Source organism: Anas platyrhynchos, chromosome 28 (genome assembly GCF_047663525.1).
Source record: "Anas platyrhynchos isolate ZD024472 breed Pekin duck chromosome 28, IASCAAS_PekinDuck_T2T, whole genome shotgun sequence".
In the NCBI taxonomy this organism is placed as follows: Eukaryota; Metazoa; Chordata; class Aves; order Anseriformes; family Anatidae; genus Anas; species Anas platyrhynchos.
Genome location: NC_092614.1, coordinates 8,432,625 through 8,504,406, shown reverse-complemented (window position 1 = coordinate 8,504,406; position 71,782 = coordinate 8,432,625). Strand labels below are relative to the sequence as shown.

Sequence of the window (71,782 nt, the reverse complement as noted above, 5' to 3'; positions counted from 1 at the left end):
TATTAACGTGGTTATAGCTTGTTTTGTGATTACCTGAAATACATGAATACGGATATGCATGAGATTTTATGCCAGACCTCCACAAATCCACAAATGAGTTCACTGTGAACTTCTACAGAAGAATTTTTTTTCTTCTAATAGAGAAAATAGTTTACTAAAAATAAATTTAACTGGAAAATACATTACACTTCTGAAGATCTAGCATGTTGGAACTTTGGATTTCCTGTCAAATGTCATTGAAGCATGAAACAGTAAGATTTGAATCCTGTTTTAATTGAAAATATTGCTACAATTTCAACCAGGAAGCTGCTAACAAAGCTTTCATAATAAAGATTTTAAAACAAAATTGTTTGTTTCTAAACTCTACACATGCACTCAGTTTTATTTTGACTGAAAATGTAATTATATTCTTAAAGGCAAGAATTATATTCTCTTAAAACTGAGACTACTGCTGAATTATGCCAGTTATACAGCCATTTCAAATTCATATTGAGCTTTTTTTTTAAGAGAAAATAAATACTTCCAAACAATCCTTTGCTTCAGAAAATATAAGCATCCTTTCATGATAAATTTGTGTGTGTGTGCATGTACAAACACGTATATGCATGAAAAAATAATACTTCCCACAGTACTTGTCTTCAAGAATCTCACTGATCAATCCCTTATTCTATCATCCCTTATTCTATCATGGCAGCAACTAGGAATTAGTTTTATGCCTTGCAGTAGATGGCACCTTTTGTGTTAATCATGCTACAAAGCTTAAATTTTATAGCTAATAACTAAAATTCAACAATGTGAGGGATATGCTAAAGGCCACTTCAAACTTCAGAATAGCAAATCTATTTTCTGCTCATGGTTAAGTGTATTTACATTTCTGGAGGCCTGAATAAAGAGGTCCTATTTACACAAAGGGTCAGCCATTCTTGAATTCTGCATATTGAATGGCATATTTTCTTTTGTCACTCATGGTATGGGTACAGGACAAACAACTCAAGTTCAGGATTTCTACAGATATTCTTTACTTTTTGCAATGTGGACGTGTGTCATTTCTCTGTTGTTAATGTTTTTAATTCAACAACCTTCTTAGCAAAGAGGGAGTTGTTACATAAAATACAAGGACAGCAGTAACATGAAACTACTTAAATTTACAACTGAATTATGTTGTGATATTATTGCACACAGACATGAATTCAAGCAAGAAAATGAAACATTTAATAAAGCAAGATGAATAAAAAAAATAAAAATAAAAATAAAAATAAAAATAAAAATAAAAGTAAAAATAAAAATAAAAATAAAAATAAAAATAAAAATAAAAATAAAAATAAAAATAAAAATAAAAATAAAATTTGCAACTTGTCATGACCACACTTGCACTTCCTCTCAAATCACTTTTGAAACCTGTTTTCATAACTTAACCAAGACTCTAATCTTGACTTCCAAAGCTTGAAGTCATTTTAAAAAATAACCAACAAATCAAACAATGAACAAACAATTCACAAGAATCAACTCACTTAGTTTGCTACACTGTCCTGGGTTCAAATGATATGACTGAGTTTGGGGAATTACACATCCAATATTGGTATACTACAATTTGAACTTTTGAATTTTTTGAATTTTTGATTTTTTTTCGTTTATTATTATTATTATTCCTATGGCTTCACAAAGATGGAAACAATTTTGTTTCAAGGGAAAAAAAAAAGTTTTTCTAGTTAGAAAACATTCTGGTTTAGGCCACTTACTTATTCACATTACACTAAAAGGGACCTCAGCATTTCACATGCTTCATTTCTCAGCACTATGACAGGAAAAGCTGTATCTCTAGATAGTCCTGACAATGATATTTCTAGAATTCTGGTAGGAAAAACTCTAAAAACTCATGGACACATGTAGCCCATTCCTGTCTGATTCCATTATTTTTATATATATATTTTTTTTCTCCTGAAGTGTTGTCTGAAGTTCTTTCTTTCAGTTTATATCTGTTACATATCTTAAAATACATTGCCCAAATCTGAAATGGACACCTTTCTCTGTGTAGCAGACTTTTTTATGGTCAAATATCTATGTTTCTAAATATTCAGAGTTTTTCTAAACTTCTTGGACTAAGCAGCTGCAATTCATTCACTTGTACCTAGCAGATAAAGATTTCTAGATCTCTGATCATGTTCATTTGTAGCTTTTGAGACACTGGGGATCAACTATCTGGGGGCTTGGCCAGAGTAATTCAGTTAAAATTCAAAGCTGAACTTTGAAAAAAAGCAATGCTGAGCACTTCCATTACCAGGGCTATAGCCCTGTTCATTCATCAGAGAAACAAATTTGCTAAACATTCCTTCTCTCAGTTAGTTTTTTTCTCTAGTTAGTTTGTTATTAAGCAGATAAATAAACAAATCTAATTCTTGTATATTATTCTAGCACTGGGAATTAAATAATTTCTTTCACATTTTTGTGTTTTGTTTTGTGTTTTTTTGTTGTTGCTGTTCTCAAAATCATGTTATTTTAAGTACATTCCATTTGTTCTATTTTTCCTATTTTTGTCACTTTGTTGACTTCTTGATTAGACAAGTCTGTCGCTAAAAATGAAGTTCTTAAGCCATCCACCTTTCTTGTTCTTGCTGTACAAAAGTTGACCTACAGTCTGCAGTATCTAATGTTTTATTTTCTACTTTCTAGTTAGGGATTAAATTCCAGACCTCCTGCTCTTAAATTTTCTCTGAACAGAATGATCCCTCTGGCGTTATTCTCATACAGCACATTTCTGAGTTCCTTGAAATCACCTGTAACCCCTGATGACTCTCATGGAAAAGCATGTTTATGTGTTAAAATATGTATGCTCAGAGACAGCTAGATAAAGAAGCCCACTTTATCATGCAACCTTAAATCTGTGTGTGTGTGGTGGTTCTACTGTGCTAGGCAGCCAAACACCACAACCGCTCTCTCACCCCACCCCCCCAATACAGTGTGCAACAGTGTTATCCACCTTTTCTAGGATGCATAACTTACGAGCATCACCTGCTATTAACAAGTAAGCAAACACTTTCAAGCTTGACATTTCTTACAAATTGCTATAATTGTCTCATACGCAGAAACAGAGCAAAACCTGCCTCAGTTGTTCTGTTCATGCTCTCTAATACAACAAAACAAACTAACCAAGCATTTAATTTTACCATTTAACAAATACACTACTTACAAACACAGAGACCACAATACTGGCTTGTGAAATCAAACCCGATCTCCTGCTTGATTATTTACATTTCAAAATCTGTCTTCCCTACTGAGACTCTACAGAGAGGTTCAAGTCATTGCAAGTTCTAGTGGAGACAATTGCCTATTCATTTGAAACCACATAAGCATATTTCATCTATACAGCTAAAAAAAAAACACCCATGAGATGGTAAGGTCTTGCTGTTTTATTACAGGGCTGCCTATGAATCAGTCGCTATACAGACAAAAAAGTTTCAAAAGTCTTTTATTATCTCTGAATCAGAAGTGATCCAAGAATCAGCATTTTCTCATTTATCTTCCTTCACTGAACATAATCAGGAATCCTCACTGATCAACAGAATTATTTTGCATAGGTTGGCACATCTGGAAAAAATGGATTGCATCACTCTTCATGCTGCTAAATATTTTAAATTATAAACAAACTTTGATTATCATACTTATCCACTTATCCAAAGCATAGAGAAGCATAACTAGAAACATGGGAAAATGATATGCATAAAAGCAACAGACAAATGCAGCAAGCATAATTTAGGTGATTTAAAATGTAAGGATTTGGACCTAAGAAATATTCTGCCAAAAGTCTGTAAAATTTGGTTTTATTATTTACTGAACTATAAAATACAAAGTTTAGAAATGTAAATTTTGCACAGTGCAGATGACACACGATGTGAAAGTAAGCAAGTCACTATCACATTCCTTCAGAGACTGATGACGTCTAGTTGCATGATAAATGTGCCTTAGGGAGGCTGTGGTAAGCTCTCATAGGACTAACACGAAGATCAGTGTTTGCCTTGTGGCAAGCAGGTGTTGGAATAATTCGTTAAGTTTTCCTTTAAGAGCACTGTGTAAAAACAATAAGGCTATGCAAAGGAATAGTAAATGTTGTGAAATAAAAGGAAGCTGATTATGCTAGGTGAAAGGCCACAATCTCCTTTAAGCACCTGCAAGAACAACTGCAAAAATGCTGATGTTTATAAAGTAGCCTGCTGGGACTATAATGAAGATGTCAAAACCTCAGGCGGGCAGCCTTTCTTTAGTCCCCTTAAACCATCTGTGGATAATGTGTGGAGGGGGGGATGATCTCACAAACCATGTAATCACAAATTTCGTGTCTTTTAGTCTCTTAAAACAAATATAAAAACAAAGATCAAAGCCACCATCTAGACTGTGCTGATTGACTTTTTGAAGAACAGCCCAAAGCTAGCATAAGCAAGCACTCAGAGTTCTAAACAATCAGTATCAAAAAAGACTAAACAAGAACATGTTTATCTACCAAATATCTTCTTGTATCCTTTTTCTGTTTAAATCTTCAGCCAGCTGGACATTCAATTTTTTGAAAGCATGCCTTCATTTACTAAGAACATGAGTATATTCTTATGGATATGAAAATATATATTTATAGACAAAGTAGAGAGAAAATACATATTAAGCTGTACATAAAATGAGGCAAATGGCTGAGAAAATATGTACTCAGGCAATGCATCAGCTGGTTATCTTTATTTTTTCTTTTTTTTCTTTCTTTTTTTTTTTTTAAATGGGAAGTTTTTATTACAACTTATTACGTAGCTTGTAAAGTAATGTAAAATCTCTGATGTAAAGTCTTATATTTCATATTGAAATGCAAAGAACCTGGAATTAAAACTACCACTTAAAGATGATATTTTTATGGAAACTTGAATCCTATCACTGTTTTTGATTCGAAGTGTTCTGAATCATTATTTCTCATAATTACATGCAAATTAACATCTCATATGAACACATGGATTTCTATTTTATTTCATTAAGAGACAGAAAATAGCAATCACAAACAAAAAGTAACTGAACTCTTTCCAAAGTCTGAAAGTCTACAGACAAAATTTGCTTTGGTCTTTCAATAACCCAAGCACTTGCCCAAATTTTTAATCTTTCTGGATCCTGCTTCTCTGCAAGTCTTCCAATGTTTTTGCTAGACATAGCCTGATTTCATATGGCAATAAATATTTAAAACAAGAACAGACCCAAAAGCACAGATTTCCTGCAACAGACACCGAGATTTAACTCTTAGTTTTTCACTAATCCAGGAGCTCCAATCGTCAAAAATAATTTACAGCCTTTTTTGTCTTGGTCCCTCATTAGCTATGCTAAATGTCCTTGGCATCAAGAAATGAAGTAGCCATTTGCTCACTGTAGTATCCTTTGAATGGCTGTAAACCAGTAACATCAGGAAAGGTACTGCTTTGCCTCATTAGATTTATTGAACTAGCAGGGAACCATTCTGTTGCATGACTGAAGTCACTATTTGACTAAGTAAACATTTAATGTATTTTAACTAATGTTTCATGCCTACTCACAGCTTACAACTATCGCAACTATATATTTCAGCCATTTTCCTTTTTTTTCCATAACTGCCTCTGATTTTCTTCAGTCTAAACAAGACAAACTATAAAAAGGTCTTGCTCTGCCAAACTGCCAACCTGCATTGGTAATTTACATATTAATAATTACATACATAAAAGAGTAAAGCATTACTTAGCACAATTCATTAACAAAAAGCAGTTTGCATGTTGCCAGAGTTGAACATCACACAAGAATTGCAAGACCTGTCGCCTTTACATTAATATGCAATGCAGGACTTCAGCAGGTGCTCTACCTCCTGAAATCATTTTCATGAACAATTCGTCATGAAAAGTACTCTGATGGAAATATAATTTGCAATAGAGACCAGTGAAAAAATCAGATGTTGTCTCTGGCAACTGTACCAAAATTTCCAGTCACTTGTATGGGTCAAAAAAAAAATTAAATCCAGTTCCATACCCTCACGTCAAATAAAAAGATAAACTTATTAAGTACTGTCCATAAGGATATGAGTGTTTTTATCTGCTTTTCATGAAAAACAAAGAAAGAAAAACACACGCACCCTATCCCAAAGTATCACCTCTCCTAAGGCTTGAAATTTGCTTTTAATTGAAGTTTTAACACATCTGTGTTCCATTCCTACTGTGGGAATAGAAATGTTGTTTTTGCAGAGTTACATTGTTTAGAAGGAGGGAATGTGGTACTGAGATATGCTTACAGTGATGAGAAAGTTTAGCAGGCGACCTAGTGAAATGCAGACAACCAGACTCCTTAGGACAATTAGGTGAAAATCACGGTGTCAAGTCAAGTCAGATAAGTGAAGAAACATTACCACTTCAAGCAGTAAAAATGTCAAAAGAAATTTGAAATTTAACAGGCCGGCAACTGAAGGCCATGCATTGTTTGTGAAGCATCAGATAGATTGTGAACCTGGATTACCCACTCAGTGGGGAAACAGGGGAGGGTCCTGCCATCAAAAGGTATATAAACTGTGTTTTGGAACTAGTAGAGGCGCTCTCTCCTGCTTGTGGGGCGCCCGCCATTGCAATCGCGAATAAATTACTACTTCACTGAGATCCTCGCCTGAGCCTAAGTTATTGGCTACGGAGTGTTTCTCACAATTTGGGGGCTCGTCCGGGAGCCAGTCACCTACTGGGGAGCCCCACCGCCGCAGCAGCAGGAAGGCATGCCCCGCTGATTTCAGCGGTCCTGTGCATCGACGGTGGCGGTTCTGCGGAAAGCTGACAGAGGGCCCGAGACTGGTTAAAGAGGCAGGATCCGTGAAGTAGTGGGGAAAGGAAGAAGGTAGGCACTCCGGGTTTTTAAGAATCGATCCGGTAACTCTGTGCACAGACCAAGGTAAGAAATATTAAGTATTGCCTTGGGGGTCGGGTATCTGGTGTATGGTAAGCCCTTGCACGGGGAAGTGCTGGCACTACACCAGGGGAATCTGGTGTACGGTAATCCTTGCACGGGGAAGTGCTTGGAAGTACACCAGGGAATCTGGTCAACTCAGGTGTGCGGTAACGCTGGCACGGGGAAGTGCTTGGCGGTACACCCCCATCTTTCAGTACGTTGGTGTGTGGTACACTGCAGAAGGGAAATTTCTGTAGCACATACTGGCGAGGGTTAGGAAAAATGGGAAAATATGAGTTCCAGGGGACAGGGAGATATCCCTGGGGGAGTGCCTACTAATAGTTCTTCCTGAAGAATGATAAGAAATTGGAAACATAATCCCAAAATTAGAGGGATTGTAAAAGAAAAATAATTTTTAAAAAGGTTAAATATTGTGTATCAGTCTGGACAAAAGAACCAATTAAGGAAACAGCAGTATTTTGGCCAAAATACGGGTCTGATGAAAATTCAGGCTTTAAATTTATGTGTAAACAAGAAGATTCCTTTTTTTAGAGAAGGAGCCAAGTTATGCTCCCTATAATCTTAATATTGAACTGGTGGCAGCAGCAGTCACTCCAGGAAGGGAGACAGGGACTGTAATTAACACTGTCCCTAAAGAAGGATCGTACTCTAGGCTCTGGCAAGAATTAGAACAAGGTAGAAGATATATTGAGAATTTTGCCTTCTACTACTAACAGTACTAACAATAACTGTGTATCCTCTTAGGTGAACTACCCCCCCCTCCTTACCAGCAGAGAGGTTAGGACTTTTAAGAAGGAGAGGAAGTCTTTATTCGAGGACCCCAACAGCCTAGTTGAACAATTAGACCAGTTCCTACGACCTGATTTATACTCTTGGGGGAGGGAATTATGTCTGTAAGTATGTTGTTTACAGGGAAAGAAACGGGAATGATCAGGAGGAGAGCTGCTATACAAGAATGGGAAAGAGCTCATCCTCCAGGACCAGGGGTAATACCGGCAGGGCAGAAATACCCACTTGCCAATCCTGGCTGGAATAATAATAGTGTGCAACACAGAAATCATATGAGAGACTTGGGGTCAGAATGAGAAAGTACTTGGGGATGAGACCTGAGGACCCAGTATCCCAAGGGCTCTTGAAAGTTCATTGTGTGATTAAAGCCTGGCAAAATACGCAGAAAATGCTTCAGAAGGTGGGGGGATGTAGTGAACAGTCACTGGGGGACCCTCCTGCGGGAGGCCCTGGAGGTGTGTGTCCGGAGGGGAGATAAGAAGGAAAAAAAAAAAAAAAAAAAAAAAAAAGAGTGAAACTAATGGTATTGACAGTGCAGCGGGTAGTGAGGCAGAGGGTTGGAGAAAGAGGAAGAAAATCTTCAGGGGGAGTCAGGGCCGGGATGAAAAGGACAGGAAGAGAGATGAAGGAATGGCAGGCAAAGAAGGCTGCCTGCGTTGTGGCCTGAGTCCTAGCAGAGACAGGCTTTGATAAGATGTTTTAAGTGTGGCCAGGCTGGCCACTTCGAATAGGAATATCCGGAGTGGAAGAAGGAGGAAAGAAGGAAAATAGGATGAAATATGCTATATTGGTATGTTGTTTATCTTGGAGGGAAAAGGTATGGAATTAAGTTGGATCCTGACTGAGCCTTTGGTGCTGGTATTAGAAAAGTACGGGCTGGAGAAAGATAAAGGAAGTGTTAAAAGGGTTGCTGAAGGTGTTAAAGGAGTGGCATGTAGTATTTAACAGAGCTGTTTGAAATTGAATGAGCAGGGAAAGGTGATGTAGGCATTATCTAAGTAACAGTCTAGAAGTTTTGGTATATTTGCCGTGGTGTTTGGTCAGTTTCCCAAACATCGGGGAGGGGGACGGTGGGGGGGAACAGCCTGCTCCACCAGGGGCCTCTCCAGCGGCCGCAGGGGGGCTTCGGCTCCAGCGCCTGGAGCGCCTCCTCCCCCTCCTTCTGCACTGACTTTGGTGTCTGCGGGGGGGCTTCTCGCTCTCCCAACTGCTGTTGAGCAGCAGGCTTTTGTTTGTTTCTTTGTTTGTTTGTTTTCGTGGATGTGCTCTCACAGAGGCACGGACTGTATTGCTCATGGCTTGGCTCTGGGCAGCAGTGAGCCCCTTAGGGGCCGGATGAAATTGTCTCTTACCTGCCACGGGGAGGCTTCTGGGTTTTTCTCACGGGGGCTGCCACTGCAGTTTCCCACGCCCCCCACTCACAGCCCCCGAACCTTGCCATCAAACCCAATACACTGGGGAACAGCTAGGTCATTACTGACTTGTGAAGTATCAGGGATTAAATTAACTAATGAAACCCTAAAAAGCGATGGGGGCAGAAGGGACTGGGATAACAGTGCCACTTTTGGGGGATACCAAGCTGAGACCAGAGGATAAAATGATCACTGGGTAATTATTGTATGTACCCAAGGCAGGGACTAACTTGTTGAAAAGGGATTTGATGATTAAATTGGGCATTCAAATAGTAAATTGTTAGACTGGAATAACAGTGTTATTAATGGAGTGCTCTCTGGCCCTGAGAGTAAACATACATGGATATTCACCTCTGACTGGAAAGACCCTGAAATGGGGGCGGAAGCAACAATATAGGTGGACAATTTTACCTCAGGGCTATACAGGGCCACCTATCTATTTGGGTAAGTTCTAAAAAAAAAAAAAAAAAAAAAAAGACTGGAGCAATTACAACCTCCCAAGGAGGTATTAATGTTAACAAATATGTGGACCGTTTTCTATTGTCAGGACAGGAGAAAAGAGTTGTGAAGAAAGCTACTAACAAGCTATTCAACTTTCTGGGAAAGCAGGGCTTGGGAGTATTAAAAAAATAAATAAATAAATAAATTACAATATGGAGAAAGAGAAGTCAGGTATTTAAGGCATCTAATGTCTGAAGGAAAACAAAGAATAAATGCAGAGAGGATTCAGGGAATTGTTGAAAATTAAGAAAGAACTAAAAAGTTTTAAAAGAAAGATTTTTTCTAAGGAATCAGGAGCCATGAAGTCTGAAGGAAAATGGATACTCCCTGATGGGAGAGAAATGCTGAATAAAGTGATAATGAGGCAAATATTAACTGTTTTACATCAAAAGAGTCATTGGGAGGTGCAAGCAACGTGTGATGTTGTGCTAAAAAAGTATGTCTGTATTGGAATATACACTTTAGCGAAGCACATATGCAGAGGATGTACTATATGTCAAAAGGTAAATAAAAAGGTCTTCTGTAACCCATCTAGAGGGGGACGGGAGCCAGGGATTTGACCTTTCCAAAGTATACAGGTAGATTTTACTGAGTTACTTGTTTGTCCTAATTGACCACATGACTGGATGGGTGTAAAGCTTTACTGCAAGGGTTAAAGCAGGCCTTAGCGATTGAGTGGGATTTTCACAGCCCCTGGCACCCCTCCTCTTCTGGGAAGGTGGAGCGAATGAATCAGACATTAAAGAAGCAATTAACTAAACTAGTGTTAGAAACCCAGCTTCCTTGGGTAAAATGCTTACTCCTACAGGTTTAAACAGCACCAAGAAAGGATATAGGAATTTCACCATATGAGATGCTGTTCAGATTGCCCTATCTGGGCAGAAGGGATGAGATACCACAATTCAAAACAAGAGAGTTTTCTTAAGAACTGTATTCTGGGGTTGTTCTGTTCTTTGTCATTTCTCAGGACCTGTGGGTTGTGGGCTCAAACCCCACCTTTGGAATTTCCCATTCACCACCATCACCCAGGAAACCGGGTCCTGATTTGGACCTGGAAAGAGTCAACTCCGGCCTGAATGGGAAGGACAATTACTAACCACTGAAACAGCCGTAAGAACTGCGGAAAAAGGTTGGACTCACTATACTCGAGTGAAGGCATCCGTCGACGCTAGTACCTGGGATGCTGTTCCTACAAAAGACTTGTTGGAAGTTGAAATTGAAGAGAAAAATCTCATAGTGGACTCTGAGCAGGATAAGAGCTTACAATTGTAAACTAACCTTTTATTTTCACAGGTAACTAACGTCTGTGACTTGTGATTGAGAGAAAGAACAGACCTATAGCGAATTGCAGTGCTCCCAAGGGGGGGTTGTTATAGTAGTAGTGTACATCTTATTTTTTTTTTGTATCGATAATTATTTGGAAACCTAAGGTTTAAAAATAATGACAGGGAAAAATCGATTACTAATTTTGTTTTTAGTGATTCTAGGCCTCAGAGAAGGCCTCGGTCAATTGGCAACTTGGAAAAGGCATGACCAGATAATAGCAAAAACGGGATACCCCGTCAAAATATGGGTGACTGTGACGGAGGGTTATGTACCACATTCTGTCACGTTTGATGTTTGTGAGGTGTTAGCTTGTGGAGATTTAAATGCCCAACGACAATTGAGCAGAGAGAACAAATAACTGGGAGAGACCCAACAGCCAGATTGAGAATAGCTGTATGGAAACAATCCTCTACTGCCATCAGAGAAAGGGAGAAACTCAAGGAGAAAACAGGAGAGAAAACAGGAAGCCCTCTGAAATGTGGCAGTTCAAACAAGGTATGGGGATGTGAATGCCTGGATAGAATGGGTCAAATATACCGTCCAGAGTCTCAACCGTAGCTATTGCTATGCTTGTGCCTCGGGATGACTGATTGCCCAGATAATGCCCTTCCCATGGGGGTGGACCAAAGACTCCCAAGGGATGCGATGTATGATTGCATTGTACCAAGAAAAGACTGCCTGGGGAAATGAGGCCTTTAAGTCTCTCTTTGCTGTTCCTTGCATGATAACAATATCGCGGTTCCCCCTGCATTCTCTACAGCTATAGGTAACCATACAGCTTGCCTCTCACGGCAGGGTGTGAGTGCTACCTGGCATCTGGGAGAATTTGCCTTGTGCTATCAAGGACTTGATGGGAAACTGCTCAAGACTAGAGATCCCCAGGGCAGATCTCTGGTGGTACGGTGGAGGGAAGATCTTACGGTCCACCCTACCATCTAATTGGGAAGGCACTTGTGCACTTGTTCAATTAGCTATACCCTTCACCCTGGCATTTGAAAGAGAAACATCACAAATACCCAGAAGAAGTAAAAGAGGCTTAGGAATATCATTTGATGATAGAGTATACATAGATTCTATTGGTGTTCCTAGAGGAGTTCCAGATGAACATAAAGCCAGAAATCAAATTGCTGCAGGGTTTGAGTCACTGTTCTGGTGGGTAACAATCAATAAAAATGCGGATTGGATTAATTATTTCTATTATAATCAGCAGAGATTCATCAATTATACCAAGGATGCGATGAGAGGAATCGCTGAACAACTAGATGCCATCAGCAAAATGGCTTGGGAAAACAGGATAGCATTAGATATGATGCTCGCAGAGGAAGGAGGTGTGTTTGTGTGTGTAATACTGAGCAACCATTGTTGCACTCTTATACCCAACAATAGTGTCCCAGATGGCTCAGTAACAAGAGCATTGCAAGGGCTTACCACCCTTGCCAGTGAATTGGAAAAAAAAAAAGTAGGCATATTTGCAACATTGATCGTAGTTGTAGGAGTTTTGACAGCCATTGGTTGCTGCATTATCCTCTGTGTAAGAGGACTAGTACAGTGGTTAACTGAAACCGCACTATTGAAACAAATGACCATGGAGCTACCACCTTACTCAGATAAGGAGATAATGAGGAGATGGAAAGCAAAGAAAGCAAAGAAGAAGAAGTCTATCAAATTACACCTTAGAGAAAGGTTTTGCAAAAATCAACAGTTTATAAAAAAAAGAAAAGGGGGGAATTGTGGGAATAGAAATGTTGTTTTTGCAGAGTTACATTGTTTAGAAGGAGGGAATGTGGTACTGAGATATGCTTACAGTGATGAGAAAGTTTAGCAGGCGACCTAGTGAAATGCAGACAACCAGACTCCTTAGGACAATTAGGTGAAAATCACGGTGTCAAGTCAAGTCAGATAAGTGAAGAAACATTACCACTTCAAGCAGTAAAAATGTCAAAAGAAATTTGAAATTTAACAGGCCGGCAACTGAAGGCCATGCATTGTTTGTGAAGCATCAGATAGATTGTGAACCTGGATTACCCACTCAGTGGGGAAACAGGGGAGGGTCCTGCCATCAAAAGGTATATAAACTGTGTTTTGGAACTAGTAGATGCGCTCTCTCCTGCTTGTGGGGCGCCCGCCATTGCAATCGCGAATAAATTACTACTTCACTGAGATCCTCGCCTGAGCCTAAGTTATTGGCTACGGAGTGTTTCACACACTACCTCATCTCTGTGTGCCAATGGTGTCCATACAGAAATACATACTTCATAAGAGAAAAAGAAAGATGATGACAGTTCCCTTGATCAATTTTTAGCAGGTTCCTCTAGGCAGCTGTAGCTTTAATCCCAGAGTCAGAAATTAAGACTAAATCTGTGAAGAAGTGCATTAAACAAATTTCACCCACTATGAGGGTGGTGAGGCAGTGGCACAGGCTGCCCAGAGGAGCTGTGGGTGCCCCATCCCTGGCAGTGCCCAAGGCCAGGCTGGATGGGACTTTGAGCAACCTGGTCTGGTGGGAGGTGTCCCTGCCCATGGCAGAAGGGGTGGAACCAGGTGGTTTTAAGGGCCCTTCCAATCCAAACCATTCTGTGATTCTATGAATTGTTGGAACTGTACTGTAGCATTCCAGCCAAGCTTTGTGTACTGGGTACACATGGTAAAGGTTTGGCTGCAGGGGTGAGCAGAGCCCAGCAGCTGCCTCATGTCAGAGCAGAGCTAGCTCCGGCCGGCTCCAAAAGGTTCTGGCTGCTGGCCAGAGCTGAGCCAGAAAGTTTAAATCACGAATTTAAACTTTCCACTTACCACAGCAAACTTCTATGTATGTCACCTGTTGGTTGCTTAGATCTCTTCCTGATGCACAGTAGCGCAAGGCTCAATTTTAAAAAGTCCCTTATTAGGAAACCAGGATGAATGTGACAAGGAGGGAACAGTTTATCACTTCATTCTTTCTCTAACTATCTCCCATTCTTCACTTCTAGGGCAGGACGCTCAATTCACTATGAGCAGTAAAAAAAAAAAAAAAAAAAAGGCAACAGGCTGTAGCCACCAGGAAAAAAACAGCTATGATGGAAAGCCTTCAAGGTAAATCATTAGCTCCTAGACCTTTTTAAGTCCAGTCAACTGATCTCGTCATAAAATGAAGATGAAAGACATGGTCAATACAAATTCAGAAAATGGTAGAACAATCTGTTTCTTCAGACACAGAACGTCTGCATCCAGCTAGTTTGCAAGTAATCCGATGTGCACAGGAGGATCAGGTGGCGCAGTCAGTTTACTGCAATACCACTTTTCTCAACTTATAACTTTGTAAGTGCCTTGTTTTATCTCTGCTTGTCAAGCCTTTTGTACCAGGTATGTTTTTGTACTGTGCCTTCTGCCTATTCAGGAGAAAGCAGAATGATAAGGACAATATGCTTGCTTGCCTACTGCATGCTACAGTAGACAAATCATGGAAACCTTAAACATGGAAGTTAAAATTTTCATGAACGTCTTAAAAACAATAATAGGAAACTTCTTTAATAGTTGCTATGATCAATCTAAGCACAACTTTTAATTTCCAGACCACTTGTTTTCAATTTTTCATTTCTAGACTATGTCTTTCTAACTGTGGGATGGGAAGTGGACAATAAAATTAAAAAGAATCATGGATGGATTGAAGATAAATTAATACTGATGAAGATATATTTTTATTAACAGGCTGTGAGCTGTGTCTATTTTCAGATTAAAGTTTGCTATAAAAATACGAAGCCAGCATAAGTTTAAAGCCTTCAAATATATTTTGGGTATTTGCATAATTACACTTGCAAATTAAAATTCCACTATTAAATACATATATATACAAGCACATCTTTTTATTACTTTTTTTTTTTTAATGGATCGGCACTGGACATTTTCTGTAACAAATCTTTAAATGACGTTTAGATGTAGAGCTTAGTGATATGGTTTAGTGGAGGACTTGTTAGTGTTAGGTCAGAGGTTGGAATAGGTGATACTGGAGTCCTCTTCCAACCTAGATGATTCTGTGATTTTGTAAAATATGAATGACCGTGATTTTACCACACTTATTACAAACAATTAAATATCATGCCAAGTTTATTACATCAAGGCACATATCTTTGTTGAAGAAGATAACCACAATGCAATTTTAACATTTAAATGATAGTACCCAGCACCTCAATTAACCTAGTGCTCATGGCACTGAAAGGAAAAAAGAAAGACAAAGAACTCCATATGCATCTGCACATTTCTTAGCAAACAGCAAATTAATTCTGAGTGAGCAGTTTTGAAGTTAGATACATCATGCATTTGTGTCTCTTGGTAAGAAGTCAGTTTCTCTCGTATGCACGGTTGAGCTACAAAATAAGGAATTACCAAGCACCTGACCTGTTGTATGTCCACACAGATATGGAAATCAAGCTGAATTGTTTGCAGTTTCTATCTTTTCTAGAAACCCTAACAGAACGCAATGAGGATAACACAGGTTTAATTCCTATTTTCCAGACAAATGGCAGTCCTCCCTCTAACATAGTCTATACTTACGGGTTTAGCTTTAGACAAGTGTACTTCAGAGAACTGAAAGGATTGGCCATCTTAATGGTAACAAAGGAATTTCTCAGAATTACTGACCACAGAGATTCATAGGAGCAAAGAGTAAGAAAAGATTTTGTAAAGGTTTGTGTACTCTAGGAGACCACAATCTCTTTGTCCCCTCCCCCCCCCCCACCGCTATAGCCAGAATTGCAAATGGCTCTGTAAATGTTATGGAGAGCTTTTCTGAAATCAATTCTAATAGCTTTGAATATAACTATAATCAGATTTTGTTTAAAGCTCTTGATATGTTCTTTGCACAGGATGGCTATCGGGCACATATAATTGAACATTATATAATAAAGGAAAAATACATTGGCTTTTTGTTCTAGGCACTAGTTTCCATGGACTACTTCTCATTGTATATTACCATTTTCATAAAAGCAGCTCCAAACAGTTGCAAAGACTTATATATGTAGTCATTTTTTTGCAACGCCCACAAGCTTTAACATTTCAGTTGTTCAGAATCTTACTGGCCTATGCCCCTTTCCCCAACAAAGGAAATAAGGGCACAAAAATAATTTCTCTTCTTGTTTTCTAATGTCTTAGAACAACACATATTCTACCTACACCTCAAGAGGCAACAAGTCACCAAATTTCAGGAAGCATAAAGCATTTAAGCAGGGAAGTCATGCATACACTATTTGGCATGTGTGAAAACCATTCAATTTCAAACATTCTTATCTGTATGGAGAATTTAGGCACTTCAGCAATTCCATGCAAATGGTCCAATACTGCTTTCACCATGTTCTCTCTTAAATAATGTTAACCTCATTCATCTCCAGAATCACAAAATTGGTGCAGTTTACTAAAATTTTGAATGAATTCTCCACCTATTTCCAACACTTGCTTGGAAACAGAGCTGAGAGTGACACCTTACCAAATATGTTTCATTTAGAAAAGATTAGAAGACAAAACCTAAGTTTACTGCAAGGAAGTACATAAATTTTAAATTAGTTAGAAATATTAGTACACACAAAAAGCAATATACTATTTTGAATAAATTCCTGGTGCATTACTAAGTAACTTTAGGTAAAATAATGTTTATCTAAGAGAAACACGGAATTGCTTTACAGGCAAGGAGTAACCTAAAGAGGGGAGGCTTAGTTTAGATATAAAGAAGAAATTATTTGCTCTGAGGGTGGAGAGGTACAGCAACAGGTTGCCCAGAGAAGCTGTGGATGCACTTACCCACAGAGAAGATGTGGAACACTTCCCCACCCCTGGAAGTATTCAAGGCCAGGCTGGATGGGTCCTTGGGCAACCTGGTCCTTGGGCACCAGGGAGGTGTCCCTGCCCTTGTCAGGGGGCTTGGAACGCAATTATCTTTAAGGTACCTTCCAAACCAAACCATTCTATGATTCTGGGATTCTCACATCCTCTTTCCTTACTACCCTTTTGGAAGTCAGTACTCTTCAGACAGCTGCAGGCCCTCTTTCAACTTACATTTCTGGGAACAAAAACAAATTTTCATGTTGAATTTATGTCTCACTTTTGAGTATTTGGGCTCCTCAGTGTTGTATTTGTAAATATTTCATTTCTCTGAGTTTGCCCTTTAAAAACCAAGGGCATTAAAGATCTCTTCCTGTTTACCCATTTAAGTTAAAGCAAATCAATGAAGAATCATAGGATCTAAAGTTCTTTTGTTTTTTCCTAAATTTTTTCTTAATCCTCAATATCAGATTTGTCATGGCAAAGAAATCAATGAAGATACTGGTTGAATGTCAGTACCTAGGCTCTTGGATTATTACTACCATTTTTTTCCCCATAATCCATATTTAGAAAGCTAAAATGTCATATATGACTAGAGTGAACACTCCTATCTACTTTTTTCCCTTTAATACTGTTAGAGAGATCTACAGTTTCCAAAAACTACCTCATCAGAAATTCCTTAGTATCTCTTCCAGACTTCACTGACTCAAGAAACAATGTTATTGACCACACATCTTAGCTTCCTTTCTATTTTCTCTGAACATCATCTTAATTTTTGTAATTACTTTCGTTAGTTAACCTATAGAGCTGGGGTTCAAGCAGATCAAGTTCCTATGTCTAGACATATGTTCCTATGTCTATGAGACTTCCCCCATTCCACACGAACACCTCTATAGTGGCATGCTGACCACAACTAATTAATAATCAAATCCATTCTTCAATGGAGTTACATATCTGGTTATCCCTATTATCAGTATTTATATCTTCCTTTTTCCCTTGCCATTTCTCCTATTACTCTTTTGCTATTTTTACTACATTTGCCATTTTCTTTTTTTAATTCTTAAGTACTAAGTTAGTTTAAAAGAATTCATTACTTCTTCCGAAGTCTCATTTTTGACACTTTCTTTTACTATTTTTCCACTCTCAATTTGAAGATTACACTATTGCAGTGGAATCTATCCATCATGAAGAGCTTGATGTCGTTGAATGTTACCTTGTAGTCAGGTATTCTAAATGAATCTTGAAGTGATTTTTGTTTCTTTTTTAACTTTTATTTATTTATTTATTTATTAAGGGGATTAAAATAATTTCACCCATATAGCCCCAGCACCTTTCCTAATCTTGGGCAATTACTCGTTAGAGCAAATAATTGTCATTTGTTCCAAGTACCAGTCTTTGCTAGTAGTGACATTGTTACCAGCTTACCGTCCCCCTCCATACTAGACACCCAAAATTTTCTTTTTAAGTGAAAGAATGTCCTTCTAGAGAATGGAAGTTTTTACCCTGACATCTTTTAAGGCACTGATCCTTTATTTCCGTCTTACTATTCACTATTTAACCCCCAAACTACTCTTTCCCATTATGTTTTTGTTTGTTTGTTTGTTTGTTTTTAACATAATTTGCAAATTGCTTTCAGCAAGACATTAAAGATAATGTTATTTCATTAATTTAAAATTAGTCAAGGTGATTCTCATGATATTTTCTGTTGTTCTTATGCACAAATTGCAAAATACAACTTTTATTAGCCTCACACTGAATTACTTAATTACAGGATGAAATCATATTCAGTAATAACAACTAAAGCACTTAGCCGTGTTCAAGAATGAAGTGAAAATCATTTAGATTCTTGCAAGTGGGTTCTCAGAGTTCCAATACATTTTTAAAGATACTTTTATATCACATAAAATGCATTCTTTTATATGATAGGACAATCCATAACAGAAGAAAATGAAGATCTTCATCCACTACAGCACTCTTTACTCTGAAAGAGAATGTCATGCTATAACCATTACAAAGAATTTCATTATTCTCTCAACCACAGCAGCCACCCAGTGGCTACTCTTTTTAATACTCAGACACGCATAAAACCAGGAATTTAGGAGATGGTCAGAACTTGCAATTTTCAGTGATAGCCTCTTGCATTAAATATTCCTTTTATGTGAAAGAGGAAATAAAGCCATCAACATTTTTTCTTTGGAAGCAGACTCTACACAAACATTCAGAAGAAGAGGAAGAAGAAAAAAACAAAGATATGGATGTAAATGTTGTGAGGCTCTTTTGTCATTACTGTTTATATATATATATATATAAACATATATATAAACATATATAGTGTCTGTTTGCTTTTCTTTAAATAAGAGACTGTTAATAAGAAGATATATTGTTAATAAAGTTTTAATAGGAAAATATTTCTGTGTGATAGGCTATTTTTTTTCTTTAAACTATAAATCTAGAGAGAAAAAAAAAGTTATTAAATGGAAAAAAAGTTATTAATGGATGTTAAAAGTATCAAGAAATTTAGACCAACAGCACTGACAGATGTTTCTGAACTACATTATAACTCGTTATGAAAGTTTTGCAACAGTTCTCAATCTTGCAGGAACATAAGAGAATTTATTTCATGCCTTATTTAAGTGTCTTTTTGCGTAGGTGCCAGAAAATGGCTTCATATCCAAAAGCTTGCCTGTTTTTTTTTTAACTGTATTGGTCTAGCTAAAAATGTTACTCTCCCTGCCATTTTTGCCTTGAAGATATCCGTAAACCTTCACAGTTTCAATATTAGTGATTATTAGACACTTTAATATTTATAAAGCAATTATATACAGCCAAAGAGGAACTTAAATAATAAAATTCATTTAAGATGACAAGAAGCATGAAGTTCTTCATCCACATTCTTATGATCTTCCAAATACTCTACTTGAAACCACTTCTTTCCATTTTCTAAGTTCCGAGTTTAACAAAATCTGTGTACATAATGTTTCAATAATGAGGAAAACCTCTATAAAATTCAAAAACTATAACAAATATAAATTATTATCAATGAATAATGCATGTTACTACCAGACAAGAAGTGACAGACGATTACAAAGAAAAGAACCAATACACTTTGTTGTAAATGGCATCGGTTTCTGCTGTGCATACCTAAGTATGTTGGAAGATATATACTTATTGTTACAGGAGTTCCCTCCAGCAATCTTAATATTTGGAAACTGCTATAGTGCACTCTCATTTCAATTGAATGAATGCCATTCTTTGATATTCCTGTATAAGAAACAGAATCAGGAATGATTCTTTGAAATATAAACTTGTGTAATAATTTTGCGTTCTTTCACGTTATTACTAGCCTCTACAACTGTATTACTTGTGCTTTCAGTAAACTGATAAAAATTTTTGCCATTTCATCTATAATGATAATGATCTCTAGGAAACAAAATACATAATTAAAAAATCATAAGCTGACCTTCAATGTATGTTTGACCAAAGTCTGGAATTTCTCTTTGAACTGAATCTGATAATTGTGTTCTGTGCTAGAGACGATCACGTACAGTCAGGACTATGCTGCAGCTTCCTTGACACAAAGCTACACAGTCAGTGTCACCAGTCTTCCATACATATGTAGGACAAGCCCACTTTCTGCATCAAGCTGAGTGAAGGTCTACATGAAGTCTTTTAGCAGCACCTACAGATTCCTGTTTTTTTTTTTTTGTTTGTTTTGTTTTGTTTTTCTCTCAGAGATAGCCACTTCTTTTTGTCACATTTTCTGCTTACTTAAATTTCTTTTTCTTCTCCATCATTATTAGCCCCCAACTTCAAGATGACCCATTTATTTCTGCCCATTTTTCTTTGTAGAGGGTTCAGAACCTCTAACTGAGAACCCAGGAATCAAACATTTTGACACATCTACTTGTTGGTTTGACACCTGGAATTTGATATATAAGTTCAGGTTGAGGAACTGGTATGTTCTCCAAAGCAGACTGCAGGCAACACACAAAAAGTTAATGGAAATATGTAATTTCTTCATACATCATCCCTTCTCATGGAGGAAAGTAGTTACTAACTTATCTTTGTTCAACTCCTTAACCTGAAACTACTTGCTCTCAATAATTTATATTTGACTTTAATTACGTTTCAGTTCTAAGTTCCAATGAATTCTGATAGACCATATTACTGAAAACATTTGCTTAGTGTTTGCATCATTTAACCAAGGCTAGGGTCGATAAATATTAGCTAGCAGTAGGCCTACAGTCCTAATTTTTATTTTTTTTTAAATTCCTTCTGCTGGACTACAGTACTACCTGAAGCTATGACTTCAGTTTTTCCACTGCAACATGCTTAGCCACTGACAGACTAGGCTGTTGTATGGATAATACCCTTGCCAGAATTTTAAACCCTGCCCAGTGAGATTCAATTTTTATTGGACATTGGAATTAATAATGAAATCAGTTCTTAACTGAATTTAGCAAATCCCAAAGACCTTAAATTCTCTAATACTTGATTTTTTATTTTCCACTTGGAGTTTCTGAAACAAAATGAGAATAATATTAATAAAGTAGTGGAAGTAAACAAAACCAAGCATTAATATTGGATTAATATTAATGATCCAATTAATGGAGCAGTTTGTCATTCACTGATGGATCATCAGATTAGCCATAAAACATGCAACATGTTACAAAGAAGGGTTCAACATATCCACTATATAGAATAAACAACTGATGTAGTGTATGCCTCTGTACCTGATGTACGTAGTGTATAAGTGAATGAGAAATTTGGAAGAAGCAATAAAGTAGAGTGAGCCAGAGCACAAGACGGTATGAGAGATGAAGAGGGACAATGTGACTGTGTAAGAAAAAGACTTGGGCAAGCACACAAGACTAAGCATGAAGAAGCACGTGTGAGAAAGACAGAGCAAGAGAGCACGTGCCCATGACTGAACACAAAGGAGCATACAGAAGACTGACGAACAGCAAGTGAAAGGGCAAGAGCCAAGACAATGAGAGACAGCAAGTGAGCCAGAGGTAAAATGAAGAGAGTGCGTAACAGAGGGCACACGGGGGAAGGGGTGCACACCCAATGATGGCATGAGAGCACAACAGAGATACAGAGCACAAGGTCTCTTCTCTGGTATCTCTTTCAAAAATCAGCACATTATAGCATCCAGATATTTTCTCATATTAGGAAAAATCAGGCAATGTTACCCACATGAGTGATCACCACTCAAACACTGTAACTTCACATAGCATTTGGCATGAAAGGCAAATTACTGGTTTGGAAGGTGGGGGGGTTAAATCTGACAGGGAGCTAACACACACACAAGTGAAAGAGGAACTCTTCACACGCTACTTTCGTGTACAAACAAGAATTTCATCACAGTGGAGCAAAAACATATAGTAGCAATAGCACAGGTGTCCTATGATCAGCAATATCAACAATAAAACCACAATCTCACCAAAGACAGGAGAGAATATTTAAGGTTTTAAAAACAGAGTCAAAAGTTAGTAATTATTTAAAAAAAAATGACTCACCCACTCACCTAGTGCATTTTAAATTGGAGAGCAAAGTTAGGAGAAAGACAGCAGCTGTCTCTTTCACCAATTACCTGCCAGTGCTAAAGTACTACATTTGCATCCACAAAATGCAATGCAAAACTAAATTTTACTGCATTAAGAGAACTGCTTAGTCTATCGCTTCACAGTTCAGAGAAAACATAGAAGACCCAGAACAGAATCTTGATGCACTTCTGTTTTAAAATGCAAGTCCTGACAACCTGACAATGTTTCATGTAGCCCCTTTATCTCAAAAAATATATAATAATAATAAAAATTAAAATTAAAAATCTCTCTCTCATATGAAACTTGAGCTATCCCAGAATGTATTGTTTCATTTCCAGCACACATGAAATGTAACAAGATATTGCACTTTGGTTGCCTTTTAAAAACAGAAGCACAGCAGAACTCAACATTATCCATAATCCTTTCATTCACATATTTCCTCTCACCTCTTTCATTTTTTAATCAGAGAATTGAATTATTATTGGCCTTAAAAGGCTGATACTTTACCACATCTTGCAAAGTACAAAAGCAACTTTACCTTTTCCCTGCTGCAGCCTGCCTTTTGTTCTTCTTAGATTAGTCATTTTTAAAATCTTCTCCACTGTGAAATCAAACAGGTCGCGCAGGCAGGGCGAGCAGGAAGGGCAACCCCCGCCCACACGAACGCCTCTTAACGACGGTCTTTAGCTAAGCGATAATGGTCTCCACAAGGCACGGAGCGCTCTGCAGGAGGTCGGTACACACCCAGACCGACTGCCCGTTAAAGAATGCAGCGGTTCAGGTCACCGCATGCAGGGAGTGTCAGAGCCTGCTGCTGCCGTCGGCGGGAGGCAGAGACGCTGCGTGCGTGAGATGTGAGCAAGTGGATGACCTGATCCGCATGGTGGCGGAGCTCAAGGAGGAGGTGGAGAGGCTGAGGGCCATCAGGGAGTGTGAGCGAGAGATAGACTTCTGGAGCAACTCCCTGCAGGGCCTCAAGGAGAGGTACCGGGGTGAGACACCCCAAATGGGGGTGGACCCCCTGCCCTGTCGCCGTCGGGCAGAGGGAGGGGATCTGGGAGTTGAGGAGGAGTGGAGACAGGTCCCTGCGCGACATGGCAGGCGATGCCCTCCCCTTCCGGCCCCACCTTCCCAGGTGCCCTTACAAAACAGGTTTGAGGCCCTGGAGATTGAGAGACCAGCAACTGAGGAAGAGATAGAAAGTGTTCCCAGGAGGATGCCTAGGGTGAGGAGGTCGACTCCACGCATCAGGACTGCCTCCACCAAGAAAGAAAGAAGGGTGATTGTCGTGGGAGACTCTATCCTTAGGGGGACAGAGGGCCCTATTTGTCGGCCTGACCCTACCCGTAGGGAAGTCTGCTGCCTCCCTGGGGCCAGAGTCAGGGATGTTGCCAGGAAGCTCCCCAACCTGGTACGCCCCTCTGATTATTATCCTCTCCTGATAGTCCAGGCGGGCAGTGATGACATTGATGACAGAAGCCTGAAGGCTATCAAAAGAGACTTTAGGGGGCTGGGACGGTTAGTGGACGGAGCAGGAGTGCAGGTAGTATTTTCGTCCATCCCTACGTTGACAGGGAGGGGTATGGAGAGGACAAGGAAAGCCCACCTGTTAAACACGTGGCTCCGGGGCTGGTGCCTATGCAGAAATCTTGGGTTTTTCGACCATGGGGCAGTTTACTCAGCACCTGGTCTGATGGCCGTAGACGGGTCCCTATCCTTTAGGGGAAAAAGGATCCTGGGCCAGGAGCTGGCGGGGCTCATTGATAGGGCTTTAAACTAGGTAAGAAGGGGGATGGGGCTGAAGCAAGGACTGTTGGGGCTGTGCCAGGGGGAGCAATGGCAAGGCCGGAGGATAAGGTAAAGGCCCAGCTGAAGTGCATCTACACCAATGCACGCAGCATGGGTAACAAACAGGAGGAGCTGGAAGCCATCGTGCAGCGGGCAGGCTACGACTTGGTTGCCATCACGGAAACGTGGTGGGACCAGTCTCATGACTGGAGTGCTGCGATGCCTGGCTATAGGCTCTTCAGAAGGGACAGGCAGCACAGAAGGGGTGGCGGTGTGGCTCTCTATATCAGAGAGTCTTTCGATGTTGTAGAACTCGAGGCTAGGAATGACAAGATCGAGTCCCTTTGGGTTAGGATTGGCAGGGACAACAAGGCTAGTGTCCTGGTCGGGGTCTGCTATAGACCGCCGAACCAGGATGAGGAGACGGATGAGGAGTTCTACAGGCAGCTGACAGAAGTTGCGAAATCGTCGGCGCTTGTACTCGTGGGGGACTTCAACTTCCCTGACATATCCTGGAAGCACAACACAGCCCAGACGAAGCAGTCTAGGAGGTTTCTGGAGAAAGTGGAAGATAGCTTCCTGACGCAGCTGATTAGTGAACCTACCAGGGGTGGTGCCCAGCTAGACCTTCTCTTCACAAACAGAGAAGGACTGGTGGAGGATGTGATTGTCGGGAACAGTCTTGGGCAGAGTGACCACGAAATGGTGGAGTTCACTATTCTTGGCGGGGCCAGGAAGGGAACCAGTAAAACCACTGTATTGGACTTTCGGAGGGCTGACTTTGGGCTGCTCAGGACACTAGTTGGTGGAGTCCCATGGGAGGCGGTTCTGAAGGGCAGAGGGGTCCAGAAAGGCTGGGCGCTCTTTAAGAGGCAAATCCTAATGGCGCAGGAGCGGTCTATTCCCATGCGCCCAAAGATGAGCCAGCGGGGAAGAAGACCAGCCTGGCTCAACAGAGAATTGTGGCTTGAGCTTAGGAAAAAAAAGAGGGTTTATAATCTTTGGAAAATTGGGCAGGCCACTAAGGAGGACTATAAGGATGTAGCGAGGCTGTGCAGGGACAAGATTAGGAAGGCCAAAGCTCATCTGGAGCTCAATCTGGCTACTGCTGTTAAAGATAACAAAAAACGCTTTTATAAATACATCAACACCAAAAGGAGGACTAGGGAGAATCTCCATCCTTTACTGGATGCAGGGGGAAACTTAGTTACAAGAGATGAGGAAAAGGCGGAGGTGCTCAATGCCTTCTTTGCCTCAGTCTTTAGCGGCAAAACTGGTTGCTCTCTGGATACCCAGTACCCAGAACTGGTGGAAGGGGACAGGGAGCAGGATGTGGCCCTCACCATCCACGAAGAACTGGTTGGTGACCTGCTACGGCACTTGGATGTCCACAAATCGATGGGGCCGGATGGGATCCACCCAAGGGTACTGAGAGAACTGGCAGAGGAGCTGGCCAAGCCCCTATCCATCATTTATCAGCAGTCCTGGCTATCGGGGGAGGTCCCAGCTGACTGGCGACTAGCAAACGTGACGCCCATCTACAAGAAGGGCCGGAGGGCAGACCCGGGGAACTACAGGCCGGTCAGTTTGACCTCAGTACCAGGGAAGCTCATGGAGCAGATCCTCTTGGGAGTCATCATGATGCACTTGAAGGGCAAGCAGGCGATCAGGCCCAGCCAGCATGGGTTTATGGAAGGCAGGTCCTGCTTGACGAACCTGATCTCCTTCTACGACAAAGTGACGCGCTGGGTGGATGAGGGAAAGGCTGTGGATGTGGTCTACCTTGACTTCAGCAAGGCTTTTGACACCGTCTCCCACAGCATTCTCCTCAAGAAACTGGCTGCTCTTGGCTTGGACTGGCGCACGCTTCGTTGGGTTAGAAACTGGCTGGATAGCCGGGCCCAAAGAGTTGTGGTAAATGGAGCCAAGTCCAGTTGGAGGCCAGTCACTAGTGGCGTCCCCCAGGGCTCGGTGCTGGGGCCGGTCCTCTTTAACATCTTCATCAATGATCTGGATGACGGCATTGAGTGCACCCTCAGTAAGTTTGCAGATGACACCAAGCTAGGTGCGTGTGTCGATCTGCTCGAGGGTAGGAAGGCTCTGCAGGAGGATCTGGATAGGCTGCACCGATGGGCTGAGGTCAACTGTATGAAGTTCAACAAGGCCAAGTGCCGGGTCCTGCACCTGGGGCGCAATAACCCCAAGCAGAGCTACAGGCTGGGAGAGGAATGGTTGGAGAGCTGCCAGGCAGAGAAGGACCTGGGAGTGATGGTGGACAGTCGGCTGAATATGAGCCAGCAGTGTGCTCAGGTGGCCAAGAAGGCCAACGGCATCCTGGCTTGTATCAGAAACACCGTGACCAGCAGGGCTAGGGAGGTGATCGTCCCCCTGTACTCGGCTCTGGTGAGGCCGCACCTCGAGTACTGTGTTCAGTTTTGGGCCCCTCGCTACAAGAAGGACATCGAGGTGCTTGAGCGGGTCCAAAGAAGGGCGACGAAGCTGGTGAGGGGCCTGGAGAGCAAGTCCTATGAGGAGCGGCTGAAGGAGCTGGGCTTGTTCAGCCTAGAGAAGAGGAGGCTCAGGGGTGACCTTATTGCTCTGTATAAGTACATTAAAGGAGGCTGTAGCGAGGTGGGGGTTGGCCTGTTCTCCCATGTGCCTGGTGACAGGACGAGGGGGAATGGGCTAAAGTTACGCCAGGGGAGTTTTAGGTTAGATGTTAGGAAGAATTTCTTTACTGAAAGGGTTGTTAGGCACTGGAATGGGCTGCCCAGGGAGGTGGTGGAGTCACCATCCCTGGAAGTCTTCAAAAGACGTTTAGATGTAGAGCTTAGGGATATGGTTTAGTGGGGACTGTTAGTGTTAGGTTAGAGGTTGGACTCGATGATCTTGAGGTCTCTTCCAACCTAGAAATTCTGTGATTCTGTGAAATACAATTAGATAACATTTCATTTACTGGGGCTAGCATCCTTTATTATATTAACATCATGCTCAAATTTTTATTCTAAAGTTTATTTTAAAAAATCCATTATTTCTAATGATAAAAGAACATAAAGTGAAGGCATCCAGTATCTACCACACTGTGTTGGGTTTATGAGGCAAGGTTTTGGCAGAGATTGCCCTCCAGACTGTGGAGAAGACCACAGTGAAGCAGTCCTGCAGACTACGGAGGCCCCTGCAGCAGTTGGTTGTGCTCTGAAAAATGCTGCTGCCCATGGAGAGCCCACACAGGTGTTTTTTTGGCAGAACTGTGGCCCAAGTTGGGCCCATGCCTGAGCAGTCTGCTGCTGGAGGACTGCACCCCACTGGAGCGTTCTTGAAGAATGGCAGCCAGGGAGAAAGGGGAACTTGTTAGGAGGAAGGAGTGACAGAGGCTACCTGTTACGAAGAGACCACAACCTCCACTGCCAGCCTCTCACACCATTCAGGGCTCAGGGTGCTGAGGTGGAAGAGTTGGGAGTGAAGTTGAGCCTGGGAAGAAGGAGCAGGTGAGGGGCAGCTGTTTTTGTTTTGTTTCTCACCACGCTTCTCTATTTTTACTTGACAATAAACTATAATAAATTTCCCCTAGTCAAGGGTTTTTTGGCCATGATGGTAATTGGTGATTTCCATGTTCTTATCACAGGTTAGGAGCTTTTCCACCCTGCCCTGTCAAGGACAGGGTGTGGGAGGCTGGAGGAGGCTAGGTGGGCACCTGGCAGTTGCCACGGTCAAGCTGTTTTACTGGTAAATAATATTCATGGTGTATTTGGGTGACCCCTGAAGAGACACTCCAGAATACAGACCCAGGTCTGTATTTCCATGAAAAATACATGCCAAAACAAGCTCATTTTAAAAATCTTACCCCCTTTGCAGAAACATACCTGTCTCTAAAGGGAAAGAGGAAAAAAAGAAAGAATTAAATGAAGCATTTGCCCTGCCAATAACCATTATTTATTAATGGCAACACCTCACACATAGTCTGAATTAATCATATTGCTTACAGAGTTTGCATTTACTGCAAGGTAAGTTTTAAATTTTTATAGATGGTTAAAATATAAATGTATCCTAAATTCTCAGAAAGTTGCAAGCATAGAGGAGTAATGACTCTAAATTTCTTTACGAGCATTATGTGGGCAAAAATATATGCTGGGTTTTGACTGCGGATTGGATTCTCGTTAGAGAGAATACTTTTCTTCTTTTTTTTTTTTTTTTTTTTTTGAGCAGAATAATAAGGGTGTATTCTTATAGCTCCCTTTCTACCTCTACAATTACTTTAAAATGTTGTGAAGACTCAGCTTCTCAGCACAAGCTGAATAGGCAGTTCTTTGCCAAGATCCCTGTCCATTGTGCATTCATGAAAGCAAACATGAATGCCATTGATCCCAGCAGGAAGGCTTGCAGGCTTGACACACTCTGTGCCAAAGCAAGGGCTCTAATTAGTGATCCTTCCAGCTGGACAGTAAAGGCCTTACCCTTCCTTAGGGAATAATAAGACAGGCCATGTCTGAAGTCCCCAAGTAAGCTTTATAGAATAGGGAGCATGCAGAGAACTGCATTAAAGGCACTAAACCAGCCGACACAGGTGACCGAACAGTGAACTGTGCACTTGGCAATGAACAGAAAAATGCCTGCTACACAAGCATCATCTGGTCTTTGGTTCCTCCTGTTTGCCTGAATTACTGTCAGAATTCAAAGGACTGTAATGGATGGCGCAACTATTTAAAAGAAAGCAATAGATTTGTTGCAACAGTGATAGTTTTGAATATCTTCAAACCTTTTCTTCAAAAACAATGCTTGTTGACAATATAACATACCAATTCATAACATCACCATTCTTTGCAGAATAATGATAAAAAACTCATTAGCAGTAACAGGCTTTGAAAAATAGGCAGCATGTGTAATTTCAGCACTTCAAAACTGTTCGCAATAAAGTCACTTTTAATTATATTTCTTTATAAAGAAAAATTATCTAAAGGATTAAAAATAGAAAGTCCTTTCATAGTAAAGATTACTAGCACTAGACTGCAAACACTGTAACCAGAGAAAAGCACTTGTACATATATGCAAAGTGTACATCTAGGTTTCTGTATATAAAAGATCTTATACAACTTCTTTTATTGCATTGCTGCTTCAGAATTCTGACAACCACAATATTCAAAACGCGAGTTTCACTGAAAAAGCAGGATCTACTGAAAACAGTGGCTTATTTAAACATACTTTACATATAAGCGCATGAAATGTATAAAGAAGCATTGACATCTTGAAAGATTACAATGCCAAAAATTGCGTGAAGCTACAGTAGAAAAAAAATCCAAATGGTATATGCATATCCATTGTATACATCAATTATCTATTAACAAATTCCCAACGTAGATAAATTCCTCCTCTGTTAAAAAATAAAAATAAAAAAATCATAAGTTAACACTTTTAAAAATAAACTAGAACATACAAGTTTACACCCTTCTAATCCAACCACATTTGCTTTTTGAAAGCAAATGCAAATTCTAAAAGTGAAATATTAAAAGTATTTAAAAACGAAAATTTTTCACTTAGAATTATTATCCTACCTTGAGAACTGCAGTTTCTTTAGCCAAGCAAAATGCTTGGTCCTTCTGATGTTTGTTCCATTTTCACATCAAGTGGATATTAATTTTAACTACTAGCTTTCACTGAGAATCTTTCATTCTTGAAGAGAAATAAGAAAATTACTTATTGAAAACAAACAAGTCTCATTTCAAGATAGCAGCTTTTAGCCAATAGTTTTCTGATTTTCTACCTTTTGTTTAATACTGGTTATTCTTACTTGCCTGAAAGACTGCTACATTTCTCTTATCAGCAACATTATTATATTTTTTCTAAAAATAAGATTGAAAAAAGAGAGGAAGAAAGGCTGTAAACAAAAAGCTGTAGAATACAAAGGCAGTTAAAAGTTGGCTTCACAGCTCCTCAAAATAAATACTGAAGGATTATGATTCTGTAACCACAATCAGGATCTTTTTTACATCAAAGCTAGAGAAAAAGTAATGATATTAGTGCTTTGGACTCTAAATGGAACATACTGTTATTGCTGGGCAATAACTGTCCTTGTGCTGAGTGACAAAAAAAAAAGGGGAAAAGGCGCACTTCCCCTCCCACATTCCCTGTATATCTCTAAAAATAAAGGACAGGTGAATATTCAAGGTGAAAATCAATATAATTTTTAAGATAGCCAGGAAGCCTTTAAATTACCTGAAGCACATTCTGTGCTCATTTAAAGAACATTCTGTATGCAGGCTGTAGTAAGAAAAGTATCTGTAGAATTAAGCAAAAGATCAATGAACAAATTTTCAGTGTACCACAAACACAAAGAATTCATAATGTAATAGTTATAAAACAATTGACTTTATGATTGTTTAATATTATCACAGGCTCATAGAGATGTATATTCAAGGTATTATAAGGTTGCATTAAAGAAGGTCACATTAAAGTGAGGACAATAGCTCTGAATCTCAAAGGATTTGGTCTAAGAATGTATTGGAAAACGAGAGATTCATAATAGTTTTTTCAGCCTGTTTTAGCATGTTTTCTAATACCATGAAGTCTTATGACATATTTAAAGTCAGTTTAAAGCTTATTTTTCTTCATTAAGACAATAAAGTGTGTTTTTCCTACATTCATGCTATCTATAGCACTTTGGTTTGCACTTCCGGATGCAGCCCAGCTAGTATGCATTTTCTTCTACATTCACTAATGAGGTGGTACAAAAATAAAAATAAAAACCAGGGAATAAATTAGGAGACTAAAATGCAACCTACAGTGAGATGCAATCTACAGGTGGAAAAACATAAAAATTGAGAAGTATGTCAGCATAAATTCATAGAATCATAGAATCATAGAATATCCTGAGTTGGAAGGGACCCTTAAGGATCATCAAGTCCAACTCTTGACACCGCACAGGTCTACCCAAAAGTTCAGCCCATGTGACTAAGTGCACAGTCCAATCTCTTCTTAAATTCAGACAGGCTCGGTGCAGTGACCACTTCCCTGGGGAGCCTGTTCCAGTGTGCAACCACCCTCTCTGTGAAGAACCCCCTCCTGATGTCAAGCCTAAACTTCCCCTGCCTCAGCTTAACCCCGTTCCCGCGGGTCCTGTCGCTGGTGTTAATGGAGAAAAGGTCTCCTGCCTCTCGACACCCCCTTACTAGGAAGTTGTAGACTGCGATGAGGTCGATTGTTAATTGATTGTTAAGTGATTGTTATGCTCTGGTAAAAGACGTATTCAAGTGGAGAGAATATCTGTCCAGGCTTGGAGTCAATCATATGCAGTCAGTAGAACCTGGCTCAAATAACAAAACCAGTTTCTGACACTAGGTCCTTACTGCTTCAAAAATGAGCAGCTAGGTTCATTTGATGCTAGACACTGCCCCTCTGGTAGTCTACCCAGGGCCTAGAAGGGACATACCTCCAATCTCTAATGACCTAATAGGTGGGCTGGTAGGAAACTGGCCATCCAGAAAATGACAGGTCCAAGTTTGAGGTTTGATAGGAAGGTTTTGAGAGCTCTCGCTTTGTCACAGCCTGCCAGTTTTCTATGCCCAGGAGAGAGCTCTACTCTTTTTCTTCTCATGGTTTTATTCTCCATCTGAACACATAGAAACTGGCTTCAAAGTCTCAATTCTCCCCACACTGTGATCAAATAAATGAAGTAGTATCGAGGCTCATTCTGATCTCTCCACTCTAATTTATGTACCAGAGCTCTCTAAATGGCATCTGACAGACAAACTCCCTCTGCACCCATGTCTCTGGCTGGACAGCAATTCAAATTCAAATAATAATAATAATAATAATAATAATAATAATAATAATAATAATAATAATAAAGCTCTCTGTCTTTCCTTCCTTTTTTGAAAACTAAGCAGTTATCACAATGACAAAGAAAAATGACTGCCCTCCTTAAGACATATGCAAACAACAGATGATTGATGATTATAGAATTTGGCTTACAGAACCTTAGTAACCAGTCAGAAGAACTGCCAATGGCATATACATGTATACAATTTTACCACATGGCATCAACTTGTACCCACCTCTGACTGCCACACACCTTAAGTTAGCACCACTCAGTCTGCAGGAAGGGGCTGTTACCTGCCTTTAATGTTAAATGTTTAATGTCTAAAAAACACACTACTATGTATAGAACTTGTTGGAAGTCTCTCACCAAACATAAGAAACTTAACTAGCTTAGCAAACGAGCCAACCTTTCAGACTTTATGTTTATCCCTACTACTGAGAGCAGTACCACCACAATGAGGCAGAGCTGAGAAGCCTGCATGTGTGGAAAGAAACCTCACTAATGTACTGCACGAGCACTAAGCTTTACATACTGCTCAACATGAGCATTAAAATAATGGTGTGCTTTGCAAGCCCTATAGTTTTTAACAAATAAAAGAATCTGAAAAGCTGAATTAGTAAGTATTTTAGGAAAGACTTAAGTGTTAAATATTCTGTATCACTGAATTAAAGCTGAAAGGTTCCCATGTTATCCACTCTAAAAATATCCACTACCCTGCTTTACAGCCTTTTGGAGGCTGTTTTCAGCTACGATGGGGGAATAGACCCCAGCTAGACCTCACACGTATCAGACAAGCCTCAACTCCAATGCAAACGGAGCTGTCTGACCACCAACTAAGGCTCATGAAGTGACTAAACACTTCCTTGACAAGTGCCAAATGCTGATCTAAAATTCCAGATATAAACATGTAGGTAACATAGACCCACCACTGTGGGCTCTTTATACATACAGCAATTACTTTTTTTTTTTTTTTTTTTTTTTTTTACTAATTCAGACACCTTAGCAATTACCTAAACTATAAACTTTAACGCTCCCACAATCTATTCCCTTTAGGTTTATTACTAATTTTCATTTGAAACGGAACACCTGAAGCAATAAAACTGCTAAGCATTCATATCTATCTTGAGAACAGTAGTTTCCTAAAACTACTATGAAAGAGCCCACTATATGAACTGCACTGTTCAAACCTTACACTAACCTACAGCTTTTGGGGATTTATAAAACTCCTTGCAGAAGAGAATGTGCAGCATTTGTACACTTGGCATGGATTCTGCTATTCATTAGAAAAACTTTATAAACACTGAGTTTTTTCTGACACCACAATGATCATTCATGTACATACACATATACATGCATGCATATAAAATGGGTGAAACCTATAATGCTTAAAAATACAAAAAATTGAATGTACTTATGTGTATTCTTCATGATGTCAGCCAGGTCCTTAGAAGTATACTGACCAGTCAAAAATAACAGTATTTTTTACAGTGCTTATTAACAGTTACATCAGTACAGACTTCTAGAGAAGTTTCATGGTTAAACTTCTGACTTTAAGATCACATTTTGTTTTTTGCTTTTTTGTTTGTTTGTTTGAACTGTTCGTCTGTTCATGCTGAAATTTAAGATCTGATTTCACAAATTCAACTTTCCAGATGCCTTAAGAGCCAAGAATTAAATTCTGGATAGCCTTACTGTCCACTATATTATGCATATATTGAAACAGCCAGCCTCTTAATTAGCTGATTATACAGGGAGTTAACATCCCCTTTTTTTGCATGGAGTTACCTCATTTGGATACTCACGTTGCAGTCACATATTCCTCATGTTTCTAGCAGAAATACTTTATAGACTAGTCCATATAGGCAGCTTATAAGAAGGACTACACGAGGACCTACATGAGAAACCAGAAAATAATTTCTCTGCCATGCCATCTTGCAGGACGGAGGGGGAAGGAACCACCACCAAAAAACACTTCAGTTTCATCTCTAAAACACTGCCGCCCCCCAGAGGCAGCGGTTCGCGAGCTGCAGCTCTGTCAGCTAAAATTTGCAAAATTCGAGCAAAATTTGAGCGCCTGAGAAACATTGCTGGGCGTTTTCGCGTTAACCGGTGCAGACAGAGGTAACCGTGATAACATATAATGGAAAACCAGCCTCCGTGAGCAACATCACACCGCAGGTTAGACATGATTTGTTCCCAGGTATTGCTACCTAACCACACACGGATGGGATGGCTGCAGCTGTATTTCTGCCTCTTTGGGCCCCGGTATTAGTTATGGCAATAACGGGGTGTCACGGCGAAGAAACGTGTCCGCCCCGTGACTCGAACCCGCAACCCCCGGGTCTGGAACCGCCCCGCCCCGCCCCGCCCCGCCCCACTGCCCTCTGCGTGCGCACCGAGCGGGGCTGCCAGGCGCATGCGCACTGGGAGCCTCCACCCCCCCCCCCCCCCCCCCCCCCCCCCCCCACACCCTCATGGCCGTGGGCGGTGGCCGCGCATGCACAGTTGAAGCCGGGGGCAGCGCTCTGGGTGTCTGGTGCCGTGGGTGGTGTTCCCACTGGATCGGTCTGGGCAGATACACATGCAACCCCATTAACTCTTTTAGAGTAGAGCGAGGGGTTAAGCCACCACCTTAAGGCTTATTCTGTCTCGATTTGTAGAGGCTTGTTTTGTCTCTATTTTGAGTTGTAAGTGACTTTGCTACCGGCTCGGTATGCGAAGATACATCGGAGGACACGCGTCTCTATGTAGCTGCCAGGACCCAAAACAGGCTCCGCCGGTAGGGCGAGGTAGGGGAGAGGGGGGCGTGCGCATGCGCGGTGCGTCCGCGTGAGGCCGGCCAGGCCTGTGAGGGGGGTGCGGGCGCGGCCGCCATGGGGAAGCTGAACGTGGCCGTGCTGCGGTACCTCAGCGGGCAGCACTTCAGGGTGCTCACCGCGGTGAGACGGGACGGGACGGGGACAGGGGAAGGGAAGGGAAGGGAAGGGAAGGGAAGGGAAGGGAAGGGAAGGGAAGGGAAGGGAAGGGAAGGCGCAGCTCCCCCCCCTCCCCTCCCCTCCCTTCCCCTCCCCTCCCGTCCCCTCCCCGCTGATGCCGCCGACCGTTCCCTCTCGCCCCCCGGCAGGTGGAGATGGGCATGAAGAACCACGAGATCGTGCCTGGCAGCCTGGTGGCGCCCATCGCCAGCCTGAAGCGCGGCGGCTGCAACAAGGTGCTGCGGGAGCTGGCCAAGCACAAGCTCCTGGCCTACGAGCGGACCAAAAGTGAGTGTGGGGCCTGCGCTGGGAGCCTCCTCCCGGCCCTCCCGGTTCTTCAGCGCCACAGAAGTGCGGTAGCTTGGTCATTCGGGTGTCCGGGGCGTTTGTGAGCCCCGTCTCGCCTTGGGGCTAGCTGGGGAATGTGAACTCCTTCAGCAACAAATGGTGTTGGTGATTTCTGAAATTCATGGATTCGTTCGTCCAAATTCGTGGATAAAATAAATAATTGTTAGCTAAGGTAGTATTTAAGTTCACATAGGGATCAGCCCAAATGTGTTACAGTCTTACAGCAGACAAACTGGAGCGGACTGCAAAAGCCTTATACCTTCAGCCAGTCAGGAACGATCACTAAAGTAGTATTTATTCTGTCCCATTCTGTTAGTAGCGTTGGATTTCCTTTAGTCTTGCACTTGCATCTGGCTTTGCAAGCACAATGTGGGAGTCTTCATGAAATTCATCTCCTTTTTGTCTCCGTTTTTCAGACCATTAAGGTTTGGTTTAGGTCTTTGAAACAATCCTGAATCCTTGCCGTGTCTCCTAAGTAATCATCTTTCAAAGTAATCCTATGCAATTTGAACCATTGTCACTGCCTGCGTTACCAAGGGGCTAACAAAATGTCTACTTTTTATCCAGTTAGTTTTCAAAAGGCTTGCACGAATTTAAACTTACTGTCAAGTTGGGTTGATACTAGCCAACAGTGAAAATACTATTTGAGTGTTGTGTACCATAAGCAGGAAAAAAAAAAAAAGAGAGACCAAAATGAAACTTCTTTTAAAAGAAACACATGCATAATATGGAATGAAATGTTGTGTAATTTATTTTTTCCTAGCTGTCCAGGGCTATCGGTTAACTAATGCAGGATATGATTACCTTGCCTTGAGAACTCTGTCTTCCCGGCAAGTCATCAGTTCTGTTGGAAACCAGATGGGTGTTGGCAAAGAATCAGGTAATTTAAAAAAAGTGTTTTCAGTATATATTTTTTTTTTTTAGAAGAAATGGGTCTGTATTTTTGTTAATTTGTTGGAAACTTGGTGAATTTACCTTTGGATAGTCATATCAGTTAATCTGTCAAACACCAAAATTTATGGTCACTTCAAGTTCTGTGTGAGTCTTGACTACATCTGATTTTTTTCACAAGCGTTGTTCCACTTTGACCATTTTGTACAATTCTTGGATGGTTCCTTAAAAGGTATTTTGCAAACAGGTGACAGTTGTCTTGTGACTTGCAAAGAATTTTGAAGCCTTCTGTCAAAAAGATTAACATCAAATGTTTCATCCCACCTAAAAAAAAAAAAAGTAATATACAGTCCAAACTATTGGAGTGCTATCTTGGTTTCTCATGCTCATATGTTGATTGTAATTTGGCACAGCATGTCTTTTGTCATTAAAAAATGACGAAAAAAAAAAAAAGAGGATTATTGGGGACAAATGGTAAAAATGAAACATAGCCAATTGCTAACACTGTTTTAAAGTAAGAGGTACCTTGAGTTTTCTGTCCAGTCAAGAGAAGTCTTTTCTAGTGTGCCATTAAGTTACTTCTTATCCCCTAGTCTGAAATATGTTTCAGATCAGATGGATGGTTCAACCAGATGATCTTGGAGGTCTTTTCCAACCGTAATGATTCTATGATATTCTACTAGTGGAGCAGCATAATCTCTTCACCAATGACTTCTTCTTGTTCAGATTTGTAATACATAATATACAAATTTGGTTGTCTTTTCTGTTAAAAGAAGTGTAGTAGACTTTGCTATTCCAGAAATAGCAGTTACAAGAAGTCAAGCAACCGATTTCTCACTGCACTGTTGCATTATATACCTGTCAGATACCATTTATTTCTCAGATCTGTGCTGCTGTTTTTTCTCCTAGGTATTTATATTGTTGCAAATGAAGACGAGCAGCAGTTTGCAATGAAATTGCACAGGCTTGGAAGAACTTCCTTTCGCAGCCTGAAAAATAAGCGTGACTACCATAAGCACAGGCACAAAATGTCATGGCTGTATTTATCCCGGCTAGCAGCAATGAAAGAGTTTGCCTACATGAAGGTAGGTGGTTGTTTGCACCATATTAACAACGATGTAATAGTCCGGAATGTACTTCTCAGATTATCTTCTCATCACTTCATATTTGCAGTATATGTTAGGATGTATGCTTTTTATTTGTTTTTTTTAGTGGACTTAAAGTATACATTTCAGAGAATGACAGTGCTGATGCCTTTTGTATACTTTCAAGTGACAAAATCAAACTTTGCCATGGAAGTCGTATGGAACTGAAGCAATTTCCATAAAATTTCAGGTGAAGCTGTCCAGTCATCTGAGTCTTAATAAAGGCAGTGAATAAACTATCGCCATTTCACTTAACCTTGTCTTAGGAAAGACTATATGCTAGGGAAAATTTGTGAAGTATCTACTAGTATTTTAGTCTTGTCTATTTGGATCACTTCCACAAACATAATTACAGAGTATTTGTTAGGTCTGTAAGCGATGAGTTTCAAACTGGGAGGAGAGCACACTGAGAGCAGCCCTGCAGAGAAGGACTTGGATGTTCTGGTGGATGAAAAGCTTGACATAAGCCAGAAGTATTTGTTTGCATCCCTGAAGGCCAGCAGCCTCCTGAGCTGCATCAACAGAGGAGTGGCCAGCAGGTGGAGAGAGGTGATTGTCTCCCTCTGCTCTGCCCTTGTGAGGCCCCACTTGGAGTGCTGCATCCAGGTTTGGGGCCCCCAGCACAAGAAGTATGTGGAGCTGTTAGAGTGGGCCCAGAGGAGGACCACAAAGGTGATCAGAGGGGTGAAGCACCTCTCCTGTGAAGAAAAGCTGAGAGTCAGGGTTATTTAGCTTGGAGAAGAGAAGGCTTAAGGGAATGCTAATAGCAGCCTGCAGTACTTAAGGGGGCCTACTGGTAAGCTGGGGAGGGACTCTTTCAGGGAGTGTTGTGATAGGACAAGGAGTAACAGTTTTAAATTAAAATAATGGTAGATTGAGATTAGATACTAGGAGGAAATCCTGTGCTCAAGATGGTGAGGCACTGGCATAGGCTGCCCAGAGAAGCTGTGGATGCCCCATCCCTGGAGGTGTTCAAGGCCAGGATGGATGGGGCTTTCAGCAGCCTGGTCTAGTGGAGGTGTCCCTGCCCATGGCAGAAGGGGTGGAACCAGGTGGTCTTTAAGGTTCCTTCCAACCTGAGCCATTCTGTGAATCAAGCGAATGATTTGGTAAATATGGTTAGAGCAAGCTAACAGAGCTACAAAATACTATGGCCTACCTTTAGTTTATCTTTAATGTAGTGTAATACTGGATATTAATATTTAAGAAGAAACTTTTGCCTTACTGAGACTGAGTGTGGATTACCTGACCAGGCCAAACTGTATTTACAAGAACTGTTGAACCTTTTTCTAACACCCTATTCCCAATTATCTGCTGGTGGTTTCTTAAGCTAACAGACCAGGTACGATTCTGCTGTTTTTCTATCCCGTTGTGTTTTCCTGCCACCTGCAGGATAACTAAACTCTGGAAAATACAGAAGCATAGTTAGTAGTGAAAGTTCAGATTGCTCTTCCTCCTTAAGCACATGATTTGACTTTTACAGTTAGCAGTTGAATAATGTGTAGGATGCTGCTTCCGCAATGGTGCTTAACTGCTTATCTTATATTTGTAGTTTGTCATGTATGTAATGTTTTCTTAATGGTTATCTTTTATTTTTTCAATATGTTGTCTCTTTCCAGGCTTTGTATGACAGAGGATTTCCTGTTCCAAAACCTGTAGACTACAACAGGCATGCAGTTATTATGGAACTCCTTGATGGCTACCCTTAGTAAGTTTGGAAGCTTGAAGTCTGTTTTACAGAAGCCCTAACAACGATAGGTTCAGTAAGACAGCAGGGATGACGTTTTTCCTTATCATGTGAGTCAGTTCTGATCATGCTGAATAAAGCATGAATAAAGTCAGGCCCAGAACGGCTAGGGTTCTGCTTCATTATATTTGGAGAAATTGGTGAGAGAAGGAAAACTAAAAAGATACTCTCTTTGTCCAAAAAGACTGGTGGAAATAGACTTTTTTTTTTTTTAAGTACGGAATACATCAGAGGAGCAATGTGATACAGAGGTTAGTGCTACAACCATTTTCTACACAGAAATTTTATGTTCTATATGTTATCTATTCAATGATATTCAATATTGATATATTCAGTATATCAAATATTCAGTATTGAGTTGTGTATCCTCCACGTTCTGAGCTCCAGTTCATGATCCATGTTGTGGTAAAGATTCAGGTAGGATTACAACTTGTACAGTTGCCATTGTAGAACTTCTGTGTTGATTTTTTTGGGGGGTGTTTGTTTTTTGTTTGTTTTATTTTTTATTTTATGTGTTTGTGTGCATTGAACGCTGTTTTTTGCTCAAGGAAGATTACTTTTCTTCAGTTTTTCAACATCCAGAAACATGAAAAAATGTTGAATTTTGTATGTGAATGAATGGCTTGTTTTGTTTCCATAGCAGAATGCAAAATAGCTATTTGATAACTCTATATAATGTACAGTAACAAAGGTTCAGTGTAATTAATCCCAAAGTATACAGTTGAAGAGTTACATTGAAGAAGTGCCTTTTAAGACTTTATTCTATCCCGTTTCCCCGCCTTTGTTAAATAGTTCCACATCTGTCCTGTAGACAGAAAGCTTTAAAGTTACATGTGGGCATTGCAGGTGAGGCTTACCATGCTATCCCAGTTCTGCAATTTTAACTAAGCATTTCCTGAAGGAGATGCTGTACTAGATGAGAAATTATTTCAGGTGATCAGCATCTCAGAAGATACCAGTTTAGATGACTTCCAAATTCAAAGAACAAATGGTATGTTTTATGATACAGACCTCTGGCTATAAGAAATGTCACCAATTAATTTTGCTGTTAATATGAAAATATTCAACAGCAGCCTATTACAGAGCTGCTTGAATTCCATTGTGTTTTGTTTGTATGTGCAACTGATATGTTCTCATAACACTACAGTGTTGCATTCAGGCCAAAATATATCACAAATCATCTGTAAATGACGGCTTCTTGACAGCTCCTGGTATAATAAGACAGCTGCCTATTTATTCTGCTTGTAAAAATAAGGTGATGTCTATTCTGCGCACTTTTGGGGCAAAACATATACTTTGCTTTTATTCTGGAGTTTATGCTGGAGTATATTCTGGAGTGCTTTAAGCTTTTTTTTTTTTTTTTTTTTTTTTGGCTTTGCCTTATCCCCAGCTTAGTCTTGAAAACACTTTTTTGTGAGACATTTGAATGGCATTTGAATACAAGAAGACCTAAGTTACCTAAAACAATCCAGACATAAAAATTCGCTGATCCATTGTTTAAATTAGGCAGCATAACCATCGTGTTTGATAGGAGTACAAGAGACAAAGGGCTTTAGTTAAAACGAGGGATTTAACCTGGAGATAGGAGAAGCTTTCTCCCCATGAGGGCAGTGTGGTGGAGATTGCACAGTATGTTTCCATCCCTGGAAACTTTCAAGCCCGCATTGGTAGAGCTCTGATTAGTCTCATCTAATCTCAGAATTGACATAGCTATGAGCAGAGTATTGGACTAGTAACCTCTGGAGATCCCTTATGACTCAAATTGTGACCCTGTCATTCTCTCAGATGTAACTCATATGCCTTGTCTATATTTTTAAATTAATTCCTTCAGGGTTCAGGATATTTTCTTTTTTATTTAACTTTCCAGATGCCAAGTACACCACATCGAAGACCCTGCTGCTGTCTACGGTGAATTAATGGATCTAATTGTAAAACTTGGCAATCATGGTTTGATTCATGGGGATTTCAATGAATTTAATCTCATACTGGATAATGATGATCATGTCACTATGATTGATTTCCCTCAGATGATATCAACATCACATCCAAATGCTGAATGGTACGTACAAATGATGTATGCAAAATAAACCAGTTACGTGCTGATAACAACAAATAGTCAACCATGATTTGTTTTCATAAGCCTGCTTCAAATTCTTTTTCTACTGTTTTCACCATACATTACAAATGCAATTTGTTTCATGAATGAGTAGAAATCTCCTTAGGATAAATGTGTAATTAATTGCTTCTCAGTTAATATTATTTCTTTCAATTAAGAAATGAATAGAAATAATCTGCATTTATGTATGTATACCTACACGTGTACTTTCTCACTTCGAGTCACTGATGGTTATTAATATTCAAATAAAAGGCAAGAAAGTAGAGTAAAAGTTTGTCATACCAGTAGACTTAATTTCCTTGATTATTGCATTTTTACAATTCTGTATTTTTTAAACAGGTATTTTGACAGGGATGTTAACTGCATTAAGGAGTTTTTTAAGAAATGCTTCAACTATGAGAGTGAGCTCTTCCCATCATTCCAAGATATCAGGTAAAAAATGCCAGCTGACTCGTAATTCCCCCATGTTATGGTAGTTACGTTGGTTTTCTGAGAAAAATGGATGCCTCTGAGAGATGATTTTAGAAGTGAACAGGGGGAAAAAGAGCCAATTTGAAATATTTTTGTCATTCTTACAGTAAAAAGGATCCATACTGTCTTCACTGGCAGTTACTAAAAGTGGTTTCCAAAAACTGAAGCACGTCTTAAAATCTGCTGTCTCCTTTGTCTTACCTCTTGCAGCTAGGGGAAAGAGATGCATCCAAATGCCGTAAATGTTACGGTGACGCAGAATTAGTTTCTCTGACTCTTAAAACCATATTTAACAGTCCTGGGGGATCAAGTATTAACTTAGTTTTTAATTTTAAATTTAATTTTCAAAATGCTAGTACATGTGGTGACCGCCTCTTCAAATATTATCTTCAGAATTTTCCTACTGTAGTTTGTCCCTTTTGAAAAGCAAACAATTTTCTCACATATTTTAAGAGCAAAGCTGATTCAGTTAAAAGGGTTTTATATCACTCTGAGCCCTTTCTCAAAGGGGAATTGTCTGTGTGTGTGTCAACATGTCCTTCATCGTTCTGTTTGCACAAGCATAATTTAAGTATTATATTTGTTAAAATCAAATTGTTTGCTTTCAGTAAGTGCTGATTATGAAGATGGAATCATCTTGTATGAAAGTCTGGTTCTGTCAGGCTACATTCTGCTAACTACCCAAAGCCCTGCACTGTAATATGTTACCTATGTTCCAATGGAGTATACTCTTTTTGTTAATAGCATGGTAATTATAGTCTAACTTGATAGTATTTTTAATCCAAAATACAGCATAATGATTTGATATATTAAAAGAAAGCTCACTTCTATTTCTTTCAGGAGAGAGAGTTCTCTTGACATAGAGATTGCTGCCAGTGGTTATACAAAGGAAATGCAGGAAGATGATGAGCTGCTTTTCCCAGAGTGCTCTGATGAGGATGATCATACAACAGAGGAGAGGGAATTTGTAGAAGATGCTGAAAGTAACGCCAACTTCCTCAGCCAAGATAAAGAAAACAATGCAGACTTCATATATGAAGTGGTTTCTGAAAGCAGAACCTCTGAAGACTTGTTATCACAGTGAAGATGCTGAAGCCACAGAAAGTAGTGAAAATTCACAAGGACTGAGTATGTCAGAGTTGAGTTCAGCCTTGGAAAAGGTTGAAGGGCAGCCTGTGCTTTCAAAGTCCAGTGAAGATGCAGAGAGTTGTGCACTTGGTTTTTCTGAGCACAAAAGAATACCTGACAATGCTGCTGAAAATCAGACAGAGGGCAGCAGTGGTAAGGACAACGATGAATGCCCTGATCTGGTTGACTTGTCAACTTTAAATAAGGAATTGAGACCTTAGAGGTAAATACTTATATTTACTGTCTAGTGGTGTGGTGAAATTTTCTTCTTTTTTCTTTATTTCTAGTAATAATGTGAGTAAAAATTAGGACACAAAGATCCCTTTTATTTAAAACCTAGCCAGAATCACTCAAGAGATTCCACAAATTTATTGGTCGTGTTTAGCTAATACAGACTGCTGGGCATACAGAAGTGGTTAAATTGCAGCTACTTTAAAGGGCTGATTCGTTGTGAAATGCAGCTCATATATTCGTTTGAGTGACTACGCTCAATGAGCATCTGAGACAAGTTTTCTTAGCTTTCAGAAACGCTCAGGGATTATCCTGAGAGTCTTTCAGTCTTACTCCTTTCCACCTGCATAGAATCCTTTAGGTTGGGAAAGACCTTCACCATCATCCAACGACCAACCTCACCACCACGTAAAGTGGTTAAACCGGAACAGAACCTCTTTCAAACAGCACTACAGCTTCAACTACAGACAAGGGACAAATACTTACTCCATCCACCCAACACAATTAGTTATTTAGATACATTCTTAAGATGTTTTGAATTAATACATTTCAGTAAATTCAAGTAGATTTACACGCTGTGAGAAAGACACCAATACCCATTTAACATCTTGCCAAAATCTCAAACTTCCAGCTTCTGCAGTTAAATGCCAACAAGCTGTTTCAAGGTTAAGTAAACCCCCAAACCTTAAAAAGAAGTAAAACAAATACCTTTGGTGACTGTGTTGTCTTCTTCATTGGTCTTCGTTTTGGGGCACGTTTTTTAACGGCCTTTGCCTGTGGTCTTGCAACACCCAATTTTACCACTTCTGCCCAAGATTTCGCAACTACGAAGCAAAACAGACACGATAACCTTAACTGGCAGCTGTGTAAACAGGACTTCACAGCTATTTATGATTCCAAAGGATTTGCTGTAGTCAGAAATCACAATTTCAAGCTGAATCTTAACGAGTGTCCAAGCATCCAGTACGAGCGTCCAAGCATCCAGTACGTTTCTACAACAAAAAGCGTCATACAGTTCCAGAATCTGTGCTAAGTGCTGACCTCACTCTGTCCTCACTCTCTGCTCGAGTTCAAAAAGCATTTGGACAGTGCTCTCAGACATGTGGTCTGATTTTCTGGGCGGTCATTTAAGGACCCAGGAGTTAAACTTGATGATCATTGTGGGTTCCTTCCAATTCAGGATATTCTGCGATTCTGTGAAATATTTTCCTCATTACAAATTTGCCATAAGCCTTTCAGTCTTGCACTTTATTGTACCTGAATTTTTCCTTAACAGAATGTAAGGTTTAACAGCAAAAAAATGTTTTTTTTGTTTTTTTTTTTTTGTTTTTTTTTGCTTTTTTGTTTTTTTTTGTTTGTTTGTTTGTTTTTTGTTTTTTTTTAAGTGAAACATATCCAGGATTAACCAGGAAGGCCTGTGATTTTATCTCACCATATAATAGGACTATCACTGAGACACTGCACACAGACACTGCACACAGCATGTTATTCACAACTTTAAAATGATTCTACAAAAAACGAAGATAGCAAAGAATAATAAATTGCCAGATGAATGTTGATATTGATGGGAAATTTTAAATTTGAAAGAGTCAAATTGATATAATTTGTTTTCATAAATTAAAGACATCTCATCTTTAAGTGTTTTCATAAAGATTAAATTTTCAAGAACCAGATTCCCTCTCAATTTTTCCAGTGGTATCAAAACTATTTTGACCAACATTTGAATTTGAATGTTCAACAATTAAAATATTTGTGTCTCAATGGTTATCATCCATGATGTCTGCCATACACCCAACAGTTACAGGCAGTCCAGTCTACAACTGACAGTGTGTGAACTGGCTAGGGAAAAAGGCATAAAGAAACTAAGCTGAATACAGGTAAAATGCATGTTTTCACCAACAAAAATTATTGAACTGAAATTGTATCAGTTATATACTACTCCAAATTGAGGGACTTGGAGGATCAATACCGCAATTAACCTAACAAACAGAACCTTAATTCTACCATTTTTCAGTTTCTGAGTATTAGGATTTGCGTTCTAAATACCTTGTTATAAATCTAGTTGCTAAAGCGATGGATAAGTGTGAGAACATAAAATTTTGCAATTCTCAGATGATTCAAAAAAAAAAAAAATCCCCCAAACCATCAGAATATACACCGATCATTTGGTGGTCTCAGAATAAAACTAATAATAGGACTACTTCAGTTTTGTAGCTGTTTTTTAAAGCAGTAGAAATCATATTAAAATTAACTGCTGAAACAAACCTAGTAAGTTGGCAGTAGAGGCACCGCTTCTTCTTTTTGAACTGATAACTGCTACAGCACCACTCCTCCTCTTCATGGGAGTCTTCTTCATACTACGTCGTGAACTTCTTGTTAAGTTGTTAGGTGTTGCCATTGAGGTTTTATCATCTTGGCTAACACCATTAGATTTAGGTGTTTTCTCTAGGGCACCATTTTTCTCCCCTGTATTCATATCTTTTGCAACACCGTTCTGCTCTTCTGCAATTGGTGATGGTGTTGTGATGTGCGAAACAGAGAAACGCCCTTTTGTGTAAGGTGCTGGAGAGCCTGTAGGAAGCTGCGGTGTTGCTTTTCCAGAGTCAGGGGAAGAGGCAGCTGGGGGCGTCTGGGCTGGCAATTTTTCTGGTGACATTTTTTCTTTTTGCAAACATACAGAAAGTTCTTGGTAGAAAAAAAAATAACAAAAAATTACTGTGCAAAGCTAAACTACAAGTGTTCTTTTCTATCTCTGAAAGTAAATGCAATAGTATAAAATAGCATCAGATCAGTTGAAAAAGTCTTAGATGTTACTCTCTAAGAAGAAAGCAAATTGGCAACAACTTTTAAATTTCAAAAGCCTCCAATGGCCTGTGCAAATCCAACTGAACAAATTAACTTTGTTACTCTAGTTTATTCAAAACAGTCTTATTCCCATAAAGTGCACTACAGGCTTTCACTAGCTTAAATCAGCAGCTGAATGTTTTCAGACTTCTGGCCAAGCCACACGGCCATAGCTTGCATAGTCTGGCAACAAACTACTCTTTCTAGATTGCGTCTCTTTTCTGCTATTTATGATTAACTGGTGCCAGTAGATTCTGCTGTTAAGCACAAGCACACAAACATACTCCAAAACATGCATGAGAACAAGCAAAAACGTGTGATGAAATAAAGCACACCCCCTGGATAAAGAGAGGTAGACGAACAATAAGCTGCACATCCTCCTTTGGAGGAAAAAGTTTAAAAACGCTGATTAAAAAATACCATTATAATTCCCAGTCAATATGTCCACTTCCTAACATACATCTTTATTATTCATTTTGAATTCATTTTTAGAAGTCTTTGAATTTACAAGTTCTGTTCGTATCACTTAGCTTAGCGACTCGATTAGCCTCAGCATTTATTTACCTGGACTGCAAAGTGCTTCAGCCCCTGAGCCTTTTTCAGCACTGCGCGTGGGGAGCCTCCAAACGGTAAGCTCAGCCTTGCAGGAATCGCACCTCGTTTAAGGGGTGAGTTGGGAGGCAAACTTTTGTCAAAGAGTTCCGGACTTAGATGACCACCAAAAGACAATCTTTTTCGCTTGCCTAAAGGCTGAGGTAACAGATCACCGCTCTTCCTCTTCTGAGACACTCTTTTTGTGTTACCTAAACAAAAAATAGCAATAATTGAATATATCTCCACAAATCAAAGAATCCAGGAAGTCACCATTTTAACCAGCACAGGAAACAAGGCTTACTTGGGCATTTTAAAGGCAGAAACATATTAGAAAGTAACTCATTTACATTCAATTGGAGAAAATTTTATAGAAATTACTGGTTATTTTTAGGGTCATATATATAAAAACATGATGTTACAGAACCAACGTATCAGCAATTAATTATATATTTAAATGGAAAAATTCTCACGAAAATTAAGAGATTTTCTCCAATTAAGTGCCAACAAGGCGCGAAATCTATTTACCTGATTCTTCTTCAGCCAACAGGTCAGAAATATTCATTTCTGCAACAGCCTCATTGCCTTCCAGTACACTAGCACTTCCCAAAGACCTTTTTGATGATGATCTCCGAGGTCTTAGAACACTAGTATCTTCCAAATCTGATTTCTGATTACACCCATTGGTGGCCAGATCTTGTTGAGTTCCACTGTCCTGTCTGTCTACAGTCTTATTGTCGTGTTCTTCAACTGCATTTGTCTCCAGTGCTTTCTCAGTTCGCAGTTCAGAGGTCCTCGGCCTACCCCTTTTTCTTCCAGAGCCAGATTTCTGACTAGCAGGAGATGCCAGTTCTGATGTTATCTCTCCTGAAGTTGGTGTCTCTGAATGGATGCTTTTGTTTACAAATTCTTTACTTTGTCTGACATTTCTTCTGGGACTCTTGGAATTAGAAGCAGGAGACTCAGAATCTCTCTTTTTTGAATCTACATTTGTCTGATCACAGATTTCTTTCAGCACTTCTACTTTCCCCGATTTTCTTGGTGTATGTTGTTTACTGTTTCGTCTCTGGTTTATGCATTTATTTTCTGCCAAAGGCTGTTGTTGGAGGCTATCATTTCTGCACACTGAATCTTCCCTTTGAATTTCAGCTGAAATTTCTGAAAAAGATTTGTGTTCCAACAACACATCTCCTCGAGCTGTCGGAGTACCAATATTTACAGAATCCACCCCAGTAGCTTCGTTGGTAGGTGACATGAAACAAGATCGAGGACTCTTCCTTCTGGGGGTTGGTGTAGACATAACATGTTTGTCTACTTCAGAAACGTTTGTCATGTTTGTTGTCTGTGCTATTTTCTCTGCTGTTATTGCAGAGTTGTAGATTTTCACCTCATCTGCATAACCCAAGCGTTCTATGGAGCATGGCTGCAGCAGACATGCTGCATTTCTGTCATTCTCCTTACTGGGTTTGGGTGTTTTGGCTGGAACTTCAGTGCCTTTAGATTTACCTGGTGTACTTTCTTCCTTATGATCTTGCAAGTTACTTCTCCTGAGAATACTTTTTGTCATCTCCTTTGAAACAGAAGTTCGCGGACTTCTGGTAAAACATTTCTTGGTAGCACTTCCTACCATTGAGATTTGATTAAGTTCTGAACTAATTACTTCTTGTTTCATTTTATATTCTTCATTATTTTCACTTATGCCAATTTCTTTTTCTTCAGTAGGGCTTACATGATCACAACTTGATGCGATTTGAGCACTTGGTTCCTGCAGGGCACCCTTACCACCTTCTTTTCCAGCTTTTTCAGGTACATTTCCTCCTTGCAGAGTTTTTTTCACTTTAATCTCATGTTTCAGCGTTTCATAGAGTTTACTAAAGGGAGACATTTCAGTTTGCTTTCTAGTAGATTGTTTTATCTTATATGAAGATTTAGGTGTTTGTAGCTTAACTGGTAAGGCTTTGGACATATTTTCCTCTGTACTTTGTTTATTTTCATCAGCATTTTGTTCTTTGCACTCAGAATGATCTACAGCGTAAGCAAAGCAAAAACAAAGTTATGTAAAAAAAGCAGAAACATAAGTAAAGTTCCTTAAATACAGATGAGAATTCCCTCCTTTCCTCTACCAAGGCTAGCAACCAGGCTCCAGGATATGGGACTGTACACAAAGCTCTGTTTACAATAACAATTCTCTCATAATAAAAACATTAGTTGTGAAATGTTTAATAAATTTTAAGTTGCAATCTGGACCTTATCCCACATTCAGATAAGGCAATTTGTATTTCATGCTGCTGTTTTTCTTCGGTGGCTTATATACCTATCTTTCACGGCTGCCACAAGACAAATCTGTGAACACAGAACTAAACAATCACTGAGATCGGCTTACCACAATTCAGTCAGTTTCCTGTCTTGCATTTACCCAGGTGCTGTATTGTTCTAACTGTACCAATGCTTCTCTAGGGTAAAGCAAGACAATAAAACAGAGCTAGCACTTCCCAAATGAGACAGAGCAAGTGACCGCACGCATGCTGGAGGCCTGAAGTAACATGCTTCACTTCACATTTTCCACGCAGAGAGCAGTCAGCTAGCAGGGTTCATCCAAGAAGTTGCCTTTTGAAACCACAAGAAGCTGAGCCCTTGTGAACATTTACACATCCACAGTCTCAACACTGCCATATACCAGCATGAACATCTACTAAAACAAATGCTGACATGTCCACTTCTCTTAGATGCAACGGGAAATACATGTAAAGATGGAGAGACTAACAGACAAGGAAAAAGCACACTGATCAACTTTTGGAAAAGGAGATGGGGGTTAGGAAGGAGATCTTTAAACGTGATCTTTTGGGGTTTCAGCAAAACGTTCAATACTGTTTCTCAAAAAGTGTTACTGCCCGTTTGTCAGAATGCAACAATGTGTTTTCCCCTGGCATGGGTAAATCACAGCATTTAAGTACAATGCAGTAGTACACTGACACAGGAATGTGTACTGTGCTCAGTTTGAAAAATCTTTAAATATATTTATTTTGCTCTTTTCAACCTTGTTTTTCCTCCATATGCTAAGAATTAAAATTAAGGAGGAAGATGAACACAAACCCCCTATAATACAGGTACCAACCTGAAGATCTTTTAGATCCTGAAGTTTGCTTATGTAATAACTCCACTTCTGCCACCTGCTGAACATGAAGAACCTGTAAATTTGTACAACGTTACAGCAGAGCAACAAATATTTATTTAGCTTTCTACTGAACATTGGAAAACGCTAGATTTATAAATGTGTAAGCATTGCATACTGAACAGGTTTAAAAGCACTCAAATTAAAACCGAGTATTTCACCACTTAAGAACACTAACCGATACTCTACACAGCAAGAGCTCAAGTCTTGTTTTATTATTATTAGCTCTAAAAGCAGCTGTAGCATATGAACATGTACAAGCACATTCTAAGCTCACTTTTGTACCAGACCTAGTGGAAGAATTTTATTTAAATAAGAGAAACAGAACGTACAAAAATCTTCAATAGCCACAGTACTCGCTAAGTAGCAATATCCCCTTGAAGGGTTAAAACATTGTTGGGAATTAAAAAAAGAAACAAGTGCAAATCAATTATTAAAAGATAAACTTAGTTTGATATTTATAAATTCCAACAATTTACTAGCCCATAAAACAACATACTTTTGGAGGAAAAAAATGCTCAGGTTCTAGGGCAAACATCCCCATTTAAAAGTAATAGATCTATTAACAGAAACTGATAACTCTAAAAATAATATATTGAGTTTAAAAAAGATATGAGTTCATTTGCATTTTCAAACAGAAAGCTAGCCTACGATTGAAAAAATATTCCTCATTTAAAAAAAAGCAGACAAAACCCACAACAAAACAGGGAAATAGAATTTATCCTTATCAATACTGATACCAATGTATTTAGAAGTAAGCCTGTCACCACAAATTTACCTGCCGCGTTTCATCTTTTGGAGATCTGGAACGCCTTTTTCTTGGAGTTGATTGGAGAGGATATTCAAACCTGGATGAAATATTTTAAAAGTAAAAACAAGCATTCTTTTGGTTAAATAGCTGATAACTAAATTTGCATTATTAAGATAAATGACCTAGAAAGAGTTGTCCCACTCCCAGCAATACCAACATATTGCTTTAAAGTACTTTCACTACATCAAAATATTCTCTTCTCCTAGAAATGTGTTTGTCCTTGAAACAAAATCAAAATGATCTCTCCAGACAATTCTATCTTTATTGATTTAGCTTAATATAATATATAAAAGTAATAAAAAAAATCTTTAAGCCGTCTTGCCTTCTGGAGAAGCTCTATAAGACATTGTAAAGAGATACAAAATAAACTAAATTATCTTTCTGAAAATGGTAAAACGATGTTTTAGGTTTTCCCATTCATCTACTGCTATCTCCTGTATCTTCATCCGGCAGGTAGAGACCGTCCACAGAGTTCCCCACACTGTTTGGCTGCAGAACATGTTCTAGGATCAAGGCATTGTCTGTCAGAGACAGTTTGTCACTGGCACTTACCTGAAAGAACGATCAATAATAGTTAACACATCTCCGTGCTTCAGAGGTACAGGTTGCTGAAAACAGCTACCGTTCAGCTGCGTAGGATTTACTGTACTTAAATTTGTCAAGATTGCCTAGAAATAAAACAAAAATTTCAGTAGCCCGATGAGATGCAACAATGCAATACAAATGTCATTAAAATATGCATATCTTACCTCCTCGTTTTCATTTACTTCAATTTTACAATGTTCTTTTGAGACATGAGGCAACTGGATACGGATGTCACATTCTGTTCTCCTAGAGGTGAAAATATAATTGGAGTTTACAGACATGCAGAGAAGACAAAAAATCTCACTGCTGTAGAATTTGGTGCTTTGACATCCCAAATTTCAGCTAATAATTTGGATGACTGTACACAGAAGAACAAAGGGACAAGAAAATACATTGAATGAAATACTTAACGTGATGTCTATTGCACCAAAAGAGTTTGGAACACTAGGAAAAAGCCAGAAAGTTATTGCTACCACAGGGAAACCTTTTCTCCACCAAAGAAAAAAATGAATGTGATCAGCAGTTTAAATTCCACCACTTTTCTCTGGACATATACATTTAATACATGCCAACAGACCTAAGGCAAGAGAGCAGTCACTAAGTTCTCCAGGTAAGAAACAGGGGGAATGCTGTACTTGGTGCTAATTTCTGTGATGAAAAGTGGTGGAAAAAACAGCACTGCAGTAAAAAGGATCGAAAGAGAAACGCGGAGTCTAAAGCTTGGATTCTAAGTCACGTTATCAGCAAAATACACTCTGTCCAAAATCTGTCCTAGTGCTAACAATACAGAGATCAAAAAAAACAGTGTCTGAGTGGCTGAGAAGCAGCCTTTTCATCCGCCAGTAAAGCCAATTATTATAGGACTGGCTCCAGTGTGAAGCCGCAGATTACCATTAGTGGCCAAAATTGTTAGAATGCAGGCTTGCCCTGCCTAACCCACCAGGGAGCGTTGAACTCATTCACCTTAATTGGCTAAAAGAGTTGAGATCCTGAAGACAATTAAGTCTGAAAAAAAATGCAGGACATTAGGCAATGAACGGGAAGAAATGAACCACCTAAGGCTTTCAACTGTGACAAAAAAATATCAGGAGCTTATGTTTCTGTAATGCCAGAGAATCCATACTGGAAAAAAGGTAAAATAACCAAAAATCTGTTCATGACAAGCCTAAAAAGACATTAAAACTGATTATCATCTGCCTGGGCAGCTCTGCTGAAGCCAAAGAAGAGTATTATTGACACTGCAGTGCTTCCCACAGACTGGCACTACAGGATCTGATGCAGGACTGGATAATTAGTTAAGATATTAATCAATCAATCAGAGAAGTGCTGAGCAAACCCAGTTCAAGAGAAGTAAAAACATTTATCAATTCTTGATACTAGCTCGTGCATTTCATTACTGAGGCCTTGGAGAACCAAAAAAATAATTAAAAAAAAATTAAAAAAATAAAAATAAATGCAAAAGAGCACTGGTATGAGCACAGTTGAATGCAAGCCACTTTCCCTTCTGCACTGGTTGGTTCTCTAGGACCTGCCCGCAGATAAGAGTGCCACCACTTGCTAATTGGACACACGTCACATGTAGATTACTTGCAATCTCATAGCTCTAGCGGATCTCTTTGACAGAAACTTTGGGGAAAAAAAAAAGAACTTTTTTTTAAACAAGGAAAGGTCAAAAAGCGATGACAAACAGTAAGTTCCGCTCAAGTAATGTGAGTCCAATACCACTTTTCCTACCTTGAACAGCATTCACAAATACAAACAGTTCTTTCTTGCAAGTAAATATTAAAAAGATTCTGTCTGCAGGAACTATCATTAATGTTATTTCAATGCATCCGAGTACTCGACACATTCTCACCTTCCAAATAAACAAGAACTTGCAGTGAGTGGAAAGTGAATTCCATCGGTCCCATTGCGTTTAATTACAATTATTTTCCCGAAGAGCGGCATCTTCCAACATAAGAAGTCTTACCTATGTGAGAATGTCAAAATTACTCATCCAAGTCATGATTTATTCTCATAAATATGTAAAGCAACGTAACCCTTTTTTAATGCCGTTCAAAACACTCCTAAAGTACAGCACAAGAGCCTTGTGCCTGTGCCACGTGAACGAAGTGCCATTTCCATGTGTTTCCCTGCACCTGGGAACTATCCACCACGAGCATTGGTTGAAATCGTGCACAGGAGCGCGGGCACTACACGTTTGGAGGAAACAACGCTTTTAACAGCGGTAAGAGCAGTCATCACGTGCTCACACAAACTTAGCAATACCGCTTTGACGTATGCCATAGCTGCTTGGTATCCATCAGAGCCTGCAAAGAGGCAGCACCACTCATACAATGGTTCATTCCATGAGCGATTTAAAGCTATTTTCAGGCAAGCAGTCACTCCTGCTCACCTACACCTGGTGCGTTACCTTCCTCTCATCTACTGGGACGTTCTCGGACTTGGCTTTCAAGCAAAGCTGCCTTTGAAGCAAACCTGGAGAAGCCGTGACTGCGGCTGGAGCTATTTATCTGCAGCTCCCTGTCAGTGCCAGCTCTCACACCCGCAGAGGTTTCACAGAAATCCCGCTGCAGGCTGGGTCTCAGAAGCGACTGCGTCCCCTGGGCTCTCAGGGAGCTCCCTCCTCCAGGAGGAGGCTGAAGCACCCGTCATTACCACAGGATCAGGGTCCCGAGCGTTGCGTTAAATACAAACCTGACCAAACCACGACATTTCTCACCCCTTGGCCCGTCAGCAAAGGAAGGACCGAAGGGGAAAGGCCTGGCAGGAGCCCCGCGGTGCCGGCTCCCTGAGGGGCTCCCACAGACACACACAGCGTGTGACAGCACTGACAGCGCCCCTCCGCCAGCAAACCCTTGGGTGTGCCTGTGCACGGTGCAGCGCCACATGTTGTTCATTTGAAAGCAGGCCCTACAACAACACCTATAACCCGCGCATGGGATTAAAGCCCAGCACCCCCACGCCACAAGCACCGTAAGGGCAGCACCACGGAGCGATCCCAGCCCGCTCTCAGCATCCTCCCCGGCACTCCGCTTCCCCCAGCAATAACCGCGTGTGGTTTTAAAGCTTATTCCCAACGCCAGCAGCCCCCCGCCCCCCCTCACCCCGTCCCGTCCCGGCGCTCACCCCCTCAGCGCGGTGCCGGCTCCCTCCTGCTGCCGCCGCCGCTCTCCGCGGCGCCCCCCTCCCGTCCCTCCCGTCCCTCCCGCCCTTGCCGCGCGCGCCAGCGCCGCCTCCGCCCGCTCGTATCCCTCCGCCGCGCCGCTCCAGGCACCTGAGGCACCGGAGACACCGGGAGCTGCCGGAGCCGCCCCGGGGGGACACGGCCCCACACACCCAGCCCCGGTCGAGCCGCCTCGAGGCCCCTCGGCTCTATCCAGCGCCGCTCGGCGGACGGACTCTTTTAGCCCGGGAGGCCCCAGTTGGGCAGCAGCTCGCTAAAAGCTTCCTAAACTAACGCAGACAGCCGAGGCTGGCTTCTGAGCCGCTCCTCCCCTAATTCAAATTGGTTTTGGTTTTGTTTTCTTCATCATAAAAACAGGGCGCTTCGAAGGGGTAACAGTAGGGGGAGCGCGGAAGGAAGCAGCAGTAAAAGTGTTGAAAATAAAATCAGCGCTTTAAGTCTGTTGTCGTCATCTAAGTAGTTACCTGCTGTTACCTACAAAAATTTATTCCCTGACAGGAATTGAGTACTAAGGCTTAAAGTTGAGACTCTCAAGAACTCAAAACAAAGCCCATGCTGCTCTGTATGTGAAGATTTAAAAAAAAAAAAAAAAAAAAAACCACTGGTGAGGAGCCAGGGTGACTCAGGCCTTGACCAGAAGGCCTTGACTGCATAAAAGTAGAAAGCTGATACGAGAGAAAATTGTCATCACCACATCCAACATCACGGCCATCCACATTCTTGGCCAAGTCTACGCTTGATATCTATCATTTAAGCAAAAATTGACTTCCAGTCAATGAGATAATATGGTATGAAAAATGACAAGAAACCCTGATCTGAAAATAGGCAAGCAGAAGATGCCTTTGAACCCTTTAAATGTAGACTCGGGTCAGAAACATTTTTAGACTGGAAGGACTCCACCTCAGCCCTTCGTGACATAGAGAAGATTATTTTTAAAATGCTCTTTAAAACATTTAAGCACAGATGAAAATTAACTACATTATGACACATAACTTCCATCATTATGCTCAATTTTTCTTCATTTTGCACATTTTTACCAGTGGCCTGCGGTTACAAAGCGCAGGCCCCAACTACCTCACGTTTCATTCTCCAGCCTCCTCCACGCAGTACATAAAGCCAATTTAAAAGCAAGTCATGTATTTGCTCTCTGCTGATTCTCTCTGAGGCTTAAGGGAGTCACAAAAGAGTTTGGACTTCTATAAAAGGGATTAGAGAGTACGGCTCTCTTCCCCTCCATGAAACAGAACAGGAAAGTTCTTAGAAATGAGGGAGTAGAGGTAGGCCAGGCAGCAGATGGAGATGCAGGTGACTTAATGCTCCTCCTGCTCTTTGGGCATTGGTTAGCCTGGCTGCTCGAAACCTCATTTTCAGGCTGTGGTTTCACAACAAATGAAAGCCAACCTGACCTTTACCTACTGCCAGAGTTAAACAGAGTTGAGGTATTTAAAATAAGCACGAAAGAAACAAAGTACGCCTAAAAGTTCTGAATAATTAGACAGAGAGAACAAGTTACTCTTACGGACAAAATCAAAAATACTTCAAAAACTTGGCATTGCTCGTCGGTCGAGGGAAATGATTGCCCTGTTCTGCTCTGCCCTGGAGTGGCCTCACCTCGAGCACTGTGCGCGGTTCTGGGCACCACAGCACAAAAAGGACATTAAACTGTTGGGAGAGTGTCCAGAGAATGTGTGACTCCAACCATGTCTTCTACCAGCTGATGTTTCAATTTCGGATTTTTCTGGATTAAATCAACTCTTGTCACATCTTTTACTACCTCCTTGTTTTCTACTGGAGTCTCCGGCAATTTCTGCAAGGCATTTTCATCTGTAGTAGGTTCCAATTTTTGCTGTGGGGCCCTTGTGAGCTGCTTGATGCCTGACAGGAAATCAGTAGGCTCTACAGGCTCTGGCTTCTGCTTGGCGGTCTTCATGAGCTGCTTGATGCCCGACAGGACCTCTACAGGTTCTGGCTTCTTCTTTGGGGTTTTTCATAGCTGTTTGATGCCTGATGCAACGTTGACTGACTCCAACTTCTGATCTGGAGTTTTGTGACTCCAGTGGAGTGACATGCTATCCACATCAAGATCTTCTTCCAGCATAGCTATTCGTCCTTCTGGAATTCTGGAGGACATTATTTCAAATATAGACTTTGGAGATTCCTTCTCTCTCATCAAATCTGAGATGTCTTGACAATCCAGTATCTCTCCTGAAGAATCTGGAGTATTTAATGGTGACACCATCATCTCTCCTGAAATAAACAGTAGGTTTATCTAATTTGGCAAACAAACTAAGCAGAAAATCCAAACATTCCAATCGCTGTATAACTAAGTAAAAAATGGATTCAATCAGCCAAAGCTTTCTACAAGCTAAATCCAAAACTGTGTTTCAGCAATTGGTTTGGTAATTAGCAAGAAGGCAATTAGCTCCTACAAGGCACAGCATACGTTAAAAAAATTAAGCCTAAAAAACCTTGATGATTTTTTATTTAATCTGATAAAAATCATTAGTATTACTACTCTGAATATTGGATAATTCATTCTTGATTTTTGTTGGTGATTCACTAGATGCTCACTTTTGCTAAATTCTTAGTAAAACAGAATTTAAAGAATTCTGAGTTATTCAGGAACACGACTGATATGCAAAGTCATATGCAAAAGACAGAAAAAAAAAGCTAAGGATCATCTTAACACAAATCTTCCTAATCTGACATTTTTCTTAAGTAGAATCTTTGCAAAATTCTACAGCATAACCACTCCCTGCCGTAAGATTTTGTCATTGAATCTAGATGTATCCCCTGACAATTGATTAAAGGATTGCCATGCTTCAACACAAGGTTTGCCTGAAACAATACTTCAGCATTTAGAAGTTCGATATAAAACTGAATGAATAAAAAAATAACACCTACCAAAAAAAATAACTGGAACTACTGGAAAATGTCCTCCAATACATGATAAAAAAAAAAATCAATGGTTGCAAGATGCTTTATCTTTACACTAAGTCTGCCTAGCATTAGGCTATGCACTATCAGTGAGTTGCAGACACAGCTACCCCAAAGTATACTTTAATAATTTCTTTCCAATTAACAACCATACCAGATTCTTCAGGAGTACGCAGTTCAGAAATGTCCATTGTGGTGCACGGTGGTGTAAGATCACTGTCACGAACAGTGCTTGAAGGTGATGTGTTTCCACTCGTATTTTCTGGAGTTTTAAACATCTCAGCCAGCCCTATAAATTATATTCAGAAAAATGAGCACTTGTTTCGGAAAAAAAAAAAAAAAGTGCACAGTTGGCAGAACCAGTAACAGGTTTTAAAAATCTCACAACGTACCTGTGAAGCTTTCATCCATATTCAAGTTTTGTTTCGAGATTGGATTTTTCACCACTTTAGGGACCTGTCCAGCTATTCTACCAGTGGTAGAGTGCGCTCTGCCTACAACTACTGTAGCAGGAGATTCTGCATGACCTGTGCTAAAATGACCTTTTATTTTTCTTTCTGGAGGAAAAAAAGGAAAAAAATAAATAAAAATTAGGACACAAAGATCCCTTTTATTTAAAACCTAGCCAGAATCACTCAAGAGATTCCACAAATTTATTGGTCGTGTTTAGCTATTGAATTTGAATGTTCAACAATTAAAATATTTGTGTCTCAATGGTTATCATCCATGATGTCTGCCATACACCCAACAGTTACAGGCAGTCCAGTCTACAACTGACAGTGTGTGAACTGGCTAGGGAAAAAGGCATAAAGAAACTAAGCTGAATACAGGTAAAATGCATGTTTTCACCAACAAAAATTATTGAACTGAAATTGTATCAGTTATATACTACTCCAAATTGAGGGACTTGGAGGATCAATACCGCAATTAACCTAACAAACAGAACCTTACTTAATGACTTTAATTCACGTGAAAGGTTCACCCCACTGCCATTCCTCCCTCATTCTGTCCTCCTGGTGAGGCCAGGAGTGTCCCGAGAGCACATAGAAGTGTGCCCAAAGGGAATTGCTGATTTTGGAGGCACAAGGTGCCTATGGGGCCAGGTCGGGAGCTGGGCTGGGATGAGCTCCATCAGGCAGCCGGACCAGGCCCGTTTCCAGCGTGGCGGACGAGCAGCCTTTGCCCTGAAACTCAAAAGTCAAACTCTGTCGCTGACTTCCCTTATTAAAATGGGAGCGTGGTTGAGAGGGGCCATCTCTTGCCTGGGGATGCCAGTCTTTCCCTGTAGTTAATGGAAAGAAGGAGGCTTCTCTAGAGGGCGAAGGCGAGCTGAAACCTCAGCTGGAGTGCCCTGGAGGTACTGCTGTGTCTCCACTGCCTACACAGGGATCTTGGGAGGCAGGTCTCCGGGTGATCAAATTAGTCTTTGTGTCTGCCTCATTCCCTAATTGTCAGTAGATATCCCAACTAGTGAACAATGTACAGCATAACAAAGGAGGCACACATATAAAAAGGAGCAGAATTAGCCTGCGCTAATTGGTGGGCCTGACTTTGCTGACAGGAACCAGGCAGTTAAGAGGAGGGCTAGGAAGTAATTCACTAACTAAAATACACCTCAGAACACAGTAGTAAAATGATTTTATCTTGGTAATTTGACAGACTGGAACAGCAACAGATGAAAGTTTTTCATTTGTTTGTTTGTTTTAACCTGGTCCAGCTACCAGGTCAGACTGCTAGAAGTCTCGGCTGTTGATGTAAATGAGTTGAAGGCTTTGACTTGAAACTTGTTCTCGGTGGGTCCGATTAAAGTGAATTTGGCCCTCGTTTTACATGTGATTTCTGACAAAATGATCTGTCTGACCCTCCTACAGGGTGTTATCATTGTCCTTTATTTAAAAATAGATCATTTGGAGCTTTATGTACGTACGCAAAATATTAATTACAAAATTCACACAACTTCCACAGTTGGCTGGCTTGCAGAATATTTCTCTCAAACAAAACCAAGGATTTAACACTTTGCCTTACTTTGCCTTAGTAAATGTGCTTTTAGCTTGTTAAGAAAAGCCCAATCTTTAAATATAATTTAAAGCTCTAATTAGTTGATTTTAGGCAATTTTTTTTTGACATTTTAATGGCAAGGATACCTGGATTTTTTCTGGTATTCATGAAGATATTTGATAAAAAGGTAGATGCAACTCTCTCTGAAAATAGCAAAAAAACAAGTTCATGGGATCTTTTCTAAGCCATACAGTAGCCATTTAGATTTTCTTATATGCTTTCAAAGCTATCCAGGAGCCTGGTAAAGGCTCTTAATTGCAGAACTTCCCAATTTCTACTCCACTAGCACTTCTTTAACTAGGTCTTTTCCTCCAAAATACGATCCTGTCACTGAAGGAAATAATACTGAGGAAATGAAATATGGAAGTTAAATATTAACTTTTTTCCCTTTTTAGAGAAAAAAAAATATATATATATATATATATATATATATACTTTTCAGATGGCTGCAAGTCTGAGCAGTCCTTTCATCTCCCACTCTCAATGCAAAAGATGCATTTCTAGAAATGGCACGCAAGTTTTATGGTTAATAAAATAGTTTATTGCGCCATTATTGTTAAGAAGTTTTTCTTGCAATGGAAAAGCATTCAGGTACACACTAAAACAACACCAGTCCCACAGAATATTGTGTTTGTTCAAGCATTCAAACTTGATTAAACTTCTCTTTCAAAGTACTGCTGCATCACAGTTCAGTGAGCCCAAATCTCTCCTAATGCTTGGACACTTCTGATAAAGGATTTGTGTCAGGAACGTGTTTTAAAGTGCTGTTCTGAAGTCGGAATAGTTCTAGACAGAGATATTCAACTTCCTGCTAGGGATAGGTGCTCAAATTAAGCATAAGAAGGTACTTGTATCTACCCTGAGTACCATAAAAAGCTATCAGATGACCCAATATAACTGACAGTTAAAATTCTACTTCTACATCACCTTCTTCCAGTGTATTGCCTCCCCAAATTCGAGCCCTTCAAGTGCACATACAAGCGCAAGTCACAAGCCTCAGAATATTCACTAACTGATTTTTGGAGATGCAAGTAACCCCAAAGGCTTTTTTTTTTTTTTTTTTTTTTTTTAAAAGAAGGGTGCAAGTTCCACCTGTTTCAGTTTTATTTTGTTTGTTTGTTTTCTTTTGTTTTTTCTTCCTCCCCTGAGGACAAACCATAAATTCTATCCTAAAGAAGCAAGAAAGGAAGCTGAAATAAGAATCTATGGAGATGACATCCTCAAAGATCATCAATTACCTGATATCTTTTAATCTTTGAGAATTGGCTCCATCAGATCTCAGCCTTTGGGAAATTATCGAACCTGATAGTGTTTACAACTCAGCATCAAGGTTAACAACTACAATCACACTGTTCTCTCAAAATAGCATTGCACCTTAGTGTCAAGTCAGGAGAGGAATGCCATGGAAAGATACAAATTAAAAGATGGAAAATTCAAACCAATACAGGTTTTCTTGTAATTAAGCAGCTGATCTTGTTATCAAGAAACTTTTTTGAGCTATGAACTCACAGTAGTCAGAAAGGATATTGGATATGAAAGAGAAAGTCAAGAGTAAACGACATATCTCTATATAAACTATACCATTGATTACAGTACAGGTTTGAAATATTAAAATCTAATGTCAGGATTATTTTTTTATTTTTTTATTTTTGGAAGATTGCTTAGAAAATATGAATACCGAGTTAACTAAACGCTCAGCCTTACAGCGAATATTTTAGTTACCCATTTTAATAAAATGTGACCAGGCTCTTAAACAAAAATAGAATAATAAAAAATAATAATAAAATGGACTGCATATTTACTATCTTACTGTATCCATGTAAAATGTTATTTAAAATTTTATTTAAAAGCCTTTCTGGATAGTATATATTATACCATTACTGAAAATTATATTATCTTTACATACTTGCAGGTATTTATGGAATGTTCTTGTTTCTTTTGGACAGATAAAATATATATATATGTTTTTGCCTTTCAAAATATAGTTTTCAAATATATTGAACCCAAAAAAAGTCTGATGCACTGTCAGGCACCTCAATTTCTTATACGTCTCCCTAGTTTGGTATAAAGGAAACAGTCTGCTGATGAAAAGAAAGGCAGCTGTGATATTCTTTCTTATGTTTATTTTACCTGGCCATGGATATTCACCACCACTCTTCACCAACATTATTTAGTACTCATTCTCTACTGTTCTACTGTCTAAATATCTCTCTCCTCCTTAAAATATATTTATAAATGTAAAAATATATAGACACATACAGAGAAAACTATGAATCCAAATAAAGCCATGAGTAACTGTAAACATATTTTTATGAATTCCTGGAAGCTACATTTATTATATAAAACAAACAAACAAACAAACAAAAACACAAACACAGAATTAAAGTCAACTTTATTTTATTTACTATTGTCAAACAAAAACTTTCGAGGGCAAGACATTAAAAGAAGTGAGGCATATATAGAAACTTAATTACATTCTTTCAAAATCCATAGTCAAAACATCCTAGTTCAATGGACACATAGCACATTATGTGGTGTACAGAAGTTTTACTGCAGATAAAGACATTATGGCGACATCTGCCTGGCACTTTAACACCTCCTTATATTAAAAATTACATACACCTTATATTAAAAATTACATACACTTCCAATGCTAAGGATCAGCTGTTTCTCCACCTTATGTTTTCAGTCTATGCCTCTTGAAAAATGCAGAAATATTTCTTTAAGTGAAAGCCAAACAGTATTTGGAAATAAATAAATAAATACATAAGTAAATGAAGTCTTTGCTATGATCACTTACAGTTCATACCTGGGGACAGAAAAGGACACTGTAAAGTCACATCCCAAAGGTAAATAAATCAAGGTAGCGATAGAGTTATAAATACCTCCACATAGGATATTTTACAATTTGTATTGAAAATAAGCATTACAGAATTTCTGAGTTTCTCTTAAATTATTTTTGTGTCACTTTCTTTCAGAAGTTCTGCATAGGTACCCTTGTTTTTCCCTTGAATATTTACCTAGCATAAGACTCAGAATATTTTAGCTTGAGACTCAGACCATTTTAGAAGATATTTTCGTGTAATAAAAGAATTGCAATTTGCATTCTTTAAGGACACCACCACCTTCCAGAAACACATTAAATGAAGCAGAATGAAATCGAAGTAGGGCAGTTTGGGAATTATTTTCAGCTGTGTTGCAGCTCTGAAGGGCTCTTTCAAGTTAGGCATTCAATTTAGGCAAAAATACCTGGCTTCTTGTAGAGTTTATAACCTAAAGACTATTGATTTGGCAGTATCAAAGTCGGTGAAGATTCCTGGAAGGAGCTGAGTGTCGGTGTACACTCAGGAGATGACCAATGACACAAGACATGGGATGACAACCGCACATTTATATTTGCCATCAAAATTTTTGAGAAAATAGTTAACTTGAGACTCCTAGCTATACTTGAGAGCAAATTGCAAGATATTTATGCGTACTATGTTACAGAAAATAATCCTATGACACATTTTTCCTTGTGGGGCTGTGAGTCTCACGAGATGAAGGTTGACCACCTTCTGTCCCCCTGAACTACTGTAATGGTACAGATCTGGTCGACACGTCACCATTTGCCTAGGGATGGATACCACTTTTTCTTTACTCATGTTTAGCTTGTACTAAATAGTAATATAAAAGTAGAAAATAAATTAGTTCACTGCCACAGAGATATCAAATGTATATCAAGTATTAATTATGCATTTAGTATGTTCAGAAATTGGTAACTCAGCTCTGAAAAATATATATAAGTGTATAACTTTGATAACTTTATATGCATACTTTACATATACATAGAAAGTCACAAACTAGGAGCAAACAAAAAATGAGATATCAGACAGAATCACTGGAGACAAAAATATATATATATTAATTAGAATCAGAAAATATGCCTGTGTTCAGCTCTATTTCTCAATAAGGCTATAACGTTTGCATACGTGTGGTTCACTGGAGCTTGTTCTCACTGTAGGTGTGTTGGTAGGACTTTGCTTTCCTCTGAGATTCTACAACTAAAGTAGGTTATTTTTTCCCATTCTGTGTTAAACAGACACATAATTTACTTCAAACCACTGTTACCATTGCTCCCCGAAATGATGTGCATAGGCTGCTGATCTTTAAAACTTGTTAAAATACATGTATATACATATATATATACATGTATATCAGTTTACTAGTTTTGAAGAGACAGACTTCAAAACAAATCAGAGACACCAAATACTTGAGTTTAAAATCCTGTATAAAACCTTTAACGTGACCTGTAGAATTACCAATTCTGCTGCATGAAAGTCACAGATACTGTCTTAAAACAAGAGTGTGGACTCTTTCTGCTGGTGTCAGTTAGGACGAGGCTGGTTTTTAGAATAAAAGCAAGGACAAAACTAACAATCATCTTTAGAAGGGAATTTCTTGCACTGCCCCAAAAGGCCATTAGGACCTCTTTTGCTAAGCGAGGCCCCATTTCTGTAGTATCTCAGCAGACAGAGTCAGCTGCTCTTTATGGACTATTATTTACTTATTAATTAGATATTTCAAGTCAATTTACTTAGTCTGGGCATTAGCTGCTCAACAGAAAACAACCACAGAGCAGTTACTTTCCTGTGGATCGCAGCCCCAATTAATAAGCCCGAGTGGCTGAATGGGGAGCAAGCTCAGGCCCTGTGTGGCAGTGGGGTTAAGCAGTCACAGCCCAGCTTCTGGCACGCTTCGTTAGCCCCCGCTCATCAGCAGTCACGTGCTGACCACAGCTGAAGTGGTGGGATGTGTGATACCCTAACGCAGTGTGCCAGGTGCTATGAAAAATGATTTGCTCCTAGCGGCGCTATCTAGTTAAGGGTGTTCTCTCAGTTCTTTTGAAGTGGTTTGTGAAAAGGAGCCGAGAATCCCCCCTCCTGCTTCTTTCAAGAACTTTGTTTGGAAAAAAAAAGAATATTGCCCTGTTAGGAAAGCCTTAATTAGGTTTTATCCAATGAGTCAAGAGTAACATTTATGCAGAACAGCTTTTGTGTGGTGAATGTCTTGTTTGCACAACCTGTGACACTCAACAAACCCAAACAAAATGCCCCTTTGCTCATCTCGCTGACGAGCTCTTCACTTTGCACAGCTTGGCACAGAGGCCAAGATGCCCTCTTATATCCTAGTTGCAGCTACTGAATGGAAAACAAGGCAGCTCCTTCAATGCAGTGATGGAAACTTGGCAAGTGTTCTTCCTCTACCCTCACAACTCCGTGCCTCTGCCCAAGGCTTTCATCTCCTCTGGTATGGAGGCCGCCTCACTATCGAACACGTACTAGCTAAATTAGGGAAGATGGAATGATCCCTTATCATTAAGGCTGTGTGTAATGCAATTAAAATGGAGCATTTTCTCACAGCACAAGAGTTCAGCCCTGTTCTCATTCTGAAAAAAAAAAAATAGAATAAAAAATAAAAATTGGGGTGTGCCTTAGGACTTTGATTTGTTAGAAATTACTGCCTTGAATAATTGTGGGATGATATTAAAGACTGAAATGACAGAGAAAGAGCAACTTAGAGGCACTTGCTTCTCTTACATAACTGCAAGAACAAAAAATACAGGTTGGAACACGGAAGACAGCAAGGCTGTGAAGCTGACCTAGAAGGGTACTTATATCATGAGCTTCCAGAGGTCAAAGCGCTGCTGTTATTTCCTCTTTCTACCCACATTGCATAGGGAAAGCTACTAAGCCAAATGACAAATTGATCCCAAGCACATCACCTTCAAGGGGTTACAAATGCCAAGCTGCTTTGTCCTGTTTCTCTTCTGAATCTGTTGGTGGCTATCACCAGGTTTCTTTGGAAAACAACCAAACCAACCAAAAGGGATACTTCTAAGCAGCAGCCAGTAGGGGCCGACACAGGATTAGGTTCGTGAAGATGGCTTTGTGAAGTCTCCCTGTTGCAGTTAAGGAGACTGAGTCACAAACAGAGCAGGAGAAAATGAGTGCAAGGAAACTGGAGTTGTTCAACATGCAAGGACTTCATATGGATCCAGTAAAATCGGTAAAATTCTGTAAAACTCCAAGGTCACTAGTCTAGACCTACTGCTTGAGTTGTTGCTGAGACAAGAAGCATGAAGCTACATGTCCTGGAATTTGGGATGATCATAAATCCTGCACCACAGAGCCAATTAAACATCTTGGGTGAAGATACTCCTCTCATTTCAGAGGCTGCAACCTAAGCTGGTGGAAGCAACCCCTCACTCCTCTTGTGGTAACACTTTGAAAACACGGATTTCACAAATCAGAACTTGCCCAAAGGGCCATTCATCTTCTCCAAAAGAAGCCCTAAGAAAAACATCAGAAAATAAACTCTATCTGTCCTTCCATAGAAATCTATTACTCCTCCTAGACTATATGAAAATGTAGGTTCTTAACTGGGGTTTTAAAAATGCATAGATATCTGAGCTGATTTTTTTTTTTTTTTTTTTTTTTTTTTTTTTTTTTTTGCATTTCATAGAGGAACAGAAAGCTACCACCCTTTGAGATGTGTGCACGCCAACATTATCCACAGGCCGCAGACACTGACCTCTAGAAAATATTCTCCAAACCACATTCAGTACTCCACATCAGCTGCAGCTCTGAAAAGGGCAACATCGCAACCTCATACGCTCACTGCTCCTCTTCCCAGTGCTCACCTCCCTTTACAAGCACTGCACAGCGTGGCCATGTTTACAAGAGAATTGCCTGAATTTCAGAGGCACCCACATTACACTTCCAAAAATTATGGCATTTGGCTAAAAAAATTAAATATGGTTGTAAGAGGACAGTAGTAATTACATCTTTAATTATTCCTAAGAACACAAAACACTTAAGTCCTAAATTGTTTACAAATTTAACGGCTTACAAACCCGTACTTCTCAGTAATTTTTTTTTTTTTTTAATAGCATTTTCATTCATAGTAGTTCTACTAATAAATCTATAGTTTTTAAAAGAATATTTACAGAACTTTAATGAAAAAATAAGACTTAAGCACATAAAATTTAAGCAGAAAATAGCTTACAATTACACTGGCAGTAAAGTAACATGGCTTCCTGGCTACTGTACTCATTACCATAAAAAAGGGGATAAATACGAGCATAAAAGATTTATTTTTCTACCTGCCATTCTGCACAAGCATCGCATGGTATAGGAACCACTATATGTATCTACTAAAACAGGCGGCATCATATCTGTAAACATATTAAGAAAAGTACTTAGATAATATCATCAGCGATAGCTTTACAAAATCTGAACTTAAAATCTGAGTGTAAGTCAAGTCACATTAAAAATTCCAATGTCATTTACAGAATCATTCTAAAAACTGGCTCTTTAACTGTTAAGACTATTTTCTTGTTCTTGCACTTGCTCTTGTGCTTGATCTTGTTGTCCTGTTCGTCCCTCCAGCAGTCTGAGTTGTCTTCACATTGCCTTCAAGTTTTTCTTCAGTTTTGTTTCTTTTCCCGTTTTTGGGTGATCCGTTTTCATCATTCTCTATTCGTAGACAGAAATATTAAATGGAAATTTATATCATAAATCAAGCATTTTATAGAAAGTCAATCTTCAGTTCCATTGTTTTTGAAGGGAGATGTCCCTAATGACTACGTTCCAAAGCTTACATCTATGAGTTCAACAAACCAGTTACAAAACCCACACTTCTGCACATCCAATATCCTTTAAAATAGGTCCCCAAGGACATACAGCTATTTCTGAAAGTACGTTAACATTAATGAGAGCACCAAAACCAATTAGCTATTATTTTAGCTAAAAATTCTTCTACTGATATGTAAAACTAAAACATATCTAACACTGAAGAAAAAAACAGCAAAAATGAATGTACAGCAACTAATTTATTGTCCAGCTAGAACTGCAAAGTCAGGCTTGTAGTTGTAACAAACACACTGGACGCTTCTGGAAGAATCCACATGGCACAGACCAGTGAAGCTGCTCCAAGAGATGAGCATCGACCCAAGCACCACCACTAAAATCCATGTGGGGAAAAAGGACCTCCCCCCAAAAGAAACTATTCAGACCGGTAGAAAAGCACTGGGAGAGATCAGTCCTTTGGGAGGTGCATGTAGCAGTGTCAAGAAGTGAAAACTAGCAGAAGTGTGAAGTCAATAAACCAAGAGGGGAACCTGCCACAATAGATGTACGTGTTACGTTTGGATAAGCACATGTAACAGATAAAGAGATGAAGAGAAATGAAACGAGAGCATGGCCAAATCACAACAGGATTAATGAACATAACCTGCCAGAAAATTCTTTGTGCATCTGTAAAGATTCATTACTTCCATTTTATTATATTTATTTGACGATAATTTCTTATTACAACGTGGTATCTTTAAAATTTTATCACATCCAGCTGAAAGGTTTAGGGAATATTTCAAGTGTCTGAAGCTAGAGCTCTATTGGCTTGGGGAAAATAAAACTGAAAAACAGGAAAAGTGAGAGACATGTGGAACTTCTGCTGTCATTTGAGCTCAAATACAGCTCCAAGTCCTTCTAGCACCAACTTCATTACAGCACGGATAAGTTGTACAAGCTACCCAAAACCTGGACATACAAAAGCAGGAGCTTAGATGGTATTTAGGAGAAAACAAGCACAGACAATGGGTGCTACAAATGTAATTATCATGCTATGCTCATAACCACCTGTAAGTTAGTTAATTGCTGTTATTTAACCTGCAAGTTACGGATTGAGACAGCAGAAGAGCATGAGAGCATTTGAATAACTCAGCAGAAGAGGAATACAGCTGTCAGATGCCATACAATCAATCCATTCTGCTTTGGAGAAACATCTGGTTTGTACAGGATAACCTAGCCCCTTCTTTACTTACCTCTCTTTGCTACATTAAAGACCCACTCTCTATTTACATTAGACTATGGCAGCCAACAGTAATAACAACCTGTACAAAATTCTAGACTTAGCTATATGTAGAAAATAGAAATATTTTTTTTTCCTCACCTGATTTTGATTTTTTAGGTGGTACATCATCTGCTGGCAACAGACATTTTCTTCTGCGAGAAGTGGAAGTTGTCTGTTGGGTAGGGTTAACCTCTTTTCCTTTTCCAGACTGATTACTTTCTTCAGAACCAGTGGGTATCAAACACTGCATTTCCGAAATGTTGCCGTTTTCAGGCAAGTTGCCATTGTCACGAAGAGAAGTAGCTGCCTCTGGTTTGAATTGTACATTTTTCCTCTTATTTCTCAGTTGCCTTTGTTTTTCCTGAGATGAGTTATTTTCCAGAGCTGTACCTTCACCTTCCTTAAGGATTCCGTTTTGACCTCTGTCTTCAGGCAAGACAAGCTTTTCCCTGAGAAAGGTTGAACTAGTTTCTTCAGATTTGGAAGGAACTATTTTCCTTCTGCCTGCCTTCGATGGATTTTCTTTTCCTGATTGGGTTACTCCCAAAAGTATACCCTGTTGCTCTTTGGGAGTTTCATTCTTACCATCTTCTGGCAAACCTTGAAGTGAACTAGAACTAACAGCCACTGAAGTGATACTACTCTTTTTCCCTGAGTACCCTTTTGAAAGGTCAATTTTTTCTTCGGAAGAGGGTTTTTCAGAAATCATTTGTTTAGCTTTCCTATGATTATTATTTCTGCTACTTTCTTTTGATAAGTTACGTTTTCCCCGAGCAGGAGTAGAACTTGTGGCTTCTAATAATATGGCAGCTTCATTCCTTCTGCCTCTTTTTGGTTGATCTTTTAGACTTGAAACAACTGCTCCTAACGGAACATTTTGATCTTTAAGAGCCTCTTCTTTACCATTATCTGCTGGCAAACCACGTTTTCTTCTAAGAGAAATGGAATTAGTTGTGTGTGACACTGGAGGAGTTTCTTTCCTTCTGCCCCTTCCTAATGGCTTTGCTTTTGCACAGGACACCGATTCCAAAAGCACGTTTTGTTCTTCATTAGTACTCTCCTCTTTGTCATCAGTTTCTGACAAGCCACGTTTTCTCCGGAGAGAAGCTGAACTTTTTGCCTCTGCTGCTAGATCAATCTCTTTTCTTTTGTCCCTTGCTGATGCATTTGCTTTTGCCTGTGTTCGATTCTCTTGCAGGATTTCAGTTTGCTTTGGTTCATTTGCTTCCTGCTCATTTCTTGTCTGCTTTTGATGTCTATGAGCAATGCCATCACTGTTTAGAGCAGTTACCAATGTGTCAGCTGTGTTGTTCTGGTCTTTCATTACTTGGTGTGCCTGCTTGACACAACTAGAGGCTGAAGACTCTTTGGGAGAAGATTCCTCTGTTTCTGACTTACATTTAAGCATAAGATCTAGGCTGTTTACATCCTGGGCAAATTCATCAGCCTTCTTCTCTGAAGAGTCTTTTTTCCCTCTCCTGCTTCTAGTTCTGTTTGCTTCTTGTTTGAATTCCAAGTTGAGAACAGTTACTGGCATTTTATCTGTCTCTCCAGAAGGTGATTCTGACTTTAATCTTTGAGATGCCTTTGTAGTATTTTCCTGAGCATTTTCCGCTTCATCTCCCAGAGATACTTTCCTCTCATTTTTGGTGGGTGATTTTGTTTCCGTAATGGTTTCATTTGAAGTCTCCTTGGCTTTCTGAACATTCTGTGTATTTTCAAGTGCCATCCCGCACATGTCTGGTTTTACTTCTGTTGGTTGTTTTCTAGCATTTCTTGAAGACTTACCTCTTTTTTCTGTTACCTTTACTTCAAGTTCAGTTCTGTTTCCAGATGCTTCTGTGGGGGCAGTCTCAGAAGTCTGCTCATCACCTTGTAGTAATTTTGCTGATTGGTGTTTACGAAGTTTCCTTGTCGTCCCATGAAGTTCCTCTGAAGGAGCTTGTTCAACCTGTTCATTCCTAGCTCTTCTTTGTCTTTTGGGTGGAAGCAGTGCTTCTGTGTTTTCTATTTTTTTCATTCCTCTAGACCTCTTCTGATGCAATAGAAGAATTTCTTCTCTGTCTTCTACACTACCTTTGTCAGATGCGTTTTCAGATTTTTTTAAATCTGTTTGCAGTTGGTGATTTTCATCCTGAGTGCTACTAGATACGCCTTCTGTCTTTCTGCTTTGATCATCTTCAGTTACAGATGTGCTACTGATATCATACTCCTGCAAAGCCTGTTTCCTATTTGCAGGATCTTTTTGTAGCACTGAAGAATCTTTTTCAGAAGACTCAAGATCCTCACTAGGATGTTTTAACTCCTTAGGTTCCTTAGTTTTACCTCTTCTTGGTCTTCGAGTATCAACCTGCGTTTCCACAAGTGAAACGGTTTCAACTGTTTTCTCAACAGGATGCTTTGAAACAATTTCTTTTTCCATGCAAAGATTTGTTCTCCTTCCTCTTCCTGTATTTTTAGCTACTGAAGTTGAAGTACTGATCTCTCCCATCTCTTCTTGGATGCTCTTTTTCTCCAGACCTTGCAATTCTTTTGAATTTAAATCCTTTTCACACTGCTTTGTTGAAGGTGGATGTACAGTCTTCCTTGGTCTGCCCCTTGTTAGTCTCTGGGTAGAGTGGTCTTCGCTAGTTGACAACTTTTGTTGAGAATCTTTATCTTGTGAAGTATTTCCTTTGTCTTCTAAAACAGTTTTATTCCCCCCTACAAAGTTTGTCATATAGAAAAGAGCACAATCAAAAGTTATACATTACTATGCCCGATCAAAGTATCTCTTGAGTTTTCATTTTCCTAGTAAAGCGGTCTTGCTCAAATGAATCATATTTTATTTTAAAAAGTAACAGGGATTTAAACAGACTCCTAGAATAAAACCCAGTTTAGTACACAGAGTTATTTGTTTTATTTGACAGGTAGCACTCAAGCTTTAAGATATATTTTGAAAGTCTTTGCAAATAAAGGTGATTTTAAGTGGATACCTTAGCAACAGGTGATTTTTTGTTTGTTTGTTTTTTACACTGGTATGTTTGGAGATGCCACCGTTATTACATCAAACTACTACACCATTTTTTAAACACCAATAGAATGCCAACACTGGTTTGTGTTACAGATTACTGCTCAAATTCCCTGAGATATTTGCTCCTTCCATACTATATAATTTGGAATTTTTACAACACGTTGAAACTTCCTAACAACACACACAGTCCTGCATATTCATTATTACTCTAGTTAAAATAAAAGTGTTTGTACTTACCATACTCACGACTGCCATTAGTACAAGCAGTTACAGCATCTTCCTGCTTAGGATCCATAACATTTTCTGACCTGACCTAAGGAAATAAGCAATAATCAATACTTTTGTGTGTGTCTGACAGGACAAGAAATAGTTAACTAATAGAAAATTGGGAGTGAAACAGTTGAAAAAAGTCCTGCCAAATACTTTATGAGAAAATGAAGCCAACTTCGTTTGCTAACTGCATCATATATTTGGTACTACCACAAAACTGAACTTAATACTTGTTATCTGAGCTAGTGTAGCAGTTTTTACAGTGAAAGACAACACAGTAGAGTTTTAAAAAGCATTCAGTAAACGGGCTGAACATTGTCTAGTAAGATTAGAAAAAGAGGGTTATTGAATCTAAATCATTTGAATGTTTTGAAGTGTTTTATTGTAGTTCTACACAGACCAGCAATACTCATTTTAATCTATGGATCTGGGAGTCAACAAAAATCGAGGCTAATAAAATACACCAATGACA

At 39.6% G+C, this 71,782-nt stretch overlaps 3 protein-coding genes, 1 long non-coding RNA gene and 1 pseudogene across 8 annotated transcripts in view; 2 read left to right on the top strand and 3 right to left on the bottom strand.

The window, feature by feature from the left end:
• Positions 1-3,628: 3,628 nt before the first annotated feature.
• LOC139999658 (uncharacterized) lies at positions 3,629-16,848 on the top strand. Its single transcript, XM_072028783.1, has 2 exons — positions 3,629-6,915; positions 10,603-16,848. Exon 2 carries the CDS (start codon positions 11,812-11,814, stop codon positions 12,781-12,783), a length of 972 nt encoding a protein of 323 aa, XP_071884884.1. The 5' UTR covers positions 3,629-6,915; positions 10,603-11,811; the 3' UTR covers positions 12,784-16,848.
• An 11,975-nt stretch (positions 16,849-28,823) lies between these two features.
• LOC139999683 (uncharacterized) lies at positions 28,824-34,224 on the bottom strand. Of its 2 annotated transcripts, XR_011805177.1 has the most exons (5): positions 34,109-34,210; positions 33,701-33,789; positions 30,296-30,358; positions 29,635-29,752; positions 28,824-29,453 (listed from the first exon to the last, which is right to left on the bottom strand). It is a non-coding gene; the product is annotated as an uncharacterized lncRNA (long non-coding RNA). The 2 variants fall into 2 exon arrangements; XR_011805176.1 differs by having other exon boundaries at positions 33,701-34,224.
• A 481-nt stretch (positions 34,225-34,705) lies between these two features.
• On the top strand, positions 34,706-42,997 carry LOC139999719 (serine/threonine-protein kinase RIO2-like; annotated as a pseudogene).
• LOC139999718 (uncharacterized) lies at positions 36,101-54,636 on the bottom strand. Of its 4 annotated transcripts, none has more exons than XR_011805226.1 (11): positions 54,231-54,631; positions 52,809-52,922; positions 51,118-51,199; positions 50,921-51,036; positions 50,336-50,405; positions 49,501-49,573; positions 46,914-48,410; positions 46,359-46,597; positions 45,216-45,635; positions 43,659-43,774; positions 36,101-36,436 (listed from the first exon to the last, which is right to left on the bottom strand). XR_011805226.1 is itself a non-coding variant. In XM_072029073.1 (9 exons), exons 2-9 carry the CDS (start codon positions 52,898-52,900, stop codon positions 45,423-45,425), a joined length of 2,382 nt encoding a protein of 793 aa, XP_071885174.1. In that variant the 5' UTR covers positions 52,901-52,922; positions 54,231-54,631; the 3' UTR covers positions 44,816-45,422. The 4 variants fall into 4 exon arrangements, 2 of the variants coding, with proteins under 2 accessions (XP_071885174.1, XP_071885175.1); XR_011805227.1 differs by lacking the exon at positions 54,231-54,631 and adding an exon at positions 54,083-54,140; XM_072029073.1 differs by lacking the exons at positions 36,101-36,436; positions 43,659-43,774 and having other exon boundaries at positions 44,816-45,635.
• A 15,197-nt stretch (positions 54,637-69,833) lies between these two features.
• Positions 69,834-71,782, bottom strand: part of LOC139999634 (uncharacterized) — a 5,113-nt gene continuing 3,164 nt past the window's right edge. The window contains exons 5-6 of the mRNA XM_072028665.1: positions 70,104-70,377; positions 69,834-70,003 (exon numbers count right to left, since the gene is read on the bottom strand). Of these exons, the coding sequence (XP_071884766.1) occupies positions 69,834-70,003; positions 70,104-70,377 (444 nt within the window). The remainder of the gene's footprint in view (positions 70,004-70,103; positions 70,378-71,782) is intronic.

Excerpts from the sequence above, each read along its gene's own strand:
- LOC139999658 (XM_072028783.1), top strand. The coding sequence starts at position 11,812 with ATGGGAAACTGCTCAAGACTAGAGATCCCCAGGGCAGATCTCTGGTGG.
- LOC139999718 (XM_072029073.1), bottom strand. The coding sequence starts at position 52,900 with ATGCCGCTCTTCGGGAAAATAATTGTAATTAAACGCAATGGGACCGAT. Across the intron at positions 51,037-51,117 it reads AAGTAAATGAAAACGAGGAG|GCAATCTTGACAAATTTAAG; the intron begins GTAAGATATGCA and ends TTTTATTTCTAG. Across the intron at positions 45,636-46,358 it reads TGAAGCACTTTGCAGTCCAG|AACTTTCTGTATGTTTGCAA; the intron begins GTAAATAAATGC and ends TTTTCTACCAAG.